General features: G+C 39.9%; 1 protein-coding gene across 1 annotated transcript; it reads right to left on the bottom strand.

The window, feature by feature from the left end:
- Positions 1–29,189: 29,189 nt before the first annotated feature.
- LOC149185781 (GABA transporter 1-like) lies at positions 29,190–57,544 on the bottom strand. Its single transcript, XM_089410796.1, has 7 exons — positions 56,692–57,544; positions 56,475–56,597; positions 55,603–55,697; positions 55,313–55,499; positions 30,574–30,704; positions 29,736–29,951; positions 29,190–29,619 (listed from the first exon to the last, which is right to left on the bottom strand). Exons 1-7 carry the CDS (start codon positions 56,903–56,905, stop codon positions 29,227–29,229), a joined length of 1,359 nt encoding a protein of 452 aa, XP_089266922.1. The 5' UTR covers positions 56,906–57,544; the 3' UTR covers positions 29,190–29,226.
- Positions 57,545–72,089: the final 14,545 nt, after the last annotated feature.

Genomic DNA, 72,089 nt, shown 5'->3' with positions numbered 1-72,089 from the left:
CCACCAATTCACTCTAGCAACAACAAATCAAACACTGGAAAATACTTACATGAAAGAGAGATTGTATCAGTCAAATGCATCATCACATTGTTGAGGACCTGTCTATAAGCAAGAAATGAAAGATGACACCTCTAGAGGACAGTTGATCGATCATCATCCTAGCAGAAGCATGCATGCATCTACAACAACTCAACATCAGGTAGGCACATGTATGCATTGTTCTTCACCTCTCATGTTGAGCATATTATCATTAAAACATGTTGTTTTCAATGCACACAAGAGAAGGTTTTATAGGATGAAGGTGTCAGTAAAATTGGATACCCTCGACTAGTAAGACTGCAGTTTACTCAAACACCCACGTAAATTGGAGACATCAAAGTGGGGAAGTGATAATTACGAGGAGAGAGGACCAGATCACCAAGTGAATCGAGCCCACTACCACGAAAAGAAATAAAAGAACAAGGCTAAACTTTAGTTGTATCGACGCTCATTCCCAAAACAGTTAGAGAAGCTCATTAAGCCATCGAAGGTCAAGCTAGATGTTACCAGGGACTGCCTAGGGTGCTACAGAAGAGATACAAATTTTATTTTCAGGTGCTACATGATTAGGCATAGTTGCTACATGAGAAACAAGGTCTCTACAGGAGAAACACAGATGCTACAAGAGAGACAGACTATGTGCTACATGAGATAGAGTAGGTGCTACAAGAGATAGTATGTCTGCTACAAGATTGTCCCAACAGGAAAAAAGGGGCCCTGTCTTTAGCATTATTGGCCACAAAAGCCTAGAAGTTTGAAGGAGTCTTCAAGTAAGGGGTAAGTACTTGATCTCTCACCTCTCACAAGCAAAATTCCTCCACATAACACCCTATAGGAGAACCCTGAGAGCAAAAAAAATTGAAGTGTGGAGTTTTCTTGTGAGGATGAGAATTATGATAGGAGAATAAACTTGTTTTGAAATTGGCATACCATTTTTCACCTCACTCATCAACAGGAAGCACTCCTCCTCTTGCCATAAGTTGAAATCCTAAGTGCTCTGAAATTGATAATTGGCAGCAGGGCTCCCTTGCACAAACCTTGAGAACACATGGAAAAAATAAATTGACATGGATAGAGAAGCTCTTCTGGACTTGAAGAGACAGTCAGGGATGGCTCTGCAGAAGAAGAAGAGGGTGGAAAAGAAAAAGAAAAGGTTGAAACAGAAGAAAAAGTTCTTGAAACAAATAAGAACTAAGGATAAAGGGAGAATAAGAAGCAAATTTAAGAGATAACCTCCCTCCAAGCCAAAATAAAGGAGCCCAAAGCCTCTCAGAAGAAGCCAAGCACCAGGGGAACCATGACCAAACAACTAAAAGAAGAATATGCCCTGTTATAGGAAGGTAGAAAGCTACTACAGGAAGGCAAAAAGCTGCTACAAGAAAGTGTTGGACAACTACAAGAGAGATCAGGGAGACCACCATGGCCATGAATGAGGTGCAATTATGTCACTAAGTTGCTCAGAGGATGAGAAATACTTTTAGTAGGGGGTATGATGGGCCTCCAAATTAGACATAAATTAAGGTCCATTTGACCATCCTTCAACACATTAAACCTCTCTTTTTGTATTAGATTACATATTTTAACTTTAATATGTTCATTAAGAAGGTTTAGAGATAATTGCATACTTGTGCTTAATATTATTTATTTTTCTAGAATATTGTGAGAATATTGGGCAAATTATGAAGATTTGGAGGAGGAGATAATCTAGGGACTTGCTCCCTGCTACATGAGGATCAAGATTGGATAATAAATGAATATGATATTATGAAATTATTGCATAAATTCTAGAGCTCTAGTGATTGAGAAAATCTAGGAATGTGTTCCCTACCATTTAATGCAAATTCTTAATGTTGGGAACTAGATCCACTTTTTGAGGGATTTTGGAGGGGGGAGCTGGCTCCTTTCAAGGAAAATGCTTCATCATCACTTTGTATAAGTACCAATTCGAATTTTCTTCTAGAAACATGTATTTCTTAGTCTTCTTGTGGATAAAACTTGTTCTTTAGTAGCTCCACTTTCATTTCTAGCAGAGATGTACTTGGATTGATTAAAATAATGAATTTTGGTGTCATTTTTAGCTTCTAAAGTTTGGCTTCCTTCATAGAACTCTGATTTTCCTTGGGCTTTGCCATCCCAGGAGCCTCATAACCCTCTTGTACAATTTCTTTATTTCCTTTAAATGTCTTTTTTACTTGCATCTATTATTTCCGCATTTACTATTCTTGTTTTTTGTTGTTGTAGGTTACATTGGTTAAATGATTGAAGTGAGTTGTTTTTAAAGTTAGTTACAGAGTCACAAGCATGATACATCCTTAGAAAAACTTTGAAAAGTCAGCTTCAGTATTGAGCTACTTCGATTGGTTTACTAATTCACAAAACTAGAATTAAAAAGTCTTTCGGTAGAATGCACATAACATAACACTGGTTGGTTCGAAACGCGTCGACCAAAAATTTATTTTATGTGATTTCTACCGAAAGACTTCTCTTAATTCATTATGGATCACAAAAGCCTGAATTCATAAATCTAGGATTTCTGAAAGTCCCTTGTAACAAAATAGTAGTATTTTTCTGTTATTTTTTAGAATATGTTAATCAACTTCATTAGAGTTGATTCCACTTGTATTGGGTCATAAAAACATTCAAGTTAATAACAAAATTTACCCCATAGCATCTTCACTTAATTATGTTAGGCATTTGGTAGGTTAACTAGCTCACTAGTTCTCAAATTTCTAGTTTTTAGAGTAGTAATTTTCTGCTATTTTTTAGCACGTGTTAACAAGGGTATTTTGGAGTGATTCCACTTGGAATGGAGTCTTAAGAAATCCTACTTAATAAAAAAAAATTCTCCATCCCATTTACATTTGATTTACTTGGGCATTCAACAAGTTATCTCCTCTTATAGCAAAACAGGGCCTCTTGTAGCACCTCATGTAGTACGTGTAAACTTGACCAAATTTGCTCCAAAAACTTGGTTTTTGTCTCTTAGGCTTGAATAATGACCCCTAGGCTCTAAATACATGATTAGGGAAGAATAAACACCACTTAAAACTTTCCTTTTTACAAAGTAGATTAGGCTTATTTCCTTTTAGGATTTCAATTACAAATTGTTGTTCTTGCACATGATTAATTTCTTTTCAAGGAAACTTTTCACATTTTGCAATTAGACTAATGATTCACATTGTTGCAAGAAGCACGAAGTTTACATTCTATGAGTAGACAAGCACTTTTCATTCCTGCAAATAGCATAACCTTTACCTTCTTGCACTTAGGATTAATGTTTACATTTGAGCAAGTAGCATTTCCATTTCTTGCAAATAGAGTAACATTTTCATTTTTACAATTAATTTAGGATTTGTTTTCATGACATTCACTCCATTACATCAGATCAACAGAAGAATGACACTTTGTACGTTGCACATATAGTGTCGGCACCTCTTAAGTTTGTATGAACCCCGGGTTGATAATTTAAGTCAATAGCCTTGGGTGAACATGAAATTAACCTTCCTCCACGCAACATAAGAAAGTTGTTATTTTTGCATCTATCTTAAAAACCCTCATTACACAGAAATATATAAAACTTGTAGCAAAAATAGAAAATTGCCTTGCCAACTTTAGAAAGTTGTATGGAAGGCTATGGGGGATGGATCTAACCATAGAAATCCCACAACCAAGAAGAAGGAAGAGAGAAACAAATTGTGTTAAAAACCAAAATAGCGGTGCCTAAGAGAGACCTAATCAAAACATAAAACTCCAAATCCCATTAGGAAATCATCTAGGCCACAAAAGAGAAGAAGAAGGCAACAAAAGTCAAGAAGGCATTCACCATCAAAACATAACTCAAACCACAGTGATTAAAATAGGTTTTCCAAGAGGTCTCTAATCTCTTTCTAGCTTGTGTCCAAGGCCTAGAAAATGTTGTAGAAAGGTAAGAGGCAAAAATTAAGCATGAGGTGCTAATTTGGTCAAGATTTGATAGATTTTGTGACGTGCTACATAATGCTACATGTATGCTACAAGTCTACTACAAGATGCTTTGTGTTGCTACAGTATCGCATTCGAGGGCGTTTTGAGGGTTTCAGAGGTATCCAAATGGTGGAAAAAGGTAGAAAGAGGTTGGAAAAGAATGTGGAAGACTTCGCCAAACCAAAAAAACTTCAAGAACCCATCTTGCACAAGGGGAAATAAGTAGGCTAATGGTCTCTAGAAACACTGTGATTTTTCTACGCACAAACAATTTTGGAAAAATGAGTGAAAATGGAATGAAGGTGTCAAGGGAGAGGGTGTGAATACAATGGACCTACAAGCCAACATAGTTCACTCGCAAAGAGAAAAGTTATGTTTTTTTGCTTGAAACATTGTTAAACAATCATGAAAAGAACAACTACATTTTTGTGCTTCTCCTTGCAGAACCTACAACCAAGCTTCTTAAGAGAAAGGACTAAGGAATGTACAAGAGAGAGGCCACCGGGGCCATGAATGAGGCACAATTAGGTCACTAAGTTGCTCAAAAGACGAGCAACACTTTCAGTAAGGGGATATGATGGGCCTCCAAATTATATTAATGCCCATTTGACCATCATTCAACACATTAAACCTCTCTTTTTGCATTAGATGACATATTTTTTACTTTAATATGTCCATTAATAAAGTTTAAATATAATTGCATGTGTCTAATATTATTCATTTTTGTATAATATTGTGAGAATATTGGTCAGATTATGAAGATTTGGACGAGATAATCTAGGGACTTACTCCCTGCTACAGGAAGATCAAGATTGGATAATAAATGAACAAGGTATTATGAAATTATTGAACAAATTCTGGAGCTACAGTGATTGAAAAAATCTATGAATTTGTTCCCTGTCATTGACTCATTTGATGCAAATTCCTAATGTTGGGAACTAGATCCACTTTTAAAGGGATTTTGGAGGGGGAAGTTGTCTCCTTTCAAGAAGAATGTTTCCTCATCACTTTGTATAAGTACCAAGTCGAATTTTCCTCTAGAGGCATGTATTTCTTAGTTTTCCTGTGGAGAAAGCTTTTTGTTTAACAACTCCACTTTCATTTCTACCACATATATACTTAGATTGATTTAGATAATGAAGTTTGGTGTCATTTTTAACTTCTAAAACTTGATTTTCTTCATAGGACTCTGAATATCTTTAGGCTTGGCCATCTTAAGAGCCTCAGAGCCTTCTTGTACAATTTCCTTATCTCCTTTGAATGTTTTTTTCACTTACATCTATTATTTATGCATTTACTATTCATGCTTCTTTTGTTGTAGGACATATTGGTTAAATTATTGAAGTGAGTTGTTTTATAGGTTATTTACAAAGTCGCAACATGATGCATCCTTAGAACAACTTTGAGGAATCATATTCATCATTCAGCTACTTGGATTGGTTTACTATTTCACAAATCTAGAATTTCTGGAAGTCCCTTGTAACAAAATAGTAGTAATTTTCTGCTATTTTTTAGAATGTGTTAATGAGTTTCATTTGAGTTGATTCCACTTGTATTGGGTCATCAAAACATTCAAGTTATAAAAAAATTTACTCCATAGCATTTTCACTTGATTAAGTTTGACATTTGGTAGGTTAACTAGCTCACTAGTTCTTGAATTTTTTTATTTTTAGAGTAGTAATTTTCTACTATTTTTTAGCATGTGTTAGCAAGGGTATTTTGGAGTGATTCCACTTGGAACAAAGTCCTAGAAAATCTTAATTTATAACAAAAATTGTCCTATCTCATTTTCATTTGATTTACTTGGACATTCGGCAAGTTATCTCACTCATGTAGCAATCCTGGGCCTCCTGTAACACTCTTGTAGTGTTACACAATAATTTGTCACCGTCCCTATTACCCCTTCTCCTGCACATTGGACGACTTATTCCGGGACCTGTGAAAAGTGGCATAACCTGAAAACCTTGCATTGTATCCCCTTGAGTATGTACTTCATATGCCCTGAAGACACCTTCTGCAAAATACCCATAAAAATAGCCATTTTTCCATTGGTGCAGTTCCACTGTGTATCACTCGCGCCAATGGGGGAAATCCTCCAAAGAGGGCGTGCCAGCTGGCGCTTTGTCTCAGAGTCGCACTCACGCCAGCCCATTTGGGTAAAGTTTTTAACAAACCAACTTACGAAGGTTCTTTCTAACCCACTCATGAACTGAATCTATATTGAGTTGGGTCAGTTTGGCTTCGAATCTCCATAGAAGGGAAGTAGTTCTCCACCTCTCATGGAAGCTTCTTAGTGATAAAGACAATCCCATGAATCTTGTGGATGGCCCTAACTCCTTCTCCTCTATCTATAAAAGCTTGTCCTTTTGCCTTTGACAAGTTAGAGTCTCCAAGTTCCAAATTCTAAGTCTCAAAGTCTGAGAATTGCTAAGCTCATGCTACAAGGAGCCTTATTCATTCCCATGAGGCTAAATCTTAAGTGAGGAGATTCTTGTCCAAGTAACCAAGGAGAGAGAGGTTTGTTCCCCATTCCCAACAAGCTTTACAAGGCATGTGTTGCTGATCACCCAGCCAAAGGAGGATTTGACGTCAGAACTATGGTTGTATTCTTCTTTGTTTATCAATAATAGACGACTATCATTATGGTTCCACTCTTATTGTCTTTGTAATGATAATTGAGTTATATCCTTTCTGACTGATATATAGTTGCATCTATTGGATTTTATGCTTGTATTTGTGTCGTTCTTTGCATGTGCAGGTGTCCGTTCACGAGGACCGTGGGGATTGTGACCAGCCGGAGCAAAGGGACGGGAGCGACAACTCATCTACAAATACTAGCGTTGGAATCCGGGTAGGCCCTCATCATCGGTCTTTGATTTGCAATTAGGAACCTGCGTGTTAGCGTTGTTTGATTGTTGTTAGACCCCACTTGGGCTAGTAGGGATCACCTCTGTCCGCAGAGGGGATTTACCTCCACAACAATTTGGCGACTCCGCTGGGGAGTTGGATTTTTGCCTTGTTGTTTGATTTGTAAACTTTAGACGGAGCCTGAAGTACGGCCAGATAGCCTTCGAAACGCTATTGCTCCGCATTAGCAAAGTAGATCAACGCCACTTCAGTCCATCTCCGGTTTGGTTTACGAGCTGAACGGCTTGGAACTTGCCTTGTTTCTTGGTTTCTCCTGCTTGATTAGCTTTCTAGGTTGAGTCCCTGTGTTGCTTCTTGCCCCTTGGTGTACCTGGGCACTGTTGACTTAGCTTTGGCTCATTTGTTTTTTATTTTTCCATAGCAAACTCGTTTGGCGCTCTTTTATAGTGTTACAGTCGTGCCAGTTGGTGCCAGTTGCTCATTGACAACCCGCGCCAATCCATAAAAGGCGCTCTTTTTGGCCTGACAGTCGCGCCAGGCCTGGGAAATTTTGAAGTTTGCTTGGTTTTGAGCCTCCTAACCTTGGTTTTTGTTCTAGGTACCTTTTTTAGACTACTTGAGTGTGTTGGAGTGTGATTTGACTAGCTTTGATCGTTACCCTTTGGGTGTTTGCTTTTTTCCATCGATTTCACATTTCTAGCCCTAGGGCATCTAGTGGCTTTGTGTGTCGAGCCTTCCTTAGGAGTTTTGGTCTTCTATTAGTCCAGTCAAATTTCTGATTACTCCCTTGCACTCGTTTAGTGGTTGTTAATCGTTTTATTGCGTTATTTGGGTGACTTGCTTCGCTTTCACTTGAATTCCGCTTCATCTCACTTTGAGCCTAGATTACATGGCTCATTGGTCTCTTTGGCACTTTTCTTGTTCTTTGGAGGTTTGCTTGGTGATTTAGGGAACTGAATGTGCTTGTATTGAATCGAATTCGTTTGTTGTCATTTCTCAAAGTTTGTTTAATGCACTTTGCCATCAACAAAAGAAAAAATCTCTTTTGCTTCGTATTAGTTAATGAGAATTAGAACTTTTCATTTTGATTAGTGATTAGTGATCTTAAAGAAGAGTTTGTTAATTTCCATTAGCTGCATTAGGGAAGTCCTTTGTTGTTTTGTGATCATTTCGTTTGCGTGAAAGCTCTCAAACCCTCTCGTAACTAGTATTCATCGAATGAAATGACATATTTTGGCATATAGTTTGCATTTAGGGAATTTTGAGAGATTACATATGGTAAGGCCTGAAAACCGAAACCTAATGCAAGATCAACTTTAAAATGAACTGAATAAGTCTAAAAGCGCTTTGGAACATAACGCACACATTTAGAGGTCTAGGCTAGAGACATGTTCCGACGTCGTTAAACCTAGTCACTCTTGTTTCACTCAAGGTTTGGTGATTCCTCCTTTCGTGACGCAATAGTGGTCTAGCACGGATTTGAGCTCCCACGTACCATCGAGTATATGGGGAGACCCCACTAGGTTATCATCCTTTATCCATAGGAAGCCGTGTCTGCCGCCTTACAAGCCGTAACGCACCGAACACAGCATTTGGGAAGATTGACTGCCGTACAGAAAGTCCTTGGTTTTCATATGATTGCCAAGGTGTATATGCAGTTTTACGGATTTTCTGGTAAACCTTTTGCCTAGTTTCTCCAGAGTAGTCACTTTTTGATCCTTTTCGGACTCCCTAAAAGAAAAGGCTCATCTGAGCATTTGTCACTTCGGGCTCATTAAACATTCGAAGGCGACTAGAGTCATCTTTTTGTCCTTTTCTTGACTCTTAAAAAATGAAAAGGTCAAGTTATGTCCTTGCGTCTTAAAATTTATTCGGCCACGATTCACATTTACCCGGTTAGATCTTGTTTGCGTTAGTTTGAGTAGGGTTCTTTCTCATTTGTGATGGCAACTTTTCCGGAGTTTACCAACCCAGGCATCCCCTCTGATGGGAATCCTGGTCATTTCCCTCCTTTTGGAAATGTTGGTGCTCCTTACATGGCAACGTTGTCCCTTCCTGGGTTAACTGTTGGGTTGCCTGTTTGGTTGTTCTCAACCTCTCTGGTCCCTACCGTCTCAACTGCTGGTCAATCAGTTCCTCCACCCGAAAAACATCATGTTGATTCTAAGGTGGACCTCTCCCCTTCTTCGCCTGTTTCCGCGTCCTCATCTTCTACTTCGCTTGGTGAAAGTCTGGATTCAAGTAACCAAGTGGCTAAGAAGAAGAAGAAGAAGATGAAGAAAAAGAAGTCTCCTAAGCGAGAGGTTAAAAGTACAACTCAAGTCAATCCACCTTCTGCTCCTCCACAGAAGGTCAAATTTCCTTGTATATTGTGCAAGGATGACCACCTTCTTCGTGATTGTCCTAGCATTCCTAGGATCTTAGAAGTATGGTCTCGCGATCCGACCCACCCCTCATCGTCCTCTGAAGCTCATGGCGATGCTACCTTCTCGACTCACAAAATTAAAGAGAAAGGGAAGATTCGAATCCCCTGTAGACTATGTGAAGGCAACCATCCCCTTCACCTTTGTCCGCTCATGGGTAAAGCTTCCGCTGTTTTGGAAAGTCTTACAGCTTCTTCACCCCAACTTCCTATTGGTTATCAGAAGCTCTCTTCTGACCCCCTCCCTGTGGACAAAGAGATCGACTTAGATTCTTCTCTTGTTTGTCCTCCTCCTTCCGAACCTGGCTGTGCCAAGCCTGCTCCAGACCAACCATTGGTCGGAGAGAGTGTTGACTTGGGTTCACCACCTGCTGATTACTCTGTTCCAGAGGAGCATCATGATTCTACTGCTCATGTTCTTCTTGTCTCATCAGATTCTCCTGAGTCTCAAAATGACCCTCCTATCCTTGCTGATCAAGAGGGTCCTTCTTCGGCTCCCGTAGAGAACGGGGGCAATCATACGATTCCCCCACCAAGTAGTTCAGTCATTGCCTTCGACTGGAGTCATTTGAATAAATTCCGCCTTCCATCCCATGTGCCTTTCCAGATTACAGTACATGCCTATGATAAGGCAGTACCTGGCACTGTCTTGGATGAGGGTGCATCTGTTAGTCTCATGCCTTTCACTACTTGGCAAGCTTTGGGCTCCCCACAGCTTGTGCCAGTCGCACAAAATCTGTTGGAATTTGACGGAGGAACCAGTCAACCTCTAGGGATCCTCCCGAAGCTTCCTGTTACTTTGGGAGGCAAAACCGTCTATATAGACGTACTGGTTACCCAAGGTGCTTTAGATTTCAGTCTTCTCCTTGGCCGTGACTATGTTTATGCCATGGGGGCCCTTGTCTCTTCACTTTTCCATGTGGTTTGTTTTCCACATGACGGAAGAATTGTCACTATATATCAATTATCATTCTTTATTCCCCTGGTGCCTCATGCGCAACTTCCATCCCCTCTTAGTTTTTATCCACCAATTGTATCTGCCCCACCGCAGGTCAACTACGTGGCTACTTATCCCGTGCCTGTATCCAGTGATGATGCCGTCGTGCATGATTTCCTGGGGGCATTGGGTCCTGACTTCCAAGACGTTTTCCTTCCATCAGGAGTGACACTCTTGGAAGCAACGACTTCCTGTTCATTATGATGAAGTTCGTTCGGAGCATAGTTTGTGTTCCTATGTCAAGCTCCTCAAAAAATGAAACTGGGTCCGTTGGAGCATAGTTCGCTTTCCTATGTCAAGCTCCTTAAAAAATGAAACTAGGTTTGGTCGGAGCATAGTTCGCTTTCCTATGTCAAGCTCCTTAAAAAATGAAACTAGGTTTGGCCTGGTCAGAGCATAGTTCGCTTTCCTATGTCAAGCTCCTTAAAAAATGAAACTGGGATTGGTCGAGGATAGTTCTTATCTTGTGTCAACCTCGTTAAAAAATGAAACAAGGTGTCCGAGGATAGTTCTTATCTTGTGTCGACCTCGTTAACAAATGAAACAAGGTGCCCGAGGATAGTTTTTGATCTTGTGTCGACCTCGTTAAAAAACGAAACAAGGTGTTCGAGCATAGTTCCTGATCTTGTGTCAAGCTCGTTAAAAAATGAAACAAGGGTTATGAGGATAATTCTTTTACTGTGTCAACCTATTGTGGCCATCAACAACCCCCCTCTTTGTTTGGTATTAGCAATAATACCAAGCAAATGGGGACCCTTAATAAAAAATCCAAAAAACATTTATGAAAATTTTTGTATTCAACTCCTTAAATCTGTATCGCATCGCGAGAAGAGAATAAAACGTTTTCTTATGAGCATAATAAACTGCGAAGAAGCGACGCGAAATTCATCGCATCGCATACATTATGAAGCACTCTTAAATGAAAAATCTTAAGAAATCTCCGACGGCCGATATGCGACGTCACATATCGCAACATCGCATAAGCAGCACACAATGATTAAATGACTAAGCGCGATCTGCGATCTGCGATGCTGCGATCTGCGATGAATGCGATCATGAATTTCTGCGATAACACATCTTGACGACGCGATCCGCGATGCTATGATGCGAGTCGCATAAATCACTCATCGCAAATTTTCCTCGGTGCAGTATTCAAGGAAAGCTGTCCGTAAACCAAAATTGGGCGCACGCCTTAAAAGAAATTAATGAATGTACGCCAAAGTATTCAAGAAGGACAGTTTTGTGTTTTTCGAAGAGTCAGTTCGCTATGGGTGTCATGATTATGCATTCATAAGAGCTTAAAGCTTTCATGTCAATCTTTATTATCATTACTCTTTTCCTTTGCGTAAACTGTAAGACAGGAAATAACATGAAGCAATGTGCAGGAAACATCTAAGGAAAAGGGGAAAGCGTCAATGCTCGGAGAACAGAGAAGAGATGCTTTCATAAACGGATGCCGCATGCAACAGGACCACAGATTCCAGAGTATCACTCAACAGATGCTGATGTCAATAAGCCATCCAAAGCTCAGAGTCAAAGGCCCACAAAAGCAGCATGTTTACAAAAGATCCTGACGCTTATGCCCGGTAAAGGAAAAAAGACGCTAAAGAAGGAAAACGCACCAGAAAAGCCCTGAACAAAGAACGGAGGCAGTTTTCGATGCAGAAAATTGTTCAGAGAGCAAAGTCCCTAACTTCTTCAGTCACTCGCAAGGTCGGAAACCAAAATAGCAAACGCAGAATCAGTTTGAGAGAAATTTGGGTTATTACCAAGTATACACGCAGTGAATACACCCAGCCAGAGGAAGATTCTCGAAAATATCCTCTAGTTTACCAGAAATTGGTGCCAACGCTTGTTATTTCTATTTTCATAGCTCAAACGAAAGCAGAAGGCGACCAGCCGACTCTTCCCAGGTGAATGTTGCATGCTTGCAGCACTAAGGAGCAAATACAGAAATGGTTAGGAATTAGATTCAATTTTTAGAAATAGTTTTGCTTTAGTAGAAGGGCGGTCATTTAAAACCGTATCCTAAATTTATGTAATTAAGTTAATTAGTTAGCAGTATTTAAACCCTTCTCAGGCATTAGGAGAAGGGTCCAGAAATTTGTCAAAAAACTTGTCCTCAGAACATGCACTTTTGCACCCTCGGAGGGGGTTTTGATGAATGGATGGATCAAGGCTTATTAATGTTTGCATTTGATATCTGCTACTGATGTTGCACTTCTGTATTCTTAGTAGATGTTAGAGCAAGGAGAGATAAATCATTGTTGCTTGAAGCTTATGAGTGGAACCAGTCATAAATGGTACTTTTATCTCTTGACCATTTTTGCTTATATTCTTAAAGTGATATACAGTTTTTAGTTGTTTATATGTTACTGCATGAATGTGTGAGTTACCATTTGGCACTTTTGTACGGTGGAGCCATTTATTTATGTCTGATATATGAATAACTTGTTATGCGATATGCTGTTCACAACTGTTTTGCCTAACTTTTTATGCAAAGTGGTTTATCTTAATTGATTCCTATTCTTATGATAGATGAATGATCTTTATTACCAGTTATTGTTTGAAATCTCTTTAGATCGCATAATAGAAGAAATTCACCCCGGGTTAGCGTAGATTAGATCTGTTGTTTCTCATTAGATTACAATAGCATAGAGTTAGTTTAAAGTCTGAATTAAATTAGCTTTAAGTACTCTTAGATCAGCATCATCCAACTCCGCACACACACACACCCTTAAATTGGGAAACTGGTCCCATTATCCCCAGTCGGACCCGCTATACCAAACGGATAAGGAGCTGCCAACCAAGGTCCGGACCGGGTGGGTATCCCCCTTGTTGTCGACCCGATTTTCGGGGCTTCAACATATTTGGCACTAGAAGGAGGGCCCGAACTATGAATGGCACCTAAATCAAAATCTAAATACCATTCTGAGAGTAAATCGCCCTCATCAACTCCCCCGACTTCCCCAGTACATTTAAATCCAGAGTCAGAAGTCGCTCGAGTATTAACCGCTACTACATACCCTAATATTTCAGACCAATCTACCATTGAACCCCCTGAAGTTCAAACTCTGATTCGCAAACTCCAGGGATTTTCCATTTCTACACAGAGGTCTGATAAATCTCAAAGCAGCATGACTTCGCAATACAATCTTGCTCATACCCTGACCAGATTAAAGAGTGAAAAATTTGGCATCCAACCAACTGCGTTCCCTCTCCCCACCAGGAAAATAGCAAGGAAAACACCACCAAAGTCTGACAGTGAGACTCTTTCATCTACATCATCCATTTCAACTCCCTCACCGCGAAGTCAGCCATCCACATCTTCATTCCAAACCACTCATCCATCTTCCACGACCCCTCTTCTTCAATCATCTAAGATCATAATATCTTCATCTTCCCAGCCTCAGGGAACATCCTCTGCACTTTCATTTACTAGCAACTCAACGATGGCCCAGTCTCCATGGAACAATCCTGGGGCAGTTTTAATGCCTCCACCCCTGAGCCAAATACCGGCCCATCCTGAGAAATGGCTACCCAAATTCAATCCAGAAGCAGGCATGCTAGCTGAAGAGCACATTAACAATTTCATGCTTTCTGTCAATCTCAATGGAGTTACCAACGAGGATGCTGTTGTCCGTCTTTTTCCCTATACAATGCAAGGAACAACCGGGTCATGGTACTTTTCATTACCCTCCGGGTCTATCACAAGTTGGGACATTTTTCAAAGTCAATTCCTTACCAAGTTTGGTGATGACAGATCAACGGCAACGTTAATCAATGACCTATCCAATCTTAAAGCCGAGGCTAGAGAACCCATCAAAGATATCAATTTACGATTTAATAAAATCCTTAACAAAATTCCCACTGCTTCCCAACCCAGTGAAGAAGTACGATGTGAATGGTATATTACGGCCTTACCATCAAACTTAGCAATCTTTGTGGATAGGGCAAATAAAACAACCTTAGTTGAAAACCTGACAGAGGCGATAGCAGTAGAGAAACGCGTAGTAGCCCTGGAAAAGAGATCTGCGATAGAGGAACGCAAATCTAAAAAAGTCACCTTCAAGGAAGACTCCAAGAAGAAACAAACGAAAGATCCTTTCGATTTGGAAGGATTGCAAAAAGTATTAAAGACCATGTCCAATGAGATGATTGACATAAAAAAACAAGTGGCAGAAACTTCTTCAAAAAAGCCCTACAGAGCTTTTAAAAGAGGCCCTTCAATGGATGTGAAACCACCCAACGCTATCTCAAATATCGAATCTGAAGAAGAGGAAGAAGAAGAGAGTACCACTGAAGGGCAGACCGATGACGAAGAAGTTGTGGAACTACAAGGAATGTGGGATTTCATCCTCCCACAAGAAGAAGATCAAGAAGCATTTCCGGTTAGCACACGAAGCAAAAATCAACTTGATCCTCCCAAAACTACCCCTAAGCAGAAGGGCACAAGCCCTGCAGCAAAAGATAAAGTCGCAACAAAGAAAACAACCGCTAAAGCGACTCAATCTAGCCCAGTCCAACCAGATCAAACACCTCCATCAAGAACACTCATAGTGTCGGATGAAATGGAATACAATATTATTGATGACATGAAAAGGACTAGGGCTAATATCACTCTTTATGAATTAAGCAAATTGAAACATCAACAGAAGATAATGATGAAAGAATTACATGCCGTGCCTACTACATCTTTGCCTATAGCTGTAGCTTCCCACAACATGGGAAGACCTCCAACCAACACGATCAATAAGATTGATCCAAATGACATCGCCTTGATTGGAGGAAGATCAAAGTCTCACACTCTCCCTTTTCTTCTCACTTATGAAATTTTCAATATGTGCCAAGTTGAATGTTCAACCACAAAAATCCGCAGTGCGCATAGTTCAGCTTGATCGATCTCAAGTCGAAGTGATTGGTGAACTTAATCAAGTAACCATAAGATTGTCGTCCAACCCGAAGGTATGTCAGGTTATTGACATTCTAGTAGTTGATATCCCAGAATTCTATGGCTTGATTCTTAGCAGGGATTGGTCCGAAAAACTCCATGGATACTTCTCAACTGACTGGTCGCACATGTGGTTACCCTACAATGGTAAACCGAATCAAATAAAGGTTGAACGAGAGTTACACCAGAAGTACATAGTAACATAATTAGAGGGAGAAAATGAAGCAATAGCATATAACAACAGTATCATAGGCAATTACTCGGTAGATTCTTTCCTAGGCAATTTCAATGCTCATACATCACCTTACTTAGAAAATTCAGTTTTGTCCCAAGTCGAAAATTTTTCCCAAACTGATAATTCAAAGTGTGTTAATTTTGTAGATAAACCTGTAAATACATCTTTGTTTTGGAAATTATATTTTGATGGCTCTAAATCTAACGAAGGATCAGGAGCAGAATGTGTTCTGATTAGTCCATAATGAAATAAGACCATGCTTACGTGCAGACTTGAATTCGATTGCACAAACAATACAGCGGAATATGAGGCCTTGGTGCAAGGCCTATACAAAGCAATCGGGCTGAACGTCAAGTATCTTCAAGTCTTCAGAGACTCTGAGATTGTCGTCAAACAGGTACGTAACACCATACATTGCCTATCAGGTCATTTGAAACACTATCAATATTTAGTACAAGACCTGACTGAGCATTTCATAGCATTCAATATTTCGTCAATCCCAAGACTCCAAAACGCGAGCGCAGACCTTTTAGCTAACGTAGCCTCTAGACTTATTCCCTCCGAAGATTTTAGTCCGGATAGATTCTCAATAGAATTAATCTTTAGACCGTCCATCCCTGACAACATTACAAATTGGAGAGTATTCAATGACGATCCTGATATTGTAAATTTCCTCACTTCTGAAGGATCCTACTCCAATCAAATAATTGACGAAGACCATCACGATCGACAAATACAACAAGATAGCACTGATAATGCTATACCTAAATCGGTGGTTAAGTTGGAAGACTTATACAATTTGAAAAGTTGGTTTAAAAGGTCTACCAATTCTAAGCTCTACAGTTCAACTCTGAACTACGAATTAGTAAACCTAGGAACCGATGATAAACCACAAAACGTTAATCTAGGCCACGGCCTAGCCCCTGAAGAAAAACTAGCGTATATTCGTCTTTTGAGACAATACAAAAATGTTTTTGCCTGGAATTACGATGAGCTGAAGACATACGACACTTCTATCATTCAACATACTATCCCTATGATTGACAACGAAAAACCTGTCCAACAGAAACTCAGAAAAATCCACCCCAATTTAGAAAATCAGATAAAAACTGAGCTAAATAAGTTATTAAAAGCCATAATAATTTTCCCCGTCAGACATTCCAAATGGGTCTCCAATATGGTACCCGTTAGAAAGAAAAACGGAGATATTAGAATCTGCATCGATTTTCGGAATCTCAACAAAGCCTGTCAAAAAGACAATTTTCCCCTCCCACCTATGGAGTAGATATTACAGGCAGTAGCAGGCTCAGAACTAATGTCTTTTTTGGATGGATTTTCAGGATACAATCAAGTGTTGGTACATCCTGATGATCAGTTAAAAACCACATTCCGAACTAAATGGGGCACATACGCATATCGGAAGATGCCATTTGGTTTTATCAATGCCGGCGCTACATTTCAGAGAGCCATGGACATTGCATTCAAGGGTTTAGTCAATAAATCTGTAGTAATTTATTTGGATGATATAACAGTGTACTCCAAGAAGCGAAGCGACCATCTCAAAGACTTGAAACAAATCTTTCAACGATGTTTAAAGTATGAAATTTCACTTAACCCAAAGAAATCTTTTTTCGCATTAAGTGAAGGAAAAATTCTAGGATTCATAGTGTCAAAATCTGGTATTCAAATTGAGCCTGACAGAATCAAAGAAATTTCTGAAATATCCATACCTCATAATAAAAAAGCCATGCAATCTTTCCTTGGTCAAAGCAATTTTGTGAAGAGATTTGTCCCAGATTTTTTACGAATTGTTTCTCCTTTGCAAACCATGATTAAAAAGAATTCAAATTTTAAATGGGGTCAAGATGAGCATGAAGCATTCAATCTGATCAAACAAGCTATCATTAACGCTCCATCTTTAGCAACCCCTAGTTTTTCATAATCTTTTATCTTATACACATTTGCCTCAGAGAAATCATATGCCGCGATTCTAACTCAAGCAAATCAAGAGAAAGCGGAAGCTCCAATCGCATTTTTTAGCTCAAATTTACAAGGTGTTGAACTCAACTATTCAGACGTGGAGAAACAGGCATATGCTGTTTTCAAAGCGGTCAAATATTTCAGACCTTTCTTACTTAAAACCCATACTAAGGTCATAGTACCGTTTCCAGCGGTAAGAAATCTTCTAATACAGAAGGATGTGGGTGAAAAAAGAGCAAATTGGATCACTGCTTTACAAGAATACGACCTTGCGATCAAACCAGCAAGCATTGTGAGAGGTCAAGGCTTCTGCAAAATGTTCGTTGGAGCATCGCAAATTCCTGAAAATTCATCTGAAGAGGTACAAATGTATGAGGTAAGCCTAAACGATGCAGAATCATTATATGCTGACACCATTTATTATCTTAAGAACGGGTATGCTCCAGCACACCTGGATCACACCAAGAAAAGAGCTCTGAGATTGAAAGCTAAACAATATCAGCTCATAAATGATGTTCTGTTTAAAAGGAATTACGATTCTGTTCTTCTTAGGTGTCTTGAGAAAACTGAAGCCGAAAAGGTTTTGCAGGAACTCCACGATGGGCCAGCAGGCGGACACTATGCTGGAGATGCTACTGCACATAAAATCTTACGTGCAGGATATTATTGGCCCACGCTGTTCAAAGACTCACACAGTTACGTGAGGAAATGCCAAGTCTGCCAAACTACTGTAGGGAGACAAAAGAAACCGTCCATGCCACTACAACCGGTAAACATCGAGCAACCATTCAATCAGTGGGGCTTGGACATAATAGGTGAGATCGTTCCTCACTTTTCTAAGCAGCATAGATACATCCTCACGGCAACAGATTATTTTACTAAATGGGTAGAAGCAGTTTCTCTCAAGACAGCTAATTCTGAAAAAATCATTGAATTCATAGATCAATTTATAAGCACTAGGTTTGGATTGCCAACGGCTTTAATGTTTGATAATGCCTCATACTTTTCTGGGAATGCAATGACTGAGTTTGCACTTAAAAGAGGGTTCAAACTGAAATATTCGGCCAACTACTATCCGCACGGTAATGGATTAGCTGAGTCAACAAATAAAAACCTAATCAGGATTATTAAAAGAATAGTTGACCAGAACCAGAAGAATTGGCACAAAACTTTGGTAAATGCTTTATGGGCAGATAGAATAATGAAGAAAGCTTCAATCGGCACTTCTCCCTTTAATTTAGTTTATGGGAAGGAAGTGGTTCTTCCAACTCACTTAGTGATCCCCTCCTTGTCTTTAGTACAATACATCGATGAAGTATCTACTTCCTCCTTACAATTAAGATAAATGGAAATAATTAAATTAGAAGAATGACGAGAACAAGCTAAGAAAACCCATGCTCATCACCAAGCGTTAATAAAATCCTCTTTTGATTCAAGCATAATGACCAGAAAAAAATTTCAGATGGGAGATCTAGTTTTGAAATGGGATAAGGCTCATGAAGAAAAGGGCAAACATACAAAATTTCAGAAGATGTGGCTTGGTCCTTTTCAGATTGTAGAAGTCATAGGCCCATCAATGTTTGTGTTGCAGGATTTAGCAGGTAGAAGGGATTCTTTGCCTGTTAATGGACAGATCCTTAAAATATATTTTCCACAGAAGATTATTCTTCTATTTTGTAGGATAGTTTTAGTTTTTCTTTTTTTTTTCTTTTCTTTCTTATAAATAAAACCAGTTGTAGATGGTTACTACAGGGGTTCACGAAAAAGACACCAATTCTCTATCAGATTTTGATTTTTTCTCTTGTACAAATAGTAAAAATTTTCGAAAAATCCGATCTTTATTATTGACAGATAGAGTTAACTTTAGCCTAGATATGATACTAGTTTCAACTTCAAAGAATTTGATGAAAGCAACCTTTGGAAAAAAATTGTTTTATATCAGCACAATGAAAGGTATCAATAATAAAATAAAGATTCTCTGTAAAACTGCTGTTTTCAAACTCTATTATTGTCGTCCAGAGCTTTCTTAAGGAAAAACAATGACTTTCTCCTTGCTAAAGGAAATCGCAGCATTTAGAGGAACAATCCAAGAAAACACTATATCTCAAAGAATAAGAGGTCTCATCATGAGCCGGCTTATCATGATCACAGATATTATAACTTGTTGACTTTGCCAATACTGTCCACCAAAACAAGGCAACGACTCAAGATTGTTGCAATCAAAAGACAAGGGGTCTCATCACGAGCCAGCTTGTTCAGAAAAAGTGTAAATCAAGTGAATGACTGTGTCATAATTTGGCCACCAAACCAAGACATTGTTCTTTAGAGAATAAAAAAGGAAAAAGTGTCAAAATGGGTTTTTTCTCTGAAAAGTTGTAAATAGCCTTAAGCAAGATAAAGGATCATTGCTGGGTAACAGGTAACCCTGTCGAGGCTATGGACGCCTGCTGGCAGCAGAGGCTCTACCTACGACAAATGAGCATATTTTAAAAGCCAACACACAGAGAAGACCTTATTATCTTTAAAAAACCAAGTAGTGGCTGATGTAAATACAAGGACAAAGCCTGAGGAAGCAAGCAATTGGAATAGAAAAAGGTTGAAACAAAATATCATTGATAGGATAAAGCATAATGTACTCTATCTATCCATAACAAAATTTAGACTTATGAAAATTTTTCTGCTTTGGAAGTTAAAATTCAATAGAAAAACAGAGATAACTGGTTCTTCCCAGTGAATCGTCATTGTTGTGGCCACCAACAACCCCCCTCTTTGTTTGGTATTAGCAATAACACCAAGCAAATGGGAACCCTTAATAAAAAATCCAAAAAACATTTTATGAAAATTTGTGTATTCAACTCCTTAAAGCTGTATCGCATCTCGAGAAGAGAATAAAACGTTTTCTTATGAGCATAATAAACTGCGAAGAAGCGACGCGAAATTCATCGCATCGCATACATTATGAAGCACTCTTAAATGAAAAATCTTAAGAAATCTCCGACGGCTGATATGCGACGTCGCATATCGCAACATCGCGTAAGCAGCACACAATGATTGAATGACTAAGCGCGATCTGCGATGCTGCGATTTGCGATGAATGCGATCATGAATTTCTGCGATGACACATCTTGACGACGCGATCCGCGATGCTGCGATGCGAGTCGCATAAATCGCTCATCGCAAATTTTCCTCGACGCAGTATTCAAGGAAAGCTTTCCATAAACCAAAATTGGGCGCGTGCCTTAAAAGAAATTAATGAATGTACGCCAAAGTATTCAAGAAGGACAGTTTTGTGTTTTTCGAAGAGTCAGTTCGCTATGGGTGCCATGATTATGCATTCATAAGAGCTTAAAGCTTTCATGTCAATCTTTATTATCATTACTCTTTTCCTTTGCGTAAACTGTAAGACAGGAAATAACATGAAGCAATGTGCAGGAAACATCTAAGGAAAAGAGGAAAGCGTCAATGCTCGGAGAACAGAGAAGAGATGCTTTCATAAACGGATGCCGCATGCAACAGGACCACAGATTCCAGAGTATCACTCAACAGATGCTGATGTCAATAGGCCATCCAAAGCTCAGAGTCAAAGGCGCACAAAAGCAGCATGTTTACAAAAGATCCTGACGCTTATGCCCGGTAAAGGAAAAAAGACGCTAAAGAAGGAAAACGCACCAGAAAATCCCTGAACAAAGAACGGAGGCAGTTTTCGATGCAGAAAATTGTTCAGAGAGCAAAGTCCCTAACTTCTTCAATCACTCGCAAGGCCGGAAACCGAAATAGCAAAAGCAGAATCAGTTTGAGAGAAATTTGGGTTATTACCAAGTATACACGCAGTGAATACACCCAGCCAGAGGAAGATTCTCGAAAATATCTTCTAGTTTACCAGAAAGTGGTGCCAGCGCTTGTTATTTCTATTTTCATAGCTCAAACGAAAGCAGAAGGCGACCAGCCGACTCTTCCCAGGTGAATGTTGCATGCTTGCAGCACTAAGGAGCAAATACAGAAATGGTTAGGAATTAGATTCAATTTTTAGAAATAGTTTTGCTTTAGTAGAAGGGCGGTCATTTAAAACCGTATCCTAAATTTATGTAATTAAGTTAATTAGTTAGCAGTATTTAAACCCTTCTCAGGCATTAGGAGAAGGGTCCAGAAATTTGTCAAAAAACTTGTCCTCAGAACATGCACTTTTGCACCCTCGGAGGGGGTTTTGATGAATGGATGGATCAAGGTTTATTAATGTTTGCATTTGATATCTGCTACTGATGTTGCACTTCTGTACTCTTAGTAGATGTTAGAGCAAGGAGAGATAAATCATTGTTGCTTGAAGCTTATGAGTGGAACCAGTCATAAATGGTACTTTTATCTCTTGACCATTTCTGCTTATGTTCTTAAAGTGATATACAGTTTTTAGTTGTTTATATGTTACTGCATGAATGTGTGAGTTACAATTTGGCACTTTTGTACGATGGAGCCATTTATTTATGTGTGATATATGAATAATTTGTTATGCGATATGCTGTTCACAACTGTTTTGCCTAACTTTTTATGCAAAGTGGTTTATCTTAATTGATTTCTATTCTTATGATAGCTGAATGATCTTTATTACCAGTTATTGTTTGAAATCTCTTTAGATCGCATAATAGAAGAAATTCACCCCGGGTTAGCGTAGATTAGATCTGTTGTTTCTCATTAGATTACAATAGCATAGAGTTAGTTTAAAAGTCTAAATTAAATTAGCTTTAAGTACTCTTAGATCAGCATCATCCAACTCCGCACACACACACACCCTTAAATTGGGAAACTGGTCCCATTATCCCCAGTCGGACCCGCTATACCAAACGGATAAGGAGCTGCCAACCAAGGTCCGGACCGGGTGGGTATCCCCCTTGTTGTTGACCCGATTTTCGGGGCTTCAACACAACCTCATTAAAAAATGAAACAACTCCTCCTTTTCCAAATCGAGTCTTTGATTAAGATCTCGTAAAATACCAGTAGAGTCTTTCCAAGATCTCGAAAGTGAACCTTCATTCCATCCACTTTGTTGAATGTAATGAAGCTTGGGGGGCATGTACCTCGTTTTGCGTCATTATGCTAGGGGCATGCAAACTCATAACAAGCATAGTTTTTCATTTCAAGCTTGTGTAAACATGAAACCGAATCCAAGCAAAGTTCTCCATGGTTCAAGCTTGTGTAAAAATGAACCCATACCCGATTTACATCTCGTGATTGCCCTTTATCAGCTAAATTCTGTTAGATGAGCCTTGGTTGTTTCATTCCATTGCCACCATCTCTTTGGCTGATCATATGCTTTCACTTGGTTGTTTTTCCTTTCCTGAGGAACCGCAGCGATGACTGGTTTTATTAGCCAGCCTCTTGACCATTACATGTTTTGAGCAGTTCCACCATTGCCGGAACCAATTGCTACCCTTTGTACCACTCGTTCCTCTAGGATGAGTCACCTTTAAGCTCTTTTCTGACTCGTAAAATATGAAAAGATTGCCGAGTATTTTCCCTTTTTGACTCGTTAAAGAGAATAAAAATGGAGGTCTGCTTTCAGCTCTTTTCTGACCGTTTAAAGATGAAAATATTGTCGAGTTATTCCTCTTGACTCGTTAAACATAAATAAGAGGCGGTTGTCTTTAAACCCTTTTCCAACCGTGTAAAAACGAAAAGATCGTCGGACCCTTGTCGTTTCAGGTTTGTTAACGGTTATGAAACGACGTGGTTTCAATCTCTTTTTTACTTTTTCAGATCGAAATCAATACTCATGAAAAGTACTCCTCGATCGTAATGATCGGGCGGTTCTTTCGAGCATTGTTTTATACTTTTTCAGGCTCGAGAGACACAACTTTATGAAAAAGGACACCCCTGGAGTTTCCTTTTCTGTTGTCTTTTCAAACTCTCTAAACATGAAAAGGCGCCGAGTTCTTCCTTTGTCAGACTCGTTAAAATTTAACGACATCGGATGCCGTCGAAATGACGCCTCACAAGCATATGCTATCCCCATCAAGCTTGTCGATAAAATAACTGGGGTACTCGCCAACAATGGTGGGGAAAATGGGACCACAATTATTGTCGTGTAGGTAGTATGTCGCTCTTGAACATGGCACTTGTCTACATTCGTGTCTGGGTGGGGACATCTCATCTTGTTTTTACACTTGCCTCCGTGGGTTTGGGTTATCCTGTTTGACCTCTCATCTGCTCATTACCTCGTCACCATGACCCCTGATCATTTGATGTCAAATACTGCCAAGTCCACTGTCGTGTCGCCAATATGTTCACTAGAAGTTGACCTCTGCAGAATACTCAACCTCCCTCTGATACCTCACACAAAACATCTTATCCTTCTCTGTCTCGTGTCGATGATGTGGGAAACATTATGGCCCACCTTCGATCAAGGTCACTTCCTGTCGACTTCAGCTCATTATCCAGGAAGTTGATCTAGAGACTCCCTTCAGGTGCCTTGGAGCCTGCATTGCTCAATGGCAGGTTCTTCGTGTTCGACGTGAGGTTTTCATCATTGGCCTCCGATCGAATGATTCTACGGCTGTTCGACGCCAGCTCACTGATTCGCATGCCGTAGATTGTACCTATCGTACCTTGAGGACCATTGTCATTATTGGTGGTACCTCTCGCATCTGTTAAAAGTTTTCATCATTGACTGGTAATCAGACAATGTTCTTGCATGTTCGACTTCGACTCCCATATTCGCATGCTTGAACTTGTACTTTGTTCAGGTCGAGATGGAGCGCAAGACCCTGGATTTTCTCTGTTGAGATCCAGGTTGCGATTTTGTGGATTATTATGATCATTACATGACTCATTCACTGGATGGCTGTGACCATGCCTGAGTCTGTTTATCGATCCTCACTGGATGGCTGCGTCCATACCTTGGATCTGGATTTTTATGTACTTTGCTATGGATGGCTGTGCCCATACCACATATATCATGTACTTGAGATATCAGTTGTACTTCTTCATGCAGGTTCTCCGGCGGCAGTGTTTTCAGTTGGCCATGTTCTTGTAAAGCATTTCACCCCTCTCTCTCTCTTGGGCTTCATGCTTTAGGGGGCATCTGTTACACAGTAATTTGTCACCGTCCCTGTTACCCCTTCTCCCGCACATTGGAGGACTTATTCCCGGACCTGTGAAAAGTGACATAACCTTAAAACACTTGCATTGTATCCCCTTGAGTATGTACTTCATATACCCTGAAGACACCTTCTGCAAAATACCCATAAAAATAGCCATTTTTCCATTGGCGCGGTTCCACTGTGTATCACTCGCGCCAATGGGGGAAATCCTCCAAAGAGGGCGCGCCAGCTGGCGCTTTGTCTCATAGTAGCACTCGCGCCAGCCCAGTTGGGTAAAGTTTTTAACAAACCAACTTACGAAGGTTCTTTCTAACCCACTCATGAACTGAATCTATATTGAGTTGGGTCAGTTTGGCTTCGAATCTCCATAGAAGGGAAGTAGTTCTCCACCTCTCATGCAAGCTTCTTAGTGATAAAGCCAATCCCATGAATCTTGTGGATGGCCCTAACTCCTTCTCCTCTATCTATAAAAGCTTATCCTTTTGCCTTTGACAAGTTAGAGTCTCCAAGTTCCAAATTCTAAGTCTCAAAGTCTGAGAATTGCTAAGCTCATGCTACAAGGAGCCTTATTCATTCCCATGAGGCTAAATCTTAAGTGAGGAGATTCTTGTCCAAGTAACCAAGGAGAGAGAGGCTTGTTCCCCATTCCCAACAAGCTTTGCAAGGCATGTGCTGTTGATCACCCAGTCAAAGGAAGATTTGACGTCAGAACTATGGTTGTATTCTTCTTTGTTTATCAATAATAGACGACTATCATTATGGTTCCACTCTTATTGTCTTTGTAATGATGATTGAGTTATATCCTTTATGACTGATATATAGTTGCATCTATTGGATTTTATGCTTGTATTTGTGTTGTTCTTTGCATGTGCAGGTGTCCGTTCACGAGGATCGTGGGGATTGTGACCAGCCGGAGCAAATGGACGGGAGCGACGACTCTTTTACAAATACTAGCGTTGGAATCCGGGTAGGCCCTCATCATCGGTCTTTGATTTGCAATTAGGAACCTGCGTGTTAGCGTTGTTTGATTGTTGCTAGACCCCACTTGGGCTAGTAGGGATCGCCTCTGTCCGCAGAGGGGATTTACCTCCACAACATGTAGCATATGTAAACTTGACCATATTTGTTTCAAAAGCTTGGTTTTTGTCTCTTAGGCTTGAATCATGACCCTTAGGCTCTGAATATGTGATTGAGTAAGACCAAAATACCTCTTAAGTCTTGCCTCTTCTCCATTGCAATTCACCTTTGTAGTTTGGATTAGTGGACAAATTCATGACTTGAAGAGTATAATGATGATTTTCATGATTACTTTATGAAGCACCTTGTGAACTCTATAGACAAAATCTATCTTGAATGCAGTGATTGAAGAGTGATTTCATTTTGTTTCATACATCTTAAGCTATGGTTTCCATATCTAACATTGATATTTCTATTGCATAGACTAAGCCTCTTTCTGATGTACCATTTACACTATGCAAATAGGTTAATGTTTATGTTTCTACAAATAGGATTAACATTTACATTCATGCAAAGTAGAATAGCCTTTCATTTCTACAAAAGTAACTAGTATTTCCTCTCAGCGAAAGTAATTAGGTTTCCTTTTTGCAAATAGAGTAAGATTTCCATTTTTGCAATTAGTTTAGGCTTAGATTTCATGGCATTTACTTCATTGCATTAGATCAACGAAAGAATGACACATTGCATGCTACACATATAGTGATGACACCTCTTAAGTTTGTACAAACCCCAGGTTGATAAGTTATGTTCGTAGCCTCGGGATTCACAACATTTTTGTTACAATACTGGGGCTCATCATTAGTCACAACCTTGATTGGATTGATTGTTATGGCATTGATCCGATCATCAAATGATTAATTGCATAGTGGTTTGTTATGGTCCACCTGTGCGATTTGGTGATTGAAAGTGAATCATTGACCTAGTTTTCATGAATTATTTAATATGTGGATTTGGTTTGTGGTGCAATGGAATGAATTAAAATGGTCCAAAAGGTCAAGCACATTGCCTTGATCCATTTATTGAGGTGTGGACCACAATGATTAAATATTATTTTCATGGAACAGTCTGGTCAAAGGAAATTAATGGATTGATTAATTCAAATACCATCAAGTTTTACAATTGGTTTTTGCCCACAATAACCATTGGGCCGACATAATCCTCCAAGGTTATAAATACACTATGCAATCTGACATTTAGGGTGTGCATTTTGTGTGATCTAAGGAGTTCATTTTGGCACCTACATGTGTTAATTATTTCTCTTTGTATTTTTTATGTTCTAGCACAAGTTTAAAGGTGATTTTCTGAGATCCATGTTGAGCATAGATCCGATTGATCTATCACTAGTGAAGATTCTTGCCTTCTTGATCTATACCCTTGCGTTGGTCAATGTATGTAAGTTAAACCAGTGGATCAAGTGGAGTGCGATGGGTGTTTTATGGTTGTTGTGCGCATTTAGACATGTGTAACACCTGTAGAATGTATCCTGAATTGCGCACATGCATACCTATGTGATTTGAAGGTTTCAAAGGTCAACAATTTGAGTCCCTTTTGTGTCATTCTACATTGGGAGTTTGCAGGTGGGTGCACATGAGACCACAAGCAACAATACATCCAAAGTGTGGTTGGGTCGACTAATGTAATGCTTTGATCTAGTCTACGCATTGATTAAAGAGTGGATCACTTGTGTGAGATTTGTTCCAAGTTGATAAGTTAGTGAGTGATCCTTGTGCAAGCAAATAGAATATTTTCTTGTAGGTGTGATGGTAGATTTTGAGTGCGCGGTGACATAATAAGGAGCTCAAATGCAGTGCATTTGGACAGAGGAGAGATGAGATCAATAGAAGGTTGCACGCCCTGAAGCAGTGCAATTGAAGAAGGCAAATCGATGACAGAGAAAAGGTCTACACGCAACTAATTGGATTTATGTGTTAACAATGTTTTTGCAAGAAATGAAGATCACTGAAACCGACATTAGAGGGGCATTGATTTAATGCTTATATGGCAGGATTTTTGTTATAGTTGTATGTTTTCATCGTTGCAGAGTTTTCATATGTCTATGGAATTGATGTCTTGTATGTATGTCATCAGTTTTGTTGAGTTGCTTACTGTTAGTTGTCAGGAGGAGAGTTTAATGTTTTGATGATTGAAGGTTTAATGTTTGATATTGGTTTGAGATGTATATCACTGAGTATGAGGGTAGATTTGTTATGTTGAGAATGGATGCTACTATAAGAGTCATCATAATGCTATTGTAAGTGAGGGTATATTGTTTTTTGAGCACAAATGTGCTAATTGTTTGACCAGATTTTGTATTGTTAATTGAGTGGTTGAGTCAGAGAGGAGATTCTATTAGTTATTGTTGAGCATAGTGTCATATTGGGTCTAGTCTGAAAATTTGTGAAACATAGCTTACAGTGTTTGAGTTTGTTGTAGGTGGATCTAGTATGAAACATTGTGAAACGAGGTCCACAAAAGTCTGAGGGTTGGATCCTTCAGTAAGGGAGTGATGGTTTCCTTCCAATGGTAGCCAGAGAACTTGCTAAGGGAGTGGTAGCTTCCTTCTGGTGGTGGCAAGAGAACTTGAATAGGGAATGGTGGCTTCCTTCCAGTGGTGGTTGGAGAAACTATTGCAGGTGGTGGCCTCCAACAAGTAGGAGCCTACATACTAGTAGTGAGTTAGTGTATGATGTGAAAGAAGAATTTTAAAATTAATAAAGAAAGAAGATGAAGACAACAACAACAATGGTTTTTCCAATTGGGTTTTCCACCTAATATTCAATGTCTATGTGTGCTTGATGGGGTTCTCATGTGTTTGCTAATGGTTACTTGTTAGGTTGCTCTTATATAATTGCTCATGATATGTGCATGTTTACATGTATGCTACTGATTAATCACTAGTACAGTTAATGATTTGTAAAGAGCAGTAAAAACTAGGCAAGAGTTGATTTATCACGAAACACTGATTCACTCCCTCTCATCGTTTTTAACAATACAGAGACCCAAGATCTGTGTACAAATGCATAAATGACATGTGAATATTTTATCACTTGGCATTGTCAAATAAAGCTCATCCCAAAAGGAAAAAGTTGGACGAGAAAAAGCTACCAGAAGAACAGCTAAAAACTAAAAATTAGAATAAATAATATTAAAACAAAAAACAAAAACATAAAATATATAGATAAAAAAACTAACAATGTTTCTATCCATTGGTTGAAATTAGTAATATAATTTATATCATATGTACTAAATTTATTCATGTGATCCCATGGTTGTAAAATATAATATAGAATCCTAAAAGAGCTAAGACAGTGATCATTTGTATTCCCTGTATTCCCTTTCATAGAGTGTGAATATAAAAGAAATCTCAACAGATAAATCATAAAAACAACATTTTATAAAACTTATTACTTGAAATTCCAAAAACTTTATCGGCAAGATGTCATATCCCATAATTCAAAATCTCAATCCCATCTCTCTTAAAGCTAGATATTGAAAGTACACAACCGTTTAATCCTTTTAATCACATTGGTAAGAAGACTTGCTTGAAAGCAAACCTGTCATGGTCAAATTATAAAATTTGATGGCCACCACAGTGAAAAGCTGACCACAACATATTCTAGATGTGCTCTAATTAAGCTGAGAAGGCAATGTGCTATTTACAAATTACATATCATGGAAGAACTTGTATGTCTTTGTATCGATTACAATGAATCTAATTGCTCCTATGGAGCCCAATAATGCCACCATTGAATACAAAACAATAATGGCAATATTCAGAAGCAATAGGAGGTAGAAGAACAACTTATTCTTAGGCTTTCTTCCAGCCTTCAAGAAAGCCATTGCTGGAAATAGAAAATCTAGAGGAGTAAATCCAATTGCCCCACAAAGTGCAACAAAATCTCCAAAAAATGGAACAGCAGCAGCAATAAAAGTAATCAACGCCATGTATATTAATGTCAAAAGGAAGCGTGCCATGTAGTGGTTTAGAGCATATGTTCCTTTACGTTTTGGTATCAATTTTTCCTCAAAATAGGCATATGTCGGCCTGCAATATATCTGTGAGGTAGTTTCAGTCCAATACATATTAGGCTTTTAATTAAATACTAACTATATTGGAATTGATTCTGGTGCATTACATCATTACATGTAAACACATATAACTAGCTATTTACCTGATAACAGCCTGAAATCTGAATCACAGCAAATACGTTTGCCATTACAACTGTCCATGCCGGGGTTGTCAAGGAGCTCAGAATATATGATTGAACCACCGAACCAAATGCCCAATAGCCCACGAATGCTAGTATCCAGTAGCTTAAAATGATAACAGTGTATGCTGCTGAAACACCTTTGTACATATTTGTCTTTGCAGGACCTCTGAGGGTTGACTGCAGGACACAGAGGTTGATATTAAATTTGATTTCTTCGATTTGGAATAAGGGAAACTTCTTAGAGCAGCGATACATTGACTGTGGAATGTGAGTTCATAAAGCAAATCTAAGCCACGGAACTAAATGGTTAAAATGGACACAGATTGTGACCTTTAAGAGAGAATCAGAGGGCCTTAAATCCCAATCTTATGTATTATGAAAATGTGTGAAGACCGGTCCATAATAAAATTGTTATCATAATATAAGAATAATTTAACTAATATTCATCTTCAAAAAAGGCAGGCTCAGATTCTGAGCCATCAGCTTGACAGAGTCTTTGTCATCGTTTCTGTTAGCTTATTTCCAGTTTTCTTTGTATTAGGCCATTTTGGTCAGCATGGTAGTTATAGGCTGCTGTTGTGTCCTTTAGTTCTTAGTTGTCACTCTCCTCCTTAAAGAGAGTCTGTTTTTGGATATGGTCTGGTCTCCCTGGTGAGAGACCGACTTGCTTTTTTGTACGTCTTGATCTAAACTCTAGTTTTTTGAAATTAAGAAAATTCACTCCATAAAAAATAATAGTTAAAATATATATATATATTCATCTTCACAAATGAAACCAAGGATAACAGTTTATTGGTACCTGTATTTCAGGTAACATTGCATCGCCAAAAGAAAAAGCTATTGTCCCCAAAGCATTGAATGCTTTAAATATCTTGACAGCTGAAGTCCCATGCAGCTGATAATCAACTGATTTTCGATTCAGCTGCTTTCCTGCTTGGAAAAGGTTTTTCTTAATCCTTGGTCACATCAATGCCAAAAAAGTTCACGACTCCCTTCTACCAATTCAATCAGAAAAAAGTGCTGGCCATTTGTAGTACTTTAGCCTAACTATACAAATCATTCTAATGCATTACTTAGACTACATACGAGATAGATAAATTCACATACGCTAGCTATTATTAAAAACATTTTTTTAACCCTAACTGGCACATACAGAATACAGTTGTCTTTGTACTGAGAAAAGGCTAGTATTATGCAAGTATATGTTACCCTCTGAAATTTATCAATCATAAAATATTTAAAGATAACCATAGTAAATTAAAACTATACAATATGTAAGAGGCTATAGGTTCTATTTAACTCTTGTTATTTCTGTTTTAGAGTGCAGAATACAATAAACTTTATGACTGAACCACAACTTCTGACTTACTCGATGCATTATGTAGCACTTGAGTTTAGATGTAACACAATTCATTTGCAAGAGCAAGAGCAATCACCGAAGACTGTTGGAGAAAGTCAAAAGAGCAAGAGAAAGAGATTATTCTTGGCGACAATTCCACCTATCCCGTAAAGGGTGTAGGGAATGTTACTCTTTAATTAAATCAGGGTAACACAATTCATTTCCAACAAGTCCTATATGTACCTGATCTCAAGAAGAACCTGGTGTCCATTTCGGCAATGGAAGACAAAGGCTACAAGGTGGCCTTCATCGATGGCAAGGTACGTGTGTGGAAAAAGAATTTTAAAGATGCCTTCACTCTTGGGTTTCGAGTTGAATTTTTATATCAAGTTGCAGGAAGTCCGTTGGGAGTCATGTCTTGCAACACAACTCTTTAGTCTGAACTATGGCAACGGAGGTTTGCCCACCTTCATTATAAGGCTCTACCCGATGTGAGACAGATGGTGACCGGGATGCCCGAGTTTAAAGTAGAGCAAGAAGGTGTATGTCCGAGCTGTGCCGAAGGAAAACTCAAAAGGGGACCATTCCCCTCAAGCCATAGCAAGACCTCCGACATTTTGTAGTTGGTTCACTCCGACATATCTGGTATGATGCTTGTGAACTCTTTGGGAGGATATTTATATTATCTCACTTTTACAGATGATTATTCTCGCAAGACTTGGATATACTTCTTGAAAAAGAAAGATGAAGTGTTCTCCTGGTTTGGTCACTTCAAAGCTGTGTTGCATAGGTACCCGCACCCGGGGGTGGGGTTCTCGAACCCGTCCCGGGTTCCCGCACCCAAGTACCGGATTCGGGTACGGGTTCTTCCCAGACGAACCCAGAAGAACCGGGTTCTTCCATGAAGAACCGGGTTCTTCAAAAAAAAAAATTGGGTTCTTTTCCTTTAACGGGTTCTTGGGTTCTTGGGTTCTTCGGGTGCTTGGGTTCTTGGGTTCTTCGGGTGCTTCGGGTGCTTGGGTTCTTCGGGTTCTTCGGGTTGGGTTCTTTGGGTTCTTCGGGTTCTTCGGGTTGGGTTCTTTGGGTTCTTCGGGTTCTTCATAAAAAAACTATGTTAAAAATTTAATTTTCAAATAATTTTTTTTTATTGAAATTTAATAAATAACTTATAACAAAGGTAAACTTAAGAAACCCTAAATCCGGCGGCAGTGGGCAGCTTCAGCAGCAGTGGGCAGTGGGCAGCTTCAGCGGCAGTGGACAGAGCAGCTTCAACGGCAGTGGACCGTGGTATTTACAAGTTTTCCTTTGCAATTTTATTATTTCAATTTTCCTTAAAAGTTTAAAACCAAAAACCCAGGCCTGTAGACCCGTGTTCTCTGTTCTCTGTAGACCCGTGTTCTCATTTCCAAAGATTACAGTTTCCGAAGACTGTCTTTGTTCACATGCCTTAGCATTGCTCTGTGGGCATGACGTGCTGCTCAAGGGTAATGAATCATTGTAAAAATTTATCAACAGTGATAAGTTTTTCAAAACTTATGAGCGACACAGTATTCTGAAATCATATATGATTATGATATCTCAATATTATAAAAGGAACATTATGGGTGTACAATCCCACAAGCAGAATATCATATCATATTGCCTGTAGCTTTGTGGAAATATTTAATAAGGTGATGACCATAGTTGGAAAAAAAAGGGTAGCTGTTTGCACATTCATGAGTCCCTTCCTACCACAGGAGACTCTTATGATCAGTCTCTCCATTAGTCTTATGCTATAAAAACAATTTCAAAACTTATGCCCAAGGTTTGTTAGAGTCTCAATGTAAATTATGAATCTCCTGTATTTGTGGATCTTCAATGCCTTTAATATTATATGGCATCGAAACCAGAACTGGAAAAGAGACCTCTTACTCTGTAATTTGAGCCTGTAGATTCTTGTAAATCAATTTGGAATGAATTTAATAATTTATGAAACATTCATTCCCAAGCCAAATAAGTTAATAACTTAATAACCATCAAATTATAAACTGTAAATGCACACATACAGGTTCAGACATTTTCGGTCAAATAGAAAGTAGGATTGAGAGTCGAGACCAGCCATAAGCTGTAATCAGCTGATGCTGTTAAATGGCGAAGGGCTATTTTGGACAATGGCTAAATTAAGTATCAAAATCTGCCAATTTCTCACAGCATTCTGATAACATCATGTTAAGATTAAAACTAGGAAAATATGCCTAAATGAATAAGCGTGTTTTGTGGAAGGGTAAGGCTGCCACTGTTTTAACTTTTAACTTTTTGGGATTGCTTTACCACAGAGCACACCATGCATGGGGCATTTCCTTCTAATGATGTGCATGTTCAAATTTCATATATATTATTAATTATAAATTTATAATTTATAAAATATAATTATTAAAATTTAATATTATTATATTACCCAACGAACCCACGCACCCTGTTTCCAAAAATGCTGTCCCCGTACCCGTCCCCGTCCCCGCACCCACGTTTCTTGGCAACATAGCTTCAAAGTCTTGATCGAGAATCAAACCGAGAAGAGGATCAAGATCTTAAGGATTAATAATGGGACTGAGTATGAATCCAATGAGTTCCATGACTTTTGCAAGGAAGCTGGCATTAAGAGGGAGACCACAACACCATACACTCCTGAGCAGAATGGTGTGGCGGAAAGGAAGAACCGTACGATTTTGGAAGTTGTTCGTTCCATGCTCCATGATCAAAGGCTTCCGAAGTTTCTATGGGCCGAAGTTGCGAATACCGCCATATATGTTCAAAACCGATGCTCTCATCAAGCATTGGATTCCAAGACCCCCCAGAGATGTTCACTGGTAAGAAACCTGATGTCTCTCATTTTAGAATTTTTGGAAGTCCCATATATTTTCATGTGCCGAAAGAGAAAAGAAACAAATTGGGTGCATCTGGAAAGAAGGGAATCTTCGTGGGCTATAGCGAAACTTCTAAGGGCTATAGAATCTATGTGGCTGGTCAAAGGGAAGTCGAGATAAGTCATGATGTCACCTTTGACGAAGATATGGCTCTTAGCAAGGTTGACAATCTTCCTATTTTGAGAAAAGATAAAGAAGCTGACACCAGGAAGTCAGATGAAAAGGAAGATGAGACGATGCCCAATGTGGAAGAACCTATGGATCCTATTGATCCCCCTCCGCAAGAGCCTTCCTCTTCTAGGAAGAGGCCCTCATGGCTTAGGGGGACACTTGATGATGCCGAAAGACATATTGCACCCAGAGGGACTTTCCGTGAAAGTAAGAAGCCGACCAGGTATCAGGGATACTTGACCATTATGAGCACCATTATTCAAAATGAGCCTTCATCGTTCGAAGAAGCCGTGAAGCATCAAGTATGGAAGGATGCTATGAATGAGGAATACGAGTCCATCATGAAGAACGATGTCTGGGATGTGGTCCCCAGACCCTAGGACAAAACAATTGTCACCTCAAAGTGGATTTACAAAATAAAGCATGGAGCTTATGGGAGTGCTGAAAAGTATAAGGCTCGCTTTGTCACTCGTGGCTTCTCTCAAAAGGAAGGTATAGATTATGACGAGATATTTGCACCTGTTTCCCGATACACCACCATCCGCTCAATCATATCCCTTGCTGCTTCGCAAAAATGGAACCTACATTAGATGGATGTCAAGACCGTGTTCTTGCATGATTCGATAAAAGAGGAAGTCTATGTGGAACAACCCAAGGGGTTTGAGATTCATAATCGAAAATCTCACGTATGTAGGTTGAAGAAAGCCCTCTATGGGCTAAAGCAACCACCCCGAGCTTGGTATGAGAGGATTGATAGCTACTTGATGAAGCTGGGATTCACTAGAAGTGAAGCCGATCTAAACCTTTACATTAAGGTTGAGGATGATAAACTTCTCATACTGGCGCTATATGTTGACAACCTCTTTGTTAATTTTAGGTATGTTCTATGCTTAGAGCAATTTATTTCAATTTTCAGAGCTAGCTCAATATCTTTTCCAGATTAGCAATCACATCAGCGTTAAAGTAAACTGCAGACGGAACATAAACATAAATCACAAAATACAAGCCAAGACAAGAGGACAGAAGATGTGGCGCTAGCCAGGGACAAACCCCAATGTGGGGAAACCCTTGATCGATTTTTCTTATATGTTCTTCAATAGTTCAGCAGAGAGAGAGAGATAGTACATTTACAACAAAAGTCAACACTTTGATTTATCTAGATAAGAGCAAGATCATCTCTAAGAAGAGGATACATGAGATCAGTTAAAGACATGCTGCTTCAACTGATTCTCCAAGGTGACTCCTTCACCTATCGTTGTGCTGCATTTCATCATCATGCTGCACCTCACCGCACTGCACCATGCTGCACCCATCATCACTATGTTGCATCTCATCACGCTTCATTAATCATGACTGTACCCATCACTGTATTGCATTATGTGCCATTGCTGCACCATGTTGCCATACTGACCTATGTGTTGGCTGCATCTTTCTTGCTTGTTTTGCCTTGCTTGCTTGTTGTCCCTAGCATGCTTGTTGTCTTTAGCATGCTTAGCTATCCCTTGCATGCTAGCTGTAACATTGTATGCTTGGTGTATTTGCTGCTAAGTACCATACAACTGTCCCAATGTTAATTAGTTGTCCCTTGCATGCTGCTCTCCTTCGGAGACTGATGCTCTGGCTGTTCCGACAATTCCGGCTGTTCCCAGCAATTCCAGGTAGTTCCGGTAGTTCCGACAATTCCGGCTGTTCCCGGCAGTTCTGGCTTCTGCCCTCTGCGTCAGCTTTCCCGCCTGTTCTAATAGTTCCCGGCAATTCCAGCAGTTCCGGCAATTCTGGCTATTCCCGACAGTTCCGGCAATTCCGGCTTTTCCAGGCAATTCCAGCTATTCTCGGAAGTTCCCGGCAATTCTGGCAGTTCCCGGCAATTCCGGTTGTTCTCGGCAGTTCCGGCTATTCTCGGTAGTTCCGACAGTTCCAGCAATTCCGGCTATTCCCCGCAGTTCCGGCTTTTCCAGCAATTCCGGCTTTTCCGACTATTCCCGGCAGTTCCGACTATTCCTGACAGCTCCGGCTATTCCCAATAGCTCCGGCTTCTGCCCTTTGCATCAGCTTTCCCGGCTGTTCCCGACAGTTCCGGCTTTTGCCTTTTGCATCAGTTTTCCCGGCTGTTCCGGCAGTTCCGACTTCTGCCCTCTAGATTAGGGCAGCGTTATCCCTTAGGATCTCTCCTCCTACTAAAACCCAAAGACAAGTAGAGAGGAATAGATCCCAAGTGTGTTGAAATGACTTGAAGGCCACCTCTATTTATACTATAATGTTGAGCACATGTGGAGTTTATTTGGTTGCTGACCGACCTTGACAAATTTTCTTATAACACAAATAAATTCATAACTCCATGAGTACTTATCAGAATCAGATGATCTTTAGATCAATCCTACACCTCTCGATGAGAGGGATCCAAGAAAAATATTAGCTACCATAAATAAGATGACCCACATGGAGTTTGGCCCTAGTTGCCAATTTTAACACTCCCTCTCAACTAGGGAGAACTCCATCCATTGATCCATATGTCGGATTGTACTATCTCTACCATCAATGCCTTGCACTACTCTGCTCTGCTGAACCATGAAGAATAAGAATTGATCGAGAATGTCTCATACCATTCTCTACTGACTCGAAGTTAGTTCCATATGAAGAGAGTGTGTCATATCACTCTTACTGACCTGAAGTCAGTTTTATTGATCCTAGATCAATATTACAAGAGAGTGTCTCAAACCACTCACACTGATCTCAGATTAGTTTCATTGATCTCAGATCAATGAAGGTCATCCTAGCATAGGAAGTATGGTAGATACATCGATGCGTCCATCGATAGTACTACTATGGTCCCTAACCCCATTTCCCTGCTCATTGATCAGATGAGAGGTACTTCCCATGAGTCCCAGCCTGCATGGGTAGGATGCCTCGATAGGATAACTAATAATCATGTCCACAGGAGAACGAATCATCCTACCCCACAGTTGTCACGGGAGAACTAATCATCCCGGCCCATAGGAGAACTAATCATCCTGTTTCACAGTTGCTACGGGAGAACTAATCATCCCAGCCCATAGAAGAACTAATCATCCTGTTTCACAATTGCCACGAGGGAACTAATCATCCCGGCCCACAAGAGAACTAATCATCCTATTCCATAGTTGCCACAGGAGAACTAATCATCCCGGCCCACAAGAGAACTAATCATCCTGTTTCACAGTTGCCACGGGAGAACTAATCATCCCGGCCCACAAGAGAACTAATCATCCTGTTCCACAGTTTCCACAGAAGAACTAATCATCCTGGCCCACAAGAGAACTAATCATCCTATTCCACAGTCGCCACGGGGTATCACAGGGGAAGGTTGAACCTATCATCATGTACATAGCGCACCACTAGGGGAGGGTGAGTCACCTTGTGGTCGTATGTTGCTCCAGTAAGTACCCCAAGCCCCCCAGAGCTCAATGCATGCAACATGCAAGACCCTTATAAGTAGGTCTCTCAACGACTCCAAGTCGTTCGGGAAAGTCACAGATTTGACCTTTCCCAAGGCTTTGACAAAATGTCTGCGACCTGTACATCAGTCTCAATGCGATGGAGCCTCCTCGCTCATCAACTTACCATATCCCAGATAAGACAGTATCTGATGTCTATCTACTGGAGCAATCATCGAATACGGGATTTCTGAACAATCGAATCCCCCCTGGTTGTCACAGAGAATCACAGTGGTATTCATCATGTGTACAAATAGCTCACTGAAGAGTTTCCACAACTAGGCAGCTTCATACGAGATCATACTCGTAGCTATGTATTCGGTCTCGGCGGTGCTTATAGCAACGGACTTCTGCTTCCTGCTCATCCATGATATTGAAGCAGAACCCAAAGAGAACCAGCGTTTGAGAAGTGCTCTAGTGATCCTCCACACTGCTTGCCCAGTTAGCATTCGAATAATCATGAAACTTCATATTTCCGGCAGTGTATCTCAATCCATGAGAGATTGTGCCCCGAAGATATCTCAGAAGATTCTTGGCACCAATCCAATGAGGCTCAACCAAATATGAGCTCACCATGCTAACTGCAAAACATATGTCCGGACGGAAGTTCACCAAGAACATCAACGCGAATGAGTTTATGAAACTCAAAGGCATTTCCCAAACCTGGTCCGACATCACTACCATATAACTTCTGAAAGATAAGATCCTCGAGGTAGTCACAGGTTTGCAGTTTATCATTCCACATTCAGAATCCAACTCCCTCTTACTTTTGCAAATGAGAGGGTCTGCACCTGTCAGAAATAGGTCGTCCTCATAAGGTGTCGGTATGAGAGGTCTATCATCCACAACCTTCAGGTAATGGTTTGGATCGGTTTCAATCCTAATGAATCTCAGCTTCATCAGACAGCTATCCGTCCTCTCATACTACGCCCGGGGTGTTTTGCTTCAAGCCATAGAGGGCTTTCTTCCACCTGCATACGTGAGATTCCTGAACATGAATCTCAAACCCCTCGAGTTGTTCCAAACCTGTGGACCTGCTACATGAGGGGAATGGTCTCCTTGTAAGATTTTCCTTCGGTACATCTCAGACATGTACTTTCATGCTCTTTTTGAATTCAGGCATCCCTATCACCATCTGACTCACATAGGGTAGGGCCCCATAGGTAGACCTTCGGTGTTATAGATGCGATATGTCAATTGACATGATCCCCAATGGATCATCCCGCAACTTAATACAAATTGCCAACCCTAAACCCATGAGAAAAAGCATCTTTGAAAATTCTATTTTTTAACACCTACCTTTCCATCGATGAGTGCCACCTTGTAACCTTTGACTTCCATTGCCAAAATGGACACCAGGTTCTTCTTGCGATCAAGTACATAAAAGATATTTTGTAAATGAATCGTGTTACCCTCATTCAATTGAGGGGTGACATTCTCTACACCCTTTCCGGGATAGGTGGTATCGGCTCCAAGTATAATCACACAATTGTTTCCATCTCTACCAAATTAGAGAGTGCACAGATCTGAAAATGGGGCACTAAAGGCTTCTTGTCAGCTTACAAGAACCTCTCCCACTTCCAAAGCTTATATATTTCCAAGACCTTATGATTAACCAATTGCGGAATTAAAAAGTGCTTGAAAATAGGTGTATGCTTGTGATTGTCCTTAATTGTTCATGTGTTTTAAGTTCATTTGCTTATGCTGAAATAAAACTCAGATAACAGTAAATAAAAGTAGCAAATGCAATGCAGCAATAAGCAATCACACATAACAGCGATATAATATGGATTTCACCCTGATATCTTGGGCTACGTCTCCTTGAGCTCTAGTCAACTCAACTAGGCTCTTTGGGATTATGGCTTAAATTCTTTTTACAAGCTCCACGCTCAACTCCATTGGTTTACATCTAAACCTATGGGTTTAGAATGCCATCTTACCCCGCTGGTTGTCCTCACTCTGCAAACAAATCTAAGCTTCTCTGGACTAATTTCCTTCAATCAGCGCTTTGAGCAATCTTGCTCTAGCTTGCACCAACTCCCTCAGAATTCTTTCACTGTCCCTGGAATGCCTTCTTCTATCTTCAGCCCACTCTGGACACCAGCAACAGCTGGATCATTTGATCTCTCTGCTGTTCTGCAGCTTCACTATGGCTCCATGGCTCTTAGAAGTCTGTTGTGAGCTCTCTGGCTCTGGCTCTCGCTCTCGCTCTCGCTCTTGGCTCTAGCTCTCGCTCTCGCTCTTGGCTCTGGCTCTGGCTCTGGCTTTGGCTCTCTCTGAGCTTCTCTCGACCTCTGCGTGCCTCTGTAGTTTGCTTGACCTCCAAGCGACTCTCGGCAACCTTCCAACGACCTTTTTCAGTCCTCCAGCTCCCTTCTATAATTGTGTGCTCTGTGCATTTGTAACACGTCGGTTACAGTCCTCAATCATGGAAAACCCACTGTTCACCACAAGAATCCGTTTACAATGGAAAGGAATCGTCGGCGTCGGGAAACCCGATCGTTTTGCCTTCCTCTGGTTGTGACAGCCAATTAACAGAAATACACAGGAAACCCACGCAAAACACATCATGGGCCTTTAGCCCGGACTTCAAATAATATAGAATCGCATCTATAAACCCATCAGGTCTGCCATTCTATCGCAAATCGCAATCGCATAGGCGTATTGGCCAAAAACCCAATACACGGGAAATACAAAGAAATCCCACATTTTTGGATTTCAAATATTATGAAATCGCGTCCACAATCCCTATCAGGTCTGCCTTCTATCGGCATATCGCTATCGCAAATCGCATGGTGCATTGGCCTTTGTGTCGGGGATCACCAATCGCCTATCGCCGATCAAATTTGGACCGTTGATCTTGCTCCTCGATTGGACGGTCGATATCGCATATCGCTATCAGCATATCGCATTGGTAACGGCCCTTTGGTATCGGGGATTCGCTGATCTCCCGATCGCCGATTAAATCTGGACCGTTGATCTAACTCCTCAATCGGACAGTCGATCTCGCATATTGCTATCCGCATATCGCATTGGTAATGACCCGAGGATTCTTTCCTTTGGTCATGTCGATCGCCGATCCACCGATCCGCCGATCAGATCCTGACCGTTGATCCGCGACCTTTAATTCGACGGCTGACAGTGCATTTCGAGCGCATAACTTACACGGGGATTAACCGCCTGAAAAAGCGGTTTTCTCTCTCCTCCGTCGTGCCACGCGTCAGTCAATGTATGGAATCGGGCGGAGCCCGTCCAATACCGCTTACTGCTTGAAGCCCGCCCGAAATACCGCTTACTGCCCTTCTTTCGGAACTCAAAAGGTTTAGTCTATTTTCCATAAATGTTTCGGGTCCGTCTGGCCGCTACTACCCACGTGCTTTATCCAAATTTCAATGCGAAACGCACTTTATAAAGGTTTAGCGCTTAACAAAATTTTTTAGCGCATAAGGCTAATATTAACCCTTCCGATGCGATTTTCCCATATAAGGCCTTAAGCCTAGTGTTATAAGAATTTGCCTCATTTTCAAAGGACAAAGGAAAATTTCTTTTTGCGATAACTTCTTCATCCGAAGTCCATTTTAGCCCATTCAAATTGCAGTAGATTCAGAATGAAAAGATCTACGCAATGGGACTATTTCCAGGAGCATCCTTGGACTTTCATTTTCCTCTGTGAGGAACACTTTAGACTTAGAAGTCTATCCAAGATCCATTTTGGATCACACCTTCCCACTAAAAGAACTTTTGGTCTCCAAAAGACTGACATACTGATCTGAACAGTAAATGAGAGTAACAACACCCTCTTCTTTCAGCCTCCATACACTTGCCTTAGTGCCTTTCAACAAAAGCCTTTGACCACTCTCCTTCCTGGATGTGTTGGTCCTCTTGGGAAGAATTGTTTTCCTCCTTGACTTCATGCAGAACTCCTGCTGAGATGGTCACAGAAGGTAGTTTGAACTTCTCTGCCTTGATCATTGATCCAAGGTGGCTCAAACAAATGTGAAGTTACATTTGCTTCACAAAATTTTCATTTGTACCTGTTTGACAAGCTGTCAACAACAACTGTTAACAACAACAGAAATACAGACAACAACTGGATGGCCTAAAACTCCTGCTTCAACAAAAGAAACAGATTTTCACATCTTGTGAACACCTCCATGTCTTACATCTGCATACAAATGATGGACTAGATACCAAGCCCACAAAACATGCCTTTAAAACAAATGACCCTTCAAGTCAAGCATGTAGAAAAGATCTCAAGGATTCTTTTCAAAAGATGAAACACTTCATCATTATCTCCATCTTGGAGACCAAATCAACTTTTCTCAAGTCAATATTACATGCATGTTTACAACAAAGCAATCAACCCTGCAAGTTAATTACACATACATGTTCAAATACAAGGAAATCATCAACATCCCTGTGTTCATGCAAAAAGACATGCAATCTTAATTGGATAAGAACTCTAACCATTTCTTACCAATCCATTCAAAGGTGCTACCTTTGTCCGCACATCAACATCAACATGTGAATCATCTTGAAACACACCATTCATGGAAACTTCCTTTCCATTTCTGCCATTTTCTCTTTCCACCTTCTTCAAGTTTTGAGGAAGCATTGTTGGATTCAGAGTCCAACATTTTGTAGCAAGATGTCTTTGCTTATGGCAGTAAGTGCAACACGTGCATCCTCTTGACAGCATGATTTGCCTTGTCCAATGGACCTTTGGCTTCTTGCTTCCTTTCCTTCAAAAGTTTCCTGTATGTGGCCATTCTCTTCCAACATCTAGAAACATCATGGTTATCCAAACCACAAAAGGAACATGCAATTTTTTTCCCATACTTATATGGAAATTTATCATGCTAAACATAATCAAAAGGAATATGGTTAGAACCAGATTTATACCTTTCTCTTTCACCTTTATTGCCTTCTTGAGAAGGTGAATTGAATGAAGAAGTAGCTACCTTTGGAACATCATCAACCTCTTCAAGGTTGTCAGAGTTTCCACAACTCTCTGGTTCAAGTGCATGCTTATGAACACCTGCATCCTGCAAATGATGTTTCAAGCTATTGCATTCTCCACGAATACAATCTTCACACTCTTGAGGTAGAAGACCTGAAATGAAACTCCTTCTTGGAACTGTTTCAATTGTCTTCATGGCAGCTTTGGAACTTTCTCCATAAGACTGTCCATAGCCAAGACCCAAATACTTAGGCCTTCCCTCAACTATTATTGGCTCAACAATACCCTGTGCATGTTTACCCAAGCCTTTTCCTTCATAGCCCATCTTGGACATTAACTTGGAACCTATGCCTCTGGTATGTTTTTCAAAAGAACCAATATAAGCATTCTTAGAAGAATTTGAAGACAAACAAGAATTGTTTACCTCTTCTTCACACTGGTACTTGACTAAGGCTTCTTTGGCAACAAAGAGTTGTGTCTCCAACTCATGCATCCTTTTCAGGTTTGCAATATGAAGTTGCCTCTCCATTTCCTGCAATTTGTCAAAAAGCAACTGCTTCTCTTCCTCCACGGAATTCAACTACTCTCTAAGTACGCTGCTCTTCTTTCCATCCTCATACATTTCTCTCACCATATCCATCATGGTGGACACATCTTGCTTCATGTCTTCATCAAAGACTCTTGTGAAGAAAGAAGAATTTGAGGACTCACTTGTAGAAGTTGTCATTATCAGAATGAACAAAAGAACTTCAAACAAGATTAACAAAGAGCTTATTCAGCAACCTTTTGCAACAAACCTCTTGTGCTTCAAGGATTGCTTTGAGGTCCTCTGGGATAAGAAGAATGCCTTCAACCCTTCTTCCTTTTTTTCCTCTCCTAGATTGAGCTATCAATAGCTTTCCCTTCACCTCTACAACTCAAACAATAGTCAATCTGCAAACAAGCATACAATCAACCTCTCACTGTTTAAACACCTTTCAGACAAGCAATCTGATCTAATATCACCTACTCTAGTATAATCAGCTTTGACATCACCTTCTTTGAAGGTGGGGTTAATCAAGCTTAAGCTATGATACCACCTGATTTGAAAATGGGGCACTAAAGGCTTCTTGTCAGCTTACAAGAACCTCTCCCACTTCCAAAGCTTATATATTTCCAAGACCTTATGATTAACCAATTGCTGAATTAAAAAGTGCTTGAAAATAGGTGTATGCTTGTGTTTGTCCTTAACTGTTTATGTGTTTTGAGTTCATTTGCTTATGCTGAAATAAAACTCAAATAACAGTAAATAAAAGCAGCAAATGCAATGCAGCAATAAGCAATCACACATAACAGCGATATAATATGGATTTCACCCTCATATCTTGGGCTATGTCTCCTTGAGCTCGACTAGGCTCTTTGAGATTATGGCTTAAATTCTTTTTACAAGCTCCACGCTCAACTCCATTGGTTTACAACTGAACCTATGGGTTTAGAATGCCATCTTACCCCGCTGGCTGTCCTCACTCTACAGACAAATCTAAGCTTCTCTGGACTAGATTCCTTCAATCAACGCTCTGAGTGATCTTGCTCTAGCTTGCACCAACTCCCTCAGAATTCTTTCACTGTCTTTGGAATGCCTTCTTCTATCTTCAACCCACTCTAGACACCAGCAACAGCTGGATCATTTGATCTCTTTACTGTTCTGCAGCTTCACTACGGCTCCATGGCTCTAGAAGTCTGTTGTGAGCTCCCTGGCTCTGGCTCTCACTCTTGGCTCTCGCTCTAGCTCTGGCTCTTGGCTCTGCCTTTGGCTCTAGCTCTCTGGCTCTGGCTCTGGCTCTCTCTGAGCTTCTCTCGGCCTCTGCGTGCCTCTGTAGTTCGCTTGACCTCCAAGCAACTCTCGACAACCTTCCAGCGACCTTTTTCAGTCCTCCAGCTCCCTTCTACAATTGTGCGCTCTGTGCATTTGTAACACGTCGGTTACAGTCCTCCATCATGGAAAACCCGACTGTTCACCACAAGAATCCGTTTACAATGGAAAGGAATCGTCGGCGTGGGGAAACCCGATCGTTTTGCCTTCCTCTGGCCGTGACAGCCAAATAACGGAATACACAGGAAACGCACACAAAACACATCATGGGCCTTTAGCTCGAACTTCAAATAATATAGAATCGCATCTATAAACCCATCGGGTCCGCCATTCTATCGCAAATTGCAATTGCATAGGCGTATTGGCCAAAAACCCAATACACGGGAAATACAAAGAAATCCAGCATTTCCGGATTTCAAATATTATGAAATCGCGTCCACAATCCCTATCGGGTCCGCCTTCTATCAGCATATCGCTATCGCAAATCGCATGGTGCATTGGCCTTTGTGTCGGGGATCACCGATCGTCGATCGCCAATCAAATCTGCACCATTGATCTTGCTCCTCGATCGAACGATCGATATTGCATATCGTTATCGACATATCGCATTGGTAACAGCCCTTTGGTATCGGGGATTCGCCAATCTCCCAATTGCCGATTAAATCTGGACCGTTGATCTGACTCCTCGATCGAACGGTCAATATCGCATATCGCTATCGGCATATCGCATTGGTAACAGCCCAGGGGTTCTTTCCTTTGGTCATGCCGATCGCCGATCCGCCGATCAGATCCTGACTGTTGATCCGCGACTTTTAATCCGACGGCTGACAGTCCATTTCGGGCGCATAACTTACACGGGATTAACTGCCCGAAAAAACGGTTTCCTCTCCTCCACCGTGCCACGCGTCAGTCAATGTATGGAATTGGGCAGAGCCTGTCCAATACTGCTTATTGCTTGAAGACCGCCCGAAATACCGCTTACTGCCCTTCTTCCGGAACTCAAAAGGTTTAGTCTATTTTCCATAAATGTTTCGGGTCCGTCTGGCTGCTACTGCCCACGTGCTTTATCCGAATTTCAATGCGAAACGCGCTTTATAAAGGTTTAGCGCTTAACAAAGGTTTTTAGCGCATTAGGCTAATATTAACCCTTCCGATGCGATTTTCCCATGTAAGGCCTTAAGCCCAGTTTTATAAAAATTTGCCTCCTTTTCAAAGGACAAAGGAAAATTTCTTTTTGCGACTAAGGAACTATTTCCAGGAGCATCCTTGGACTTTCATTTTCCTCTGTGAGGAACACTTTAGACTTAGAAGTCTATCCAAGATCCATGTTGGATCATGCACCCTACTATCCGATGAAGTGCCTTGAAGCACTACAATCAATAAGCCAAATTCCCAAAGAATCTGAAGGAGAGGGCCAATACAAGATAATGCTTCTTTATCTTATCAAAAACAACATTTGATTCTTCATACCTAGGGTTCCTTGCTTTCTTTGAAGAGTCGGCCATTTCCTTGATGACCTGCATTACCTGTCATTCCTTTGATCATTGAAGATGTCCCTAGAATGATTGTTATCTTCATCAAGAGATGTGTCTCTGCCATTCGGACACTCCTTCGCATAATGGCCGAACTTATTGCAACCAAGGCATCTGCCTTTCCTTCCACCCTTAGATCTGGACTTCCCAATGAAGTGATCTTTAGGTAGGCCATCAGAAACTTCCGCTGCGCCATTCTAATAATATTCTCTGCTTCGACTTCACCCTCGGTGAATTTGAAGAGGATGAGGAATCCACTGATCCTTTTGTCCTTTCCCAACTGTCTTCGGTGATTTCTCTTTCACTCTTGCTTGGGCATTGTCTTCACCTTACCTCTAATACCATGTTAATTTTAGGTATGTTCTATGCTTAGAGCAATTTATTTCAATTTTCAAAGCTAGCTCAATATCTTTTCCAGATTAGCAATCACATCAGGATTAAAGTAAACTACAGATAGAACATAAACATAAATCGCAGAAGACAAGCCAAGACAAGAGGACACAAGATGTGGCACTAGCTAGGGACAAACCCCAATGTGGGGAAACCCTTGATCAATTTTTCTTATATGTTCTTCAATAGTTCAGTAGAGAGAGAGATAGTACGTTTACAACAAAAGTCAACACTTTGACTTATCTAGATAAGAGCATACATCATCTCTAAGAAGATGATACATGAGATTAGTTGAAGACATGCTGCTTCAACTGATTCTCTAAGGTGACTCCTTCACCTATCGTTGTGTTGTATTTCGTCATCATGTTGCACCTCATCGCGCTGCACCATGTTGCACCCATCATCACTATGCTGCATCTCATCACACTTCATTAATCATGACTGCACCTATCACTGTATTGCATTATGTGCCATTGCTGCACCATGTTGCCATACTGACCTATGTGTTGGGTGCATCTTGTTTGCTTGTTGTCCCTCACTTGCTTGTTGTCCCTAGCATGCTTGTTGTTGCATGCTAGCTATCCCTTGCATGCTAGCTGTAACATTGCATGCTTGGTGTATTTGCTGCTAAGTACCCTACAACTGTCCCAATGTTAGTTAGTTGTCCCTTGCATGCTGCTCTTCTTCGGAGACAGATGCTCTGGCTGTTCCGGCAGTTCCCAACAGTTCCGGCTGTTCCCAGCAATTCCGGCAATTCCAGCTGTTCTCGGCAGTTCCGGCAATTCCGGTTGTTCCTGGCAGTTCCAGCTTTTGCCCTCTACATCAGCTTTCCCGCCTGTTCCGACTGTTCCCGACAGTTCCAACAATTCTGGCTATTCGCAGTAGTTCCGACAATTCTGGCTATTCCCGGCAATTCCGGCTTTTCCCGACAGTTCCGGCAATTCCAGCTATTCCTGGCAGTTCTGACAGTTCCGACTTTTCCTGGCAATTCCCGGCAATTCCAGCTGTTCTCGGCAGTTCCAATAATTCCAACTATTCCGACAGTTCCGGCAATTCCGGCTATTCCCGACAGTTCCAGCTATTCCCGGCAGTTCTGGCTTCTGCCCTCTGCGTCAGCTTTCCCCACTGTTCCGGCAGTTCCGGCTTCTACCCTCTGCGTCAGCTTTCCCGGCTGTTCCGGCAATTCTGGCTTCTGCCCTCTAGATTAGGGCAGCATTATCCCTTAGGATCTCTCCTCCTACTAAAACCCAAAGACAATTAGAGAGGAATAGATCCCAAGTGTGTTGAAATGACTTGAAGGCCACCTCTATTTATACTAAAACGTTGAGCACATGTGGAGTTTATTTGGTTGCTGGCCGACCTTAACAAATTATCTTATAACACAAATAAATTCATAACTCCATGAATACTTATCGGAATCGGATGATCTTTAGATCAATTCTACACCTCTCGATGAGAGGGTTCCAAGAAAAATATCAACTACCATAAATAAGATGACCCACATGGAGTTTGGCCCTAGTTGCCAATTTTAACACTCTTTCTGACAGGTGCAGACCCTCTCATTCACAAATCTAAGAGGGAGTTGGCTTCTGAATTTGAGATGAAGGACCTAGGACTGATGCACTATTTCTCTAGGGATGCAAGTCTGGCAGAAGCCAGGGGAGATTTTCCTATCTCAAGGAAAATATGTGGTAAAGATATTGGAGAGATTCGGTATGGTGGACTGCAAGCCCATGACTACCCCGATGGAGCTTAACTTCAAGAAGTTATGCGGTAGTGCTGCTAGACCTACTTTGGGAAATGCTACTAAGTATCGTCAACTCATAGGAGCATTAATGTTCTTGGTGAACTCCCGTCCGGATATATGTTTTGCAGTCAACACGCTGAGCCAATATATGGTTGAGCCTCATCACTCACACTGGATTGGTGCCAAGAATATCTGAGATATCTTCGGGGCACAATCACTTATGGGTTGAGATACACTGCCGGAGATGTGAGGCTACATGGATATTCCGATGTTGATTGGGCAGGCAGTGTGGTGGACCGAAAGAGCACTTCCGGGTGTTGTTTCTCTTTGGGTTCTGCCTCGATCTCTTGGATGAGCAGGAAGCAAAAGTCGGTGGCTTTGAGCACCGCTGAGGCAGAGTACATTGCTACGAGTATGGCCTCCTGTGAGGCTGTCTAGTTGAGGAAGCTCTTCAGTGAGTTGTTTGGACATACATTGGATACTACCGTGATCCTTTGCGACAACCAGAGTGGGATTCGTTTATCCAAGAATCCCGTATTTCATGATCGCTCCAAGCACATTGATATCAAGTACCACTTTATCCGAGATATGGTACAATGAGGAGCAATAAGGCTCCATCATATTGGTACAGATGAGCAAGTCGCCGACATTCTGACGAAGCCCCTGGGAAAGGTCAAATTCTTGACTTTCCAAGAACGACTAGGAGTCGTTGAGAGACCCTCTTATGAGGGTCTTGTATGATGCATACATTGAGCTCTGGGAACTCCGAGGGGCTTGGGGTACTTCTTGGAGCGACGAGCGACCATAGGGCGACTCACCCTCCCCTAGTGGTGCGTTGTGTACAGGGTGAATTGTTCAACCTTCCCCTGTGATACCCTATGGCGACTTGTAGGCAGAATGAGTGGTTCATCCTTCTCCTGTCGAGGCATCCTACCCATGCAGTCTGGGACTCATGGGAAGTACTTCTCATTTGGCCAATGAGCAGGGAAATGAGGATAGGGACCATAGTAGTACCAATGGACGCATCGTGTATCTACCGTACTCCCTATGCTAGGATGACATTGATCTGGGTTCAATTGGAACTGACTTCGGGTCAGTAAGAGTGATATAACTCACTCTCTTTTGCAACTGATCTGGGATCAGTAAGAGTGGTATAACACACTCTCTGGGACTAACTTCAGGTTAGTAAGAGCGCTATTGATCACTCTCTTTTATTTGGGACTAACTTCGAGTCAGTAGAGGATGGTATGATACATCCTCGATCATTTCTTCTTCTTCATAGTTCAGGAAAGCAGAGCAGAGCAGAGCCGAGCAGTGCAGGGCAGTGCATTTGATGGCAGAGATAGTACTGACAGATAGATGGATTAGCAGATGGAGTTCTCTCTAGTTGAGAGGGAGTGTTAAAATTGAAAACTAGGGCCAAACTCCATGTGGGTCATCTTATTTATGGCAGCTGATATTTTTTCTTGGATTCCTCTCGTCGAGAAGTGTAGGATTGATCTAACGATCATCCAATTCTGACATATATTCATGGAGATATGAATTTATTTGTATTTCTTGACAATTTGTCAAGGTCGGCCAGCAAGATAAAGTGTGTGGCAGACCCCCAGCTTAACCTCAACGTTGCATATAAAGGAAGGAGACATTGTGCCTCATTGGAACATCACTCATCTATTCATCTTCTCTCTCCTAATCTTATTGGGCCAGCTTAGGAGCAGTTTCTCTCACACGTGCTAGAAGGACGGATTTTCTGTTTCTAGGGCAGCGTTGACTTTTTAGGGCTGCGTTAACCAAGGTGCAGGGCTGCTGACCATTGACCGAGTTGCTGGGGAATGTGTTGACCCAAGTGTTGACCATATCTGATCTGCGCATTTCTGTTTGGGTGCTGTGTTGACCAGCATTGACTGGTTAGGGCTGACCGCAAGCTGCTGATTCGTTGACTGCTGTTTTGACCATTGACTGAAGGCTGTTTTGGGCTGCTGATGTTTGCTGTTGAAGACTGAGTTCTTCAAGATTGACTTGAGGTCAAATTGGAGCTGTTTGATCAGCTTTGACTTCGCTGGTTGCTGTTGTATTATCGTTGATATAAAATCACAGATTTGTGATATTGTACTATCTCTCTCTCTCTGCAGAATTATTGAAGAATATAGAAGAATTGATCAAAGGGTTTCCCCACATTGGGGTTTGTCCCTGGCTAGCTGCCACATCTGGTGTCTCTTGTCTTGGCTTGTCTTCTGTCGATTTATTTATGTTCTATCAGCATTTTACTTTATGTTAATGTGATTGCTAAACTGTGAATTGACATTGGGCTCATAAGAAGAAATTGAAGTAAATTGCTCTAAGCATAGAACATACCATAATTTAACACTAAGCAGTGATGGTAGTAGCGAGGAAAAGGTGGAGGCTCTTATTATTAGGCAATAAAACCTTCTTGATTAGTTTGTCAAAAAGTAGAAGATTATACCACCAGGCCAGATAATCAGATACTTGAGCATCCCCTTTGCAGTTCATGTCCCTTCAAGAGACTTGTGGGATTGGGTCCTGAAGAAGTTTGAAAGCAAGCCTATGATATGGTTCTCCCACTATATTCCATTAGTGGGTTTAGTGGGTAGGATCAACCTCTACACAAAATTTTCCTTAGATTTTTCATAGTCGTTCTTCTACAAAGGCACTTGTTAGTATTGTCTAACAATTAAAAGCAGGAAAGTAATTATATAATACAGATATGACAAAACATTTGGATTTCTCTTTCGAAATGACATTTTGTTGATGACATTGACTAACAAATGAATTGTTCAGCTTTCATGGAGGAATACAGTGAACAAGTGTCTCTGGGCAACATCAATTGAACTTAATGGAAGTGCCCCGTCATTGAATGCAATTTAATTTCTTTCCTTCTTTGTGAACGCAGAGGATAAATTTGGGGAGGTTGTAATTCCAGCAAATATTTTTTTGAAACCAATGGCTCAAATGTTATTCCATGTTCAAAAATCTTGGCAATAAGCCATGGTCATTAGTGGATCTGATCGGGTCTTGAAACTCTGAATTGTTTCATAGGAGAAGATGCGTAAAGGCATGTTCTGAACCGATCATGAATTTGTCAGCGTTTAGGCAAATAAAGTTTTTGGGTTTGTGGTGTGATCAAGTACATTTGAGCTGAATTTTCTTCTTCTTCTTTGTAGTTGAAGCGACTAGGTGGAGGTGGATGGTTTCACGGTCTGGCCAAGCACTAAACATTATCAAGGCTACAGTTGAGGCATAAATATTCCATGAGATCATTGTTTCTTACTCTACAAACAAGATTATTTGGGTTTTATCTTTTTAACGAAGGAAACTAGATCAAGGTCACATGTCTACACCAGTGAGATTGAAGCCAATGAGAAAGACAAGCCAATAAATCAACTTCTTCAAGAGGCAGCATTAGTCCATCAACAAAACTCACCACAAGCACAACAACAACAATGCAAGCAACAACAAATTATTTTGTGGCCTATGGAGCAACCAACAAGTCGATCTACATGGATCCCAGTTGTACCAAACTCACAGGACAGGGTTCCTTTTAAGAACAATATAGAGCAAAATGAAGATGAAATGGACGAGGACAGAGAAATGGTACGCTTCATGTTGCTACTCAAACTCTCGCCTAAAGGTAAAAGTCCCAATCCTACTGGAAGAGCCCAGGAGCAACTATCAGGCAAGTCACTCACTGTCACCTTGGTGGCTTTGCCTCTCGCTTGAAGGGTAAGGAAGGGGCTTCCTATCCTAAGGAGGGTTTTCCTATAATCCAAACTAGCTAGGTCAAGTAGAAGGAAGGGTGAGTTCATCTAGCTAAGTTTGACCAAAGCAAATTGATACATCACTCAAGGTAGTGAAAACACTTAGAATGCCAAACGGCCAATGTGATTGAGTTCGAAAGATATTTAAATTTAATCAATAATAACTCATCAAATGCAATGCTTTGGAAACTGAAATGGGAACTTTCTGAAGGGAACATTCAAATGCTCAATTAGAAAGATTAACCACAAGTTATGTTGCCAAGATCATTCATATATCATTGTGCATCGCAATATCATTCTGTTTAGCAAAGGACAGTAACATTAGATCTGAGATGTGACAAGGCCATGTGCAGATTTAAAATTCAGTGTGAAAAAGTAAGAGATGCCTTCAAAATATTCCACAAGGATGATTTATTTCTCAACGTCATTAATACTGCCAGTAGATCAGAAATGTAAACCTAACGTACTTCAGCAACTAAGATTAGGTCTATTCAACCAGAAATTGTTCAATGCAGCAGAGCAGAATTGCATCACGATTCAACCATATGTCTCAGACTTACAGATTCCTACTTGTTTCAGTTGTGACTCTTTCTATGTAAAGGAGTTTGTTCCTATTCTTTAGGAGTTGTTAAGATCTAAATGTTTCCTAGATTGGTGTGGTTGAAATATTCTCTCAACCATGTGATTGTGTGTCCAAGATAGTCTACCTATCTTGAGACAACACTTCACGTATATATATAATATTATTTGATCAATATAATTCAGTGAGTGTGCATTATTCAATTTTAGGTGTCATAGCATTCAAGATTTGAAACATCAATTCTCTGTGATCAAAATGTTTACAATGCCAAGGTTTGCATCGATCCAACAGCAATCATACCACAGAGGATATACCAAACAGCAATGCGTCAGTGTTAGAAAAGCAATTGTGATATGCCAATAAATAAGATTTTCCCACTATCTTAAGATCAGAAAACTCTGTTCAGAATACGCAAAAGTCTTAAATTTATTGTACAAAGTTTCTATTTAGGAAAGGTTGTATTATTCCTTCTGGGTGATATCATGTGCTTATTGTGACATCAAGAATAGTAGTAATAAGAACCATGTAAAAGAGGTGCCGACGATGAAACTCAGAACTATGACCAACAGTAACAAGATATAATGACATTCAGTTTGCTGTTCGTATCTCAGATTATACTCAGATATTAATCTAGTCCCAAGCAAGAGAGATAAACATTACCACCATATTGAGACTATTCCAAGATGCATGTCAAACATCAGAGCAATTTTTAGATAAAAAATGACCAAGACAACACTGGACATTAGTATGCAGAGCAGTGAACATCAAGTTAGTGTGCCAGCCTTGGAGGTTGTTAATGATGCTTTGATGAACCAAAACTATCCTTCACACACCTGAACGCTCTATATTTTTGAGTTTAAACAATCCAGAAAGCACTGTAACAATAAACCACAGGTGTACTTGTTATATCGACCAGAGAAGTATTCAATTCTTAATTATGATGTCAAACATATTTTGGTCTTCTGGTATCACTGTGGGTTAGTATCGTACATAGTTTCAAGATACCTCCAACAAAGGAACTCTGTGACGTTTTGATCTCTGGGTACAAATTTGATATGGTTTTGATGCTTATGCGTGTGGTTTATGTCCTTTGATTTCTGAGTGGCAAAACATTTGCATTTTCTGAATACTGTAAACTTTAAAGGGTGTTTTCTGAGTGAATTTGAGGTTTGTTACATTACACTAACTCTGAAATATTACCCAGAATGTCACCGCCGTAAGACAATTGGAATCTGCTCTTATACTCTGTAGTTGATGACGTTGCATTTGTACTTTCTCTTCACCATTGGATCGATGCAACTCTGGTACATGTTGAATGATGGTTTGAGCAATAAAGTATTATTTTTGTTGTTACATACTCATGACAGTCACATAAAGTTGCATTTGTTTCACTGCTGGTGCAATTAACGTAGTGTGTAAGTTGTGATTCTCGTGGTTAATACTTGAGACAATCTGTTACCTATTCATTTCTGAGATACTTGGTTGAATGATGATGATAATTTCACTCTAAAAGTTCAAATGCTGATGAATATGTCGTAAGATAAGTGCACCTGATGTTTCACTAAACTGCCGAACTGTTCACTGTCTACGTCTTTAATCTTTGACGACGTTAAGAGTAATTGTAGATTACATGGACTTAACTATCCTTTAAGTGCAAATTTCGTACGATCTTGTCGTTTTGTTCAAATGATATGCTTCTCTGTAAGCAATGGTTCTTGAACCATGATATGACATTTTGTTTCATGGGCATTTGAATACTTCCTTGAGCAAGTTCTACTTTCAATTTTGAATTATTATATTGGATGATTTGTCATAGATCGAATTTGATTGACTTTCGAACTTAATTACATTGGCAATTTGATACTTTATTTCACATAAACATTTTCTCTGCCTTGAACAGAATACCAAGTTACCTTAGTCAAGCCTAGCTAGAAGAACTTAACCTTTGTACTACTCGACCTAGCTTAGCCTGACCATTAGGAAAACCCTCAGTTTAGGAATCAGCTTTCTTAGCCTCAAAGCAAGAGGCAAGGCCAGCTAGGTAACAGTGTGCGTCTTGCCTAATAATTGCTCCTTGACACTCCCACTAGGATTAAAACTTTTATTTTTAGACAAGAGTTTGAGGCCATGTTAGCTGGCTCTGCTTAGAACAGAGAGATTATAATGCAGATTGGAGAATTATGCAAGAACATTCCACATCCAACAGGTGTACATTGTATATAAGAATAAGCCTTACGTGAATTTGTAGACTCGAGGAAAACTTGTACTATGCAAGAACATTCCACATCCAACAGGTGTACATTGTATATAAGAATAAGCCTTGCGTGAATTTGTAGACTCGAGGAAAACTTGTACTTTTGTAGAAATATAAGTTGATTAGGGAGATTGTTGATTAAAATTAAAATAAATGATAAGATTTCATGAAAGCCAGAGAGAAGTAACCCAATGAAAAAAACTTGGGCAGCGGCTTATCAGTATAGAAACTCTCTAACTAAAAGAAAAAATGATTCCATGCTACTGGCCTTTATTATCAACCAATCAAGTGATTACATAGATTCTATCACTTGGATGCTTAGCTTATTTCTGCTACCATTTGTCAATCAATTGCACTCCTAGAAGCTCATTTTCTATGCAATGATTCTGGATGTATGGCATCCAATGCCCGGTCATCCCAAATATCTGTTAGTGACATGCCGATTCTGATAGAAGTATATAGCCAAAGGTCAAATGAAACCAAACAAAGATGCATGAAGCTCAAAGAAACATATCCACAACTAATTGCAATAATCAGCTGTTCAGGGATAGAGATGAGTACCATCATATAAAGAGACACCAATAGCTGTGGCAGCAAATCCCACTGTGCTGAATGTGCAAATTGAATTCACCCATCTCAAAGAATGGATGTCTGGAAATTGTGACAAAAACAATTCAAACACTCCGAACAGAATGATGAATTCTTGCAATGTAAGATTACCGCTGTTGTGATAATGTTTGTAAATGGCCTGCAAAACAAGGATTGAAAAGATAATTACTAGTTATAGAAGATCATCTGTCAAATCCCTGAGAAAGCAAACATCCAAAGAACCATATGCTGCTCAAACTAACCTTGAGGCTGCTACCAGCAGCAATTTGTATAGCAATGTTGCTGCCTAAAGATGCTAATTGCTGGAAGAAAGTAACTGCCCAATAACCTTTTGTTCCTTTATTCATCACCAAGATTCAATGCATCAGTGCATATGAGTGTGGCCAGGCGTTTGGTATTAAGTGAAAGACACACATGGAAAATGTAAGGCACCTGCTCAATGGATTTTTTATTTATTTGATATAACTCAAGAAAATTGTAACAAGCCTGGCGGGGTTGGTGGTGATTATATAAACTTAACAGCATAGTTTTCCAGTGGCTTGAATTGAATGGGAAAAGGTGTTTAGTGTGGAGTGGGTGGTGATTATATAGACTTAACAGAATAATTTGCCTGAGGTTTACATTTAATAGGAATTAAAAAAGAAAGAAACATGAGGAGATTTTCTAATTGTAAAAGCTATTCCAACTTCCAAGATTTTTAAGATAGGTATTTTTCTTTTTTTTTTAAATCTAGAGGAATCCCCAACTGGGCTGGTCTAGTACTCATCTGATACAGGGTTGATTTCAACAGCTGCCATTATAATTTCTAGGTGTCTATGTATAGCTCTTACACTGGTAAAAGTGAATCAGGAATTTGAACCTCGAACTTCCTCACATATAACACTTCATAGTCATCACCAATTAAGCTATCCCGGGGCTAGGTGCATTTCATTATTAACAGAGAAAGAAGTAAAAGGTGAAACAAACCACTGTAATTATTCCATACCAATCAATCATTGGGTTCTAATCTCTGTAAACCCTAAGGTAAGATCCCAATTTGCTTTTATAATTTAAAGAAAAAATCAAACCAAAAAGCAGAACCGTGTTGGATTAAACAGTGCGAGGAAGGAAGTACCAAAAATGCTCTGGCCAAGTTTCCTGTAAGTGGTATGCTGGACACCATTCCATTTCCACAAAGATGCAAGGAGAAAGCTGGAGTACCATGTGACCATCGTCCCAGTCACCAAACTCACAACTCCTACAGTAAAATCCCATTTAAATTAGAAGAAGCGCAAAAATGCTGGGGAAATGTGGAGCTAGGGACATGAAATTATTAAGGTGTGATGGAGAACCTCCAGGCCAGCCTAAAGAGGCTATGGCGGATGGCAAGGGAGCATAGGCAGCCGGTGTAGCAATTGCTGTGGCCACATGGAACGCTGCATGCATCCAGCTCCCCTTAGGACCATCTGAAATCGAATTATTGAAGCCATCATCATCGATTTCCTCTCTTTTCTGCTTAATAATTCTACTTTCTTCAACACCAGCTTCAGCTGCAAGGGTGCCCATCTTCTTGCTTGGCACATGTACTTGATAAGTTTTGGGTTCTTGAACTTTCTCATGCCGCCAAGCTCATATAGAGTACATGTTCATATTCGTTGTTTACTAGAGAATTATTCAAAGTACTGATTGGACTGCAACTTGCAGCATAAATTCAAACAGATGCCTCATCTCTGCCCCAGTCATTGACATTCAGTGACTATGTGAAAACCCCCTTAGGACCATCTGAAATCGAATTATTGAAGCCATCATCATCGATTTCCTCTCTTTTCTGCTTAATAATTCTACTTTCTTCAACACCAGCTTCAGCTGCAAGGGTGCCCATCTTCTTGCTTGGCACATGTACTTGATAAGTTTTGGGTTCTTGAACTTTCTCATGCCGCCAAGTTCATATAGAGTACATGTTCATATTCGTTGTTTACTAGAGAATTATTCAAAGCACTGATTGTACTGCAACTTGCAGCATAAATTCAAACAGATGCCTCATCTCTGCCCCAGTCATTGACATTCAGTGACTATGTGAAAATGACATGTTGTCTCCTATTCGAAAATGGTTGAAATTTTCATTTAGCTGGCCTGGTCATGCGGTGGGGGTTGAGCTTTCAACTTCACTCACTACCAAGTGGCCGAGAATATTCTGTTGTTCATTGTTCGACAAAAGCTTAATACAAATATAGAAGAGATAAAAATCAGATTTGAATTAAAAAGAAGGAGTTACAGCTCACAGGTGAGTTGGAGACTGCGCTCATACAAAGAGAACTCTCTCCGTACACTTTACTATACATCAAATGAATGATTACATGATTAAGTACATTACTAGAAATCAAGTAGTTGCAAACAAACTCCTAAACTCTAGGGACAAATTCTAAACTAAGGAGATACGTTACAACTTATGTAACCATTTCTCCATTAATACAAAATAATATTAATTATTTTCAACTCCCCCCCTTAATGGAGAAAGGATTATCCTGAACTCCTAGCATCCCTCTAAACAATTCAAACTTTACACGCCCAAGAGGCTTAGTAAAAATATCAGCCATGTTATCACAAGTTTTACAATATTCCACACATATTTGTTTTAACTGTTGCTTCTCTCGAACAAAATGAACTTGAGTATCAATATGCTTGGTATTTTTATGAAAGACTGGATTGTTTGCAAGCTTGATGGTACTCTGGTTGTCGGTTTTGATAATAGTTGATTCTTTCTGCTCTTCTCCTGCATCGTTGAGAAGTCTTCTCAACCAGATAGCTTCACATGTGGCTGCACACAATGCTTGGTACTCAGCTTCACATGAAGATAGAGCTACAGTGTGCTGCTTTTTGTTGCTCCATGCTATGACCCCGGATCCAATGCTGAATGCGTAACCTGTGATAGATTTTCGATCATCCAAGTTACCTGCCCAATCTGAATCTGAAAAACTTGCTAGAATAACATCAGAAGTGTCATTGTACAAAATTCCATAATTACTAGTACCACTAAGATACCTCAACACACTTTTTGCTGCGACCCAGTGACTTTCGAGTGGTTTTGACATGAACTGGCTCAACACACTAATAGAGTATGCCAAATCTGGTCTAGTTGTAGTCAGATATATCAAACTTCCAACTAGCTGTATGTACATAGTGGCATCCACCTCTTTAATGCCATCGTCACTGCTCAACTTTAAATTCTGTTGTAATGGTGTTGCTGTTGATCTGCACTGCTCCATTCTAAACCTTTCCAACAAGCTTCTGACATACTTTCCTTGAGTGAGAAAAGTTTGTCCAGAGTCTCTCCATACCTCCAATCCCAAACAATAATGAAGGTTTCTGAGATCTTTCATCTCAAACACTTGTGACATCCGCTGTTTGATTTCTTTGATCAGATTGTTAGCATTCCTTGTTATAATCATATCATCTACATACAAAGAAATCAAAATAATTTGCCTCTGTTTATTAAACTCGGTATACAGATTTGGATCATTCAAGCTCCTATGAAAGCCATGCTGAACAAAAAATGAGTCAATTTTCTCATACCACGACCTGGATACCTGTTCTAAACCATAAAGTGCCTTTTTCAATTTACACACAAGATGTTCCTGCCCCTTTTTCACAGAACCTTTAGGTTGTACTAAATAAATTTCTTCTTTCAAGTCACCATTCATAAATGCAGACTTGACATCTATCTGGTGTAGCTGCCATTTGTGTTTTGTTGCTAAGGAAATTAGCATTCTAATGGTGTTTAATTTGGCTACAGGAGCAAAGGTGTCATCGAAATCTATTCCCTCTTTTTGTGAGTAACCCTTTGCTACCATTCTAGCTTTAAGTTTCTCTATACTCCCATCTGCATTTAATTTTGGTTTATACAGCCATTTACATCCTATGGGGGTTTTACCTTCAGGCAATTCAACCAAATCCCAAGTATGGTTTCTGTTTATTGACTCTATTTCCTCATACATTGCAGCCCTCCATGCATCAGATTTACTTGCTTCCTCATAATTTGCAGGTTCTACAATGTTTAAAATCTTTGACATTAATGCATAGCCTTTCAATTTAGAAGATAATCGAGTCTTCCTACCTGATCTCCTTGGTAGGGGACTTACCTCAATTTCAACCTTTTCCGAGCTTGCATCTTCATTGATTACATTGTCTGTTACTTCTTCTTCTTGTTTCTCCTCCTGCTCTTCATCTTCCTCACTGTTTTCTTCCAATAGCAATGGAATGTGCCATTCACTGTTAGAGTCATTCTTTCCTTCTTCAACCTGTTCATGAAATATGACATCTCTGCTTGCAAAAACCTTGTGAGTCACAGGATTAAATAACTTATATGCCTTGAACTCAGTGCCATATCCAACAAATATACATTTCAGGGCTTTGGGGTCTAACTTCTTCCTATCTGCCTTAGGTGTATGAGCATAAGCTTTTAACCCAAATATTCTTAAATGACTCACTGCTGGTTCGAATCCAAACAATGCTTCAAAAGTGGTTTTGAAGCCTAGACACCTAGTAGAACTCCTATTCTTTAAATATACAGCAGTGTTAATAGCTTCTGCCCAAAGACCATTTGATAAACCCTTACCTTGAAGCATGCTCCTTGCGCACTCCACAAGAGTTCTGTTCTTTCGTTCTGCCACTCCATTTTGCTGTGGAGTGTGGGGCACTGTAAACTGTTACACAATCCCATGATGCTTGCAGAAATCCATGAACTCTCCCAACCTGTATTCTCCCCCTTGATCTGAGCGGAGAATTTTTATCCTTTTTCCTGTCTGGTTTTCTACCATGGATTTAAACTCTTTAAAATACTAAAAAGCTTGACTCTTTTTACTCAGAAAGTATACCCATGAAAATCTAGTGTAATCATCTGTAAATAAGAGAAAGTAGTATGCTCCTCCTAATGACCTGGTTTGCATGGGTCCACAGATGTCTGTATGCACCAGTTCTAAAATATCTCTTTCCTTTCTATTAACATGCAAAGGGAACTCTTCTCTATGCATTTTCCCTAATGCACATCCATCACAATCCAGCTTAACATTATGGAAAACAGGGAGTCCATCGACCATACCTTTTCTCTGAAGTAGGATGAGGTCTTGCAGATTAAGATGGCCAAATCTCTGATGCCAGAGATTTTCGGCTGTCGATCCAGCTGCAACCATTGCCTGCTGTGGCATACTCTTCACATCTAGTCTGTACAGGTTCCCCACGCGCACTCCTGTTGCAACTATTTCCATCTGGCTATCCTTAATGACACAGTTAGTCTTAAAGAATTGAACTTGCATGTCTTGATCAGTAATCATTGAGACAGAGACCAAATTTTTCTTAATTCCTGGAACATACAATACATTTTTAAGGTGTCTAATGTCTCCGCTAGGTAATTTTACAGGAATGTCACCATGTCCTTTGATCTCATGTCCACTATCATCTCCTAAATAGATTTTCGACCCACATGAAGTTTCTTCAAGAAATTCAAACCAATCCTTCTTACCAATCATATATGAGGATGCACCAGAGTCGACATACCATATGTCGTCCTCATCTTCCTTTGAAGCTGAAAGAGCACAATCGACTATAAATAGTCGAAGTTCGTGGCTATGATCCTCCTCTTCCTTAACGAAGTAACCCTTATGTTTTCTCTGTTTGTTTCTTCCTTCGTCTGCCTGCCTCTTATAACAATCTCTAATCTCATGTCCAGGTTTCCCACAGTAAAAACATTTCTTGATGGGAAAATTATTAGCAGACATACCTTTAAACGGTCTCTTCTGAAATGTGTTGGCTCCTCTCTGCTGCTGCTGCTGCGGTTGCTGATGCTGCTTCCCTTTAAACTGTCTCCTTTTTGCCATCAGAGCAAGGTCATTGCTCTGAGATTTCAAATTTTGTCGTCGCTCTTCTTCTTGTATCAGAATCCCTGTCAGCTCTTCAAATGAAGGGGCTTTCTCCCTTGCTGACAACCCTGTGATAAATGTCTGGTAATCATCAATCATTCCATTCAACGTGATCGTGACCAGATCTGAATTGAAAACTTTCTCTCCGATATCTCCCAATCTGTCCTTCAGGTCTTTGACTCTTGCAATGAATCCAACAGCGGATTCATTCTCCTCCATCTTCAATGCAAACAGCTTGCCTTTGAGTGACAAGACACAGTTTGAATTCTGCGTCTGGTATAGGTTTTTAATGGTCGTCCAAATGTCAGTGGCCGATTTACAGTCTCTAATATGTGGGATAACATTGTCCTTGACGGACATCTTCAATATGACCTTTTCTTTTGTCTCCCTTTTATCTCAATCTTGTTCTTGTGTGGTTGATCCTGATCTCAGCTCACTTCCTGTAACGATCGACCACGCATTTGCACTTTCAAGTAAAGTCTGCATTTTGAATTTCCAGTTGTTGAAATTTGATCCATCGAGTTTGCTAGACTCGTGGAGATACGATTCTAAACTGTTATTCATATTGACTTATACCAGATCCGAACCTCTGTTTAGCTGAAGAAAAAAAATTGTACCTTCAATGCGCCACCACCAGGCAAGTCCGATCTGCTGCCACCGAACAGATCCGGAACTCCAATGCGCCACCACCAGGCAAATCCAATCTGTTGCCACCGAACAGATCTGGATCTCCAATGCACCACCACCAAGCAAGTCCGATCTGCTGCCACCGAGTAGATCAGGAACTTAAACGCACCACCATCGGGCAAGTCCGATCTGCTACCATCGAGTAGATCAAGAACTCTAATACGCCACCACTGGGCTACTCCACTCTGCTGCCACCGAACAGAGCCGGAAATTCAAAGTGCCACCACCGGGCAACTCCGATCTGCAAAAAATTGCAGATTTTTCAAAGAGAAAGAGGTTGGCGCTCCTTCGACAGCGAAATGCCCGCGCCAGAAACAAAATCGATGCGAGGCACGAAATTGGCGCGATTAATCCTTGATTTTCCACGCCAATTGTACTTTCTGGCACGCTTATCACCCTCAGAACCGCGCCAAGTGGCGCGACTGTTCCTTAAAAACCTGCGCCAGCTCTTCTTTCCGCTCAAAAATGGCGCGACTGTTCACGTCAAAACCGCGCCAACACTTTCTTGCGCTCAGAGATGATCAGTCATCTGAGACCTATGCTCCAGGTGTTACTGCAGTCCACCTGATTCTACAAATGCGCCACTACAGTTCTGTAATCAATGATGCATCCTAAAAAAAAAATTAAGGCTATCCCTACTCTGTGCTCTGATACCAAGATAAAAATCAGATTTGAATTAAAAAGGAGTTATAGCGCATAGGTGAGTACTGCACCTGGAGACTGCACTCATACAAAAGAGAACTCTCTCCGTACACTCTCCTATACATCAAATGAATGATTACATGATTAAGTACATCACTAGAAATCAGGTAGTTGCAAACAAACTCCTAAGCTCTAGGAACAAATCCTAAACTAAGGATATACGTTACAACTTATGTAACCATTTCTCCATTAATACAAAATAATATTAATTAATTTCAACTAGAAGTTCCACAGATCTCATTAGAGGTGAAGATTATGCTTCCATATTCAAATCGCATGTGCTGGGCCTGTTTTAGCGCCATACATTTGACAATCGAACGATGAATCCGTGGAGCCAAAAAGCATTCACACCATAAGCTGACCAATTTTCATTTTTCAAATTACACCTCAAAAAAACGTTTTCTACATTGCCTAGATTTTTTAAATCTTGGGATGTAAAACTTATTGCAAATGTTATAAAAATTTATTAATAAAATAAAAGTAATTCAATTTCTCTTTAGTTTAAAGAAGTTTCAAATTTGCCCGGAAAACAATGGAATTTTTTGTGAGATTTTTATAAAGTCAGGGAGAAATTTTGGGAAATTTAGGTTAGAGTTGTCAAATTTCAAGATTTTGGGTGTCTTGTGGGTTTTTGATGGATCAACACAACTACAAAGCTCTTCACGTTATAGGAGGTGGACATTGGAATTAAGACGTTGAAAACAGGAAATACAAAGGACTTGGCTGAACTTCAAGCAGAGTATCTAAAATGGGGAATGAACGCTCTTGCACCGCACATCATGGAAATATTCAACAACATCATTCAGAGAGGATTCCCAAGAGACTAGACAACTAGCATAGCAATACCCCTTTTTAAAAGTGGAGACATTAATAATCCTTCCAATTATAGAACCATTATGATCAATCCTTTGTTTGCAAAGCTTTTCAACAGCATGGTAGAAAATAGAATCAGTAAGTGGGCAGAAGTAAAAGAAAAGAGGGCAAAAGGACAAGCGGGTTTTAGGCCGAAGCATTCTACAGTGGATCATGGTATCACGCTAAGACACATTATTGAAAAGGTTTGGGGGGCAAAGAAGAAGTATTTTGCTGCTTGTTGACTTCAAAAAGGCATTTGACACAATCCCTAGAGATAAGTTGTGGTGTAGAATGGACGAACTTGACATTCCTTTGCATTATAGAGTCATTGTCCATAGAATTTATGAATAGGTGAAAGTCAAATTAGAACCTCAACGGGTATTTCAAAAAGGTTTAGAAGTGACATTAGAGTCAAGCAAGGTTGCCCTCTATCCCCTACTCTTTTGGTTTATATATTGATAAACTGGAAGAATGGCTAAATCCGCAAGGTGGAGATGGTGTTCGATTGGGGTAGTTTGTGATAAATCTTCTTCTATATGTTGATGATCTTGTATTGATTGCTAAATCGACCCATGGATTATAGATATATGTCTTTGAGCATTTTTGTAGTGTAGTGGCGATGCAAATCAATACTAGCAAGAGCAAAATAATGATTTTCTCTAATAAAAGGAAGCAGAGCCAATATACATTCTTCTTTGAAGGCAACATTCTTGAAGAAGTAAATGAGTACAAGTAGTTTGGGATTGATTTCAACAACAAACTTAATTGGGAGGACTGCAGAAAGAAGAGAATTTTATGAGGGTGGAAAGCATTATATGCTCTTCAAAACAGATGTAGGGAGGTAGAGTTATGGGATTGGAAAATGATTAAAGTGTTTTTTGGACTCCTAGTTTGTCAAATGATGTTATATGGGTGTGAATTGTGGGCTAGCAGTAGCCCCATCTCAAAATGGAAACGAATTGAGAAAATCCAAAAACGCTTGATCATGAGTAAGTTCAAAATAAAAAGTTCGGTACCTTATGAGATAATGTTGAGCAAAACAAAAGCAACTCCTTGCTATCCTCCACAATATCCCAGGTTGAGAGGAATCGACGGGGGTAACCACAGACCAAGCTTTTAGTTTCGTAGCTAGCCCTACTAAACTAGAGAGGGGCCTCTCTATGAAATTACAGTCAAAAGATGACTGAGATATAAAGGATTTTAGGCTAGATAGCTAGGCTCATGTGTGTTTTGGGAATTTAGGGTTTTTGATGCTCGATAAGGGAGAAAAACCAGGTAGCTAGGTTAAAGGATCAAAGGGTTACAACAACAAAGATATGAAGGAGCAAGGTAGTAGTACTTTTTTGATGGATCTTAGGTTTTTTCGGTGTAGTATGGTGTTCAAAAGAATCATAAAGGTCTTAATGAGCGTGAAACATGAATTCATTAAGCAAGAGTGAAAGTAACATATAATAATTTTCCATCCAAACAGAGCTTATTGAAAAGAATTATGTTTATAAACTGTAAGGAAAACCATTGAAGAGTTGATGAATGGAAAGAAAAGATGAATATATTTCATATAAAGTGATAATAGAGGAAAAACAACACCACAAACTTACTACACATGAATTCCTAGATAATAGTTACAAATTGTATCCTTTGATTTCCAGAAAATGTCCAAGTACAAGTTACAATAGTTCTCTCCTCTCAAGTCCAACCTATTTTATGACCGAGAAACTGATACATAAAGACCAAAACAACATCTCCCCACTCTCAGGGGTCGAATCCATGACTCTAGGAACTGCTCCATGAGGTGTTCTAACCAAATCCTATTGTCTAGGGAAGTTAAAAACAACTTCTTTAATTTCCTTTGACTTCCAACCACTCTCATAAATGAGGCCAAATTTACATCAAAACAACTTATAAAGACTAACCACCTATTATTACATCATATTTACACTAATATTACTTAATTACGTCATTTACATGAGTGAAAAATTCAAACTAGGTTGAATTGCTGACAAAAATAGTGTCCTAGAAAAAGCGCAGCATGGGTTGCAAAAAACGCAGCATGATTTTGCATGAAACTTTTGGAGGCCTTCCTAAACTCCCAATTGGGCTCATGATAGCTCATTGGAAATATCTTTCTATCTTCTACACAATGGAGTCCTCAAGCACTGAAAAATACCAAGTATTGCCCCTCAAAAATCAATTCTCCCAAGACTAGTCAAAAAGCGTAGCGTGGCCTCCAAAAACAGGGCAGAAAGGTGTTTTTTAGGTGGTTTTTGGGCATTTTCTCGCTGTAAAAGCTGATGAATGAAGAAACCAAGTGTCCAAAGATGATGTAGAGGTCAAATGATATCCAGTCATGTAAAGTTTTTTCCAACAGGAGCTCCCTAGAAAAAGCATAGCGTGGCCCACGCTACGCTTTTTGCACGCTGACTGTGCTAAAACTACAAAAAATGCTCAAAAAACAACATTTCTTCCAAGTTTCTTCAAAATTGAAATGCAAGGTCATCAAGTGGTCTTCTATGCTATAAGGGAGGCATTAGCAATCAAATCTAATTTTTCCTTCCCTTTTTGCTTGATTAGTGTTTCATTTGTTTAACTTTGACCTTTAGAATCATGTTCCTTGTGTAATAATGGGCAGCCATGTGTTTCTGAAGTCTCTTGTCCTTGTTTTCCTTCTTTAGCAGCTTCTCTAAATGATCATTGACTTTGCCTAACCAATATTCCGTGTCTTCATCAATTTCCCTGTCAATATGCTCGTCCATCGTGACCTGCTTCCTTTGTTGTTGAAGTGCCTTCTTAGAGCCTTTTGTTTTTTATTTTTGTTTACCCTTAGTCTCCTTTTGCAATTTCATGATATGTTTCTCTTGAAGCATCATGTCAACCTTCAGCTACATGTTTTCTTGTTGCAGGATGCTATCAAAGCATTTGCCTCTGTCAATTTGTCCTGCAAGCTTTTGAGTTCATTCTCCTTGTTCACTATAGGCTACTCAACTGTCTTAGGGTCCTCATTAGCCTTTATAGTAGTCTCATGATGCAAAAGTGATCCATGTTGTGTTGATGTATAAGGCTTGGCCCCTTCCACAACCTGTGGAGCAAACACAAGCCTATTTCCTCTCTAATAAGTCTTCACTACTTTATCCTCACCTTTCTTCTTTTTCATTGTTGACCTACTTGATGAGCCAATTTCTGTTTGATCAGGGGGTGTTGAGGATGAAGTAGGTCTAGCAGGTTGGTTAGAAGAAGGAAAAAATACCTCTTCTCCAATGAATGTCTCCCAGTCAATGTTCAGTTGTTTAAGATGATGAAGGACAATAATCTTGATGAGGGAGTGATGAAAGAGGCTATTTTGTTGTAGTTCAATGTTCCTATGCTGCACTTTGTATGACATATTTTCTATGCTCCTTTAAAGATAATAGGGTATGTTGAGCAGTTATACCCTAGTGAAATGAATTAGCAATCTCATGTGATAGCCATAGAGTCTAGAGAATCTCCCTTCACAAGTAAAATATTTCATTATGATCTTTATCAAGGGTGCAAACTTGTCAAGGAGTTGGCCAAAAGGAAATATCCTCTTGATGTCATCTTTGTATGGAGATTTGAGGTAGGGTTGATATAATTGAGCATCTAAATCCTTAGTCTTGAACCACTTTTCACCAATGTTGGGTATCCCAGTAGCTGCTGCTATGATATCAGCTGAGATAGAGAATGTGACACCTGCAATTGTGATTTTATTCTCTCTGAGGTTTGTGACAAACAAATTGGTCAATTCAGCACGGTATTGAACCTTTTGCACCAACTCACAAAACTCAAGACACCCTACATGTTGAAAACACTATTTGGTAATTGGTGAAGACATCAGCTCCTGAGTATTTGATGGTTCATATCTTGACACTTTCCCACCTTTATTGTAGGTTTTCTTCTCCTCTTTCATAGTGGATTGTGATAGCAAACCCTAGGGGCAAAACAGGGGAAGGGAAAAGGAATGGGATGATGGGGTTAGGGAGTAGGAATAGGTGTGATAAAACTTTAGGAGGTGGGGAGAGATGTTAGGGACCTTAGGGAAGTGGAGGGAGGTTTAAAGGAAGAGGGAATAGGGCTAGGGAATTTTTACACAAGCCTATATTGAGAAAATAGCTAAAAGCGCAACGAGTAGGGGTAGGTTTTGGGAATAGGTCTTAGGGAATGAAAATGATAGGTTTAGGGTTTTAGGAATGCATTTAGGTGTGCAGGAGGTTAGGGTATAACAGGAGAGGGATTTCTAGGGTTTACAAATTGAAAAAGATAGTCTTCAAGAAAAGCGTAGTGTAGGAGCCAATGAGAAGTTTCCACACAATAAGATTTGATAAACTGAGTGAAAAATAGTGTCAGAGGCTTAAACTTACTTGTTTGACCCTTGTGAGAGCTTGGAGACCTTCTGCAACCATTTAGAAACCTTTTACCACAAAGCGTAGCACCACTGCAAAAAGCGCAGTATCTGAAGGAAAATCGCAGCGTCTAGAGAAAAAGCGCAGCGACTTACGGAAAATACTGATTTTTTGAGAGTGTATGGCCCTAAACTTGTGAGGAAATGGTGGATGATGGATGAGAGCTCCCTTGACAATGTGATGAATGAGAGAAATAATAGAAAAATGATCTTTTGTAGCTTTGCGAAGTGGGGTGGCCCACCGTATATTTTTCTCACTTTTACCTTGGAAATCATGTACTTGTGAACCTTTTGAAAACAACTTGAGATTATTTAAACTTATTACATCATTTTGAAGTGAATTACACTTAGAAACATAACTTTTTGATCAAACCCTACCACTACTCCTTCATTTCCTGGTTTATTGAATGAAATGACAACCTTGATGACTCTAACCTTAATGACCTAGTGGAGACACTAAGCTGAATGAAGACCATGGTGACATGACTGAAATGATGATGATGATTTGTTCAATGATGGCACATCCAACTGAGTGATGGCAGTGACCAGACATGGAAACCTTGAAGGAGCAGCAGTAGACCTAGACACACTAGCCATTAGCCAAATTTTATTCTGAAAACCTAGTGACATGATAAAATTTGACTTGAGACTCCTAACAAAACTTGGTAATAGCATATTTGATCATTGGTGACAAACATAACTGACTGAAACTAACATTGGCTCCAACTAGGGATGGAAGCTTCTTGGAGGCGTCAAGAACACCATAGACCAAGTAGCCTTATTCATTGGACATGGAGTCAAAATGCAAAGACTAAACTCAAATTGAAACTGACTGACGAACTGACTTCGACAAACAATAAACAAAACAAATTGATTGAACTTACTTATGGCAATAGACCATCGGGATCTTAGGGCCTTCACTTCAGGGTTTAAATCTTGATGATAAACCACCCACATGTTGATGATATATATATACCATCATGTGTGATGATCCCTCCAGTGTAACCAATGCAGCAAATGGATACTTACTTGAATCATGTCCACACTTTCCTTGAGCAGGCAGAAGAAAAAAGAAAGTGGCAACTCAACTTTTCCACTGGATCCAATACATGTATTGACAAACTTGGCAAATTCTTCCTCTACTGATGACTGCAATAAACTCACCAGAGGATCATGGAAAGCATGCAACATAAGATATTTTGGATGATTAAAAGTAGTAAAATAAACCTTATCCCACAATGCTAGTTTGTCTATATGTTGAAATTGATTCCTATCAAACGGAATGAGAGCAAACTGTTTTTCATTCTCATCATCCGCAATAGATAAGGTCTCTGAATTTTCTTGAATTTCATCAAACATAACAACAAGATCATATGCGACAAGGATGTCTTCATCATTAACTAGATCACATAAAAGTTGGCGAGGTCGTTGCAACTCATCATTAGAATCATGAAATAAAAATTGGCTTTCATCATTCAAATCTAATTTATCTTTAATCATGGAAGAAAATATTGTCTATTGGAGATGTTCTTGTGGATCATAAGACTGCTGCAAATCAAAAAATGATTCTTCAATGATATGCTCAATTACTTTTACTTGATGATTAGCAAGAGGACTTTGTTCGACAACCACAATGCTAATGTGTACACCCACATGATCTAAAATAACCTGTTCTTTCTCATTATTCTCCTCTTCTTGATTAGTTTTAGGCTGTTGAATTTCTTCCTTAACCTCTAGCTGATCAGTTTGTTGTGTTGCTACCAGAATTGTTTCCTGTGGGGAATCTTTATGAGCATCTAGACAATATTCATCATCTTCAATCAAAGAGGAGGCTACTGTGCGTTGAGTATGATCTTGTGTATCAACGTGATTAGCTTCGTCAGATTGTTGTTGGGAAGAAAATTCATAAAGGGCCTCTATGATTTCATAATCCATACATTCTTCATCACCAAAAGTCTCTTCAAGGTATTGAATGAAGTTTTCACAGGATTCACAACAATCTTCGAACAACAAATATGAATAATGAGATTTTCCATAAAAATCAAAGAATGTTGTGTGGAAATCTTTAAGAGAGTATAAGATACCTGGCTTCAATCCTTCATACCATGATCTTGCTTTTCCTTCTAGGGTAGCCATAAACATTTTCATCAAACAATCCTCATGAAACCTAATCTTGAGTTTATGTATATGCCAATGAAATTTGATTAGATGCAGAATAGCCTCATCCTCATTTCCATCTATGAATTTGGACAAATTAGTTTGCCAATCTATGCAAGGAATTCGATCCAGAAAACTAGGAATATGAGCTTGATTCATAAGAGCATACCTTCGAGCAGTTGAATCCATCTTAAAAATAGTTAAGTCACCAAGAAGTTCTTCAAACTACCGATTTTTTAACAATGGATTCGCCATGAAAATTCTAAACCTTTGTATTCTTCGACACTAGGGTATCCTTGTCGTTCTTTCCCAAGGTAGATATATCCCTAGTCTCCCCGGCAACGATGCCAAAATGTTATCCTCTACAATGTCCTAGGTTGAGAGGAATCGACGGAGGTAACCATAGACCAAGCTTTTATTTTGGTAGCTAGCCCTACAAAACCAGAGAGGGCTCTCTCTATGAAATTACAATCAAAATATCACTGAGATATAAAGGATTTTAGGCTAGATAGCTAGGATCAAGTGAGTTTTGGGAATTTAGGGTTTTTGATGCTGGATAAGGGAGAAAAACCAGGTAGCTAGGTTAAAGTATCAAAGGGGTACAGCAGCAAAGATATGAAGGAGCAAGGTAGCAATAATTTTGTGATGGATATTAGGTTTCGTCGGTGTAGTATGGTGTTGAGAAGAATCATAAAGGTCTTAATGAGCATGAAACATGAATTCATTAAGCAAGAGTGAAAGTAACATATAATAATTTTCCATCAAAACAGAGCTTAGTGAAAAGAATTATGTTTATAAACTGTAAGGAAAACCATTGAAGAATTGATGAATGGAAAGAAAAGATGAATATATTTCATATAAAGTGATAACAGAGGAAAAACAACACCACAAACTTATTGCACATGAATTCCTAGATAATAGCTGCAAACTGTATCCTTTGATTTCCAGAAAATGTCCAAGTACAAGCTACAATATTTCTCTCCTCTCAAGTCCAACCTATTCTATGACTGAGAAATTGATACATAAAGACCAAAAAAATATCTCCCCACTCTTAGGGATCGAATCCATGACTCTAGGAACTATGCCATGAGGTGTTCTAATCAAATCCTTTTGTCTAGGGAAGTTAAAAACAACTTCTTTAATTAGCTTTGACTTCCAACCACTCTCATAAATGAGGCCAAATTTACATCAAAACAACTTATAAATACTAACCACCTATTATTACATCATATTTACACTACTATTACTCAATTACATCATTTACATGAGTGAAAAGGTCAACCTAGGTCGGATTGCTAAAGAAAACAGTCTCCTGGAAAAAGCACAGCGAATTCTGTGAAAAGCACAGCGTGGGTTGCAAAAAAAGCAACATGATCTTGCAGGAAACATTTGGAGGCCTTCATCAATTCCCAATTGGGCTCATGATAGCTCAATGGAAATCCCTTTCTGTCTGCTACACAATGGAGTCCTCAAGAACTAAAAAGGACCAAGTTTTCCCCTCAAAAATCAATTCTCCCAAGACTAGTCAAAAAGCATAGCGTGGCCTCCAAAAACAGGGCAAAAAGGTGTTTTTTAGGTGGTTTTTGGACATTTTCTCCCTGTAAAAGCTGATGAATGAAGAATCCAAGTGTCCAAAGATGATGTAGAGGTCAAATTCTATCCAGTCATGTAAAGTTTTTTCCCATAGGAGCTCCCCAGAAAAAGCGTAGCGTGGCCCACGCTACGCTTTTTGTAGGCTGACTATGCCAAAACTGCAAAAATGCTCAAAAAACAAAATTTCTTCCAAATTTCTTCAAAATTGAAATGCAAGGTGATCAAGTGGTCTTCTATGCTATAAGGGAGGCATCATCAAGCAAATCTAATTTTTCCTTCCCTTTTTGCTTGATTAGTGTTTCATTTAGCCTAGCTTTCATTTGCTTGACTTTGACCTTCAGAATCATGTTCCTTGTGTAATAATGGGCAGCCATGTGTTTCTGAAGTCTCTTGTCCCTGTTTTCCTTCTTGAGCAGCTTCTCTAAAT

Source organism: Pinus tabuliformis, chromosome 3_1 (assembly GCF_031772625.1).
Source record: "Pinus tabuliformis cultivar Carrire ecotype Pingquan chromosome 3_1, CPIR1, whole genome shotgun sequence".
Classification (NCBI taxonomy): Eukaryota; Viridiplantae; Streptophyta; class Pinopsida; order Pinales; family Pinaceae; genus Pinus; species Pinus tabuliformis.
Note: the sequence above shows the minus strand (reverse complement) of the source record. Positions and strands in the feature narration are given on the sequence as shown.

What these genes read in the sequence shown, in the direction of transcription:
- LOC149185781 (XM_089410796.1), bottom strand. Translation starts at nt 56,905, where the DNA reads ATGGGCACCCTTGCAGCTGAAGCTGGTGTTGAAGAAAGTAGAATTATT. An exon ending in TGGTGTCTCTTTATATGATG is followed by an intron (nt 30,705 to 55,312) that starts GTACTCATCTCT and finishes TTTTCCAAGCAG; the next exon opens with GAAAGCAGCTGAATCGAAAA. An exon ending in AGATTTCAGGCTGTTATCAG is followed by an intron (nt 29,620 to 29,735) that starts GTAAATAGCTAG and finishes ACTACCTCACAG; the next exon opens with ATATATTGCAGGCCGACATA.